This window comes from Orbicella faveolata, unplaced genomic scaffold, assembly GCF_042242905.1.
Source record: "Orbicella faveolata isolate gen_17 unplaced genomic scaffold, um_ofav_v1 contig_12, whole genome shotgun sequence".
Classification (NCBI taxonomy): Eukaryota; Metazoa; Cnidaria; class Anthozoa; order Scleractinia; family Merulinidae; genus Orbicella; species Orbicella faveolata.
The window spans coordinates 6,480,745-6,552,833 of record NW_028301539.1 but is presented as its reverse complement, the minus strand read 5'-3'; the positions used below and the strand labels follow the sequence as shown (position 1 = coordinate 6,552,833).

Here is a 72,089-nt window from a genome sequence, read left to right as displayed (position 1 = left end):
AACGTAGTTTCCGAACTCAGATTTCTTCAGCACATGATATTCTAGGAGAGCACCAATTTTGCTCAGGGCTGATTGAGTGACATTCTTATACTCAGGAAACAGTTGAAGATGGTTCCACAAAAACGGAAGCAGTTTTTTGAACTCCCTGTCACGAACAGAATTATCAACAGCACTTCTGCTTTGCCCAAGAAGGTACATGAAGTGTCCACTATCTCCTTCAATCTCTTTAAGCCTCTTATATAGCTGATTGTAATTGCTGCCATCATCATCTTGAAATTGCCGTTTTGCCGGAAACACCACGGATGTACTATCCACAGTATTGCTATCCTTGTCAACAGGCTCACTAGCAAGCAGTTGGCTTGCGTTGGGGAAGGCACCAGGTATTTCCCAGAGACCGGCCTTCGACCGAAGTGATTCACATCCCTGTTTTGTGCTTATGACCACAAGGTAACACAAACAACGCGAAATTGCAGTGTACAAAAGCTCCCTTGTTTTCCCCCCAGCACTATAAGGAGGATCGTACAGAATCACGACCTTTGATTCAAGTCCTCTGAACCGTCTTATGCTCTCAACAACAACTTTGTTGTTGTTAATTTTGTTGCCGTAAAGTTCCTCTGCATTCTGGCATTCAATCCCGACTTCTTCAAGATTTGGAATAAGCTTGTTGCTCGTTTCTTGGTTTTTAGCGAGAACACAGATGTCTCTGTTCTGCACATCATTTCTCTTCAAGTATTTAACGTGTTTCACAATGGAATGTCCTCGATTTGTGTCACTGGTTGTCTCTTCGCTTTGTAAGGACTCATCCCATTCGATTTCCAATCCAACCTCCCGGTGGTAGACTCCCACAGGGATCGACGTCTCCAAACGTGGCTCAAAATACTTGTTAACTTGTGAAAACACGTTCTTGGTGTTTCTTAGAATCTTATGTAATCTAAGACTGTTTCTCAGGTCAACTGAATAACTGGGCAAAGTCTTCTCTTTTGACAAGTGAAGGTGCTGATTTGAATCATAAAACACCCAGAAGTACCTTGGGTCGAAGTCGTCATCCTCAACAGCTGCGCGCCCAGAGGAACTTTTGTGCATCATTTTAAGAAGACTTGGCCACTGGGGATGGTACAAGTCTTGGCCCTCATCCACAAAAATATGATCATAGGTGTGTTTGAAAGTCGAGGATGTATCCCGCTGCAGGTTCTCCAATGCCATTGGAACACGATTCTCTTCATCTCCTATTCCAAATGACCCATTGATGTCCTTCAGAATTTTTTCAAACGTCTTGACATCGACAACGGAACGGGGCTTTTCGCCTTGGTCTTGCTCTTGAATATCGTAAACGACTTTCAGTTCGCGCTCAATCGTTCGCCCGATCTTTAGCGACAAAGGCTTGTTGTAGCACACAACTAGAATCTTCTGATCCAGGGCATCAGAAATAATATTCTTAGCCAAACGGACCACTTTATCCATCAGAAGGCAGGTCTTTCCGCTCCCTGCTGGTCCAACGATCCACCTATCTGGACTGGAGTCAAGGTGCACCTTCAACTGCTCTTTGGTGTTGATTGTGAGAGCGTTAAAAGAGTCATCAATGCTGTGGCGAGAGGCCAAGCAACGACTAACAAGGACCAAACCAACAAATCTGCAATTTAAAGACCAAAATTTAATTTCTTTCTTCTAAAGAACAAAACTGAACTTGATTTCATCCTTCGTTTGAAATTGGCACTCTTCAAAAGAAACTCAGTATACAGGTTTCTATAGATACATTTTGTGTTCCACAATTTAACTAGTCACCTGTAACAAGCAGTAAAACGGAAACAGAAGTTGCCCCTTGTGGTATGCTTTGAAAAACATTAGGCAGCCACAATTATCTGCGCGCTCAACAACATACATGTACGGCAGAAATTATTGATGCTGCACTCATCACGACTGGCAAACAATGTTGCCTTGGCGAACTCTTTTTTAGCCTCCGTCCCGGATGAGGCTTAGGTATTTCATACACGTTTACGGGGAGGGGATGCGGTAATATACAGGGAGGCTTGATAGAGAACTAGAGCGGCGAAACGCTAGCCCAGCTACTTGATCAACAAAGTGTGTGTTTGTAAATTTACGCCCAAATTGCTACGATAAGAATGCAGCCTAAATAGTCTAATTTTGTTGTTTTAGTTGTACACAAAAAGGGAAAAGGGGAGAGGGGGTGGGCTTGGTCAATTTCGTGCTTCAGAAAGGGGGGTATTATAGAAGGGGGGTAGCTTGAGTGAGGGCTCAATAGAGAATTCACGGGCGACGGTATCTGGAGAAAGATAAAACAAGCAAGTCCTTTGGCAGCATTTGTTCGGATTAAGGCTCAAGGACAATATCTTTAGATCAAGAAAGCTCACCGTGTGACCAGCAAGTTAAACAACTCTTCCTTGACGACAACTTCAGCTGCATCTTTTTCACCCTGCTCTGAGCATCCGATGCTTTTGTCCCACCAATCCGAAAATGCTTCTACGCTGACGCAATCTTCTTGGAATATGCCATCTGCATGTGTACTTGCAGAGGAAGCAGGCCGTGGACAGTTAGGCATTGCAACGAAACCTGGAAATCTAGAAAAGAGCTTATCGACATCTCTTCCGGTTATTTTGTTGTTTTTGATTCCCACCTCTTGGAGGTAAAACTTCATAGCGTCACGATCTTTGTCTATTTGTTTCTGTGCCTTTCCATACGTTTTGGCAGTCTTTGCCGAAGCCTTCACCTGAAAAAACACAAAACCAGCCTGGCGATGGACAAGAACAAAGTCGTGCTCTCCTATGTTCCATTTCTTAGATGACACTGACTTAGACTTCACCTCAGAAATCCTTTCCTTAAAATTGTAGGAATGCACCACAAACATTGGCTCATTCCTAAGTTCTCCAAAAGATTTTAATAGATTAAAGAGAATTTGCTCCGCCTTTTCACCATCATTTCCTTGTTTATGCAGTTCTTCTGGTATCATGTGCGTAGTCTTTGGATGTTTCCAGTCTGGATATTCCTCATTCAAGCTTTCTTCAATCTCACTGTCCCACTCTCTCTTGCCATCGTCAGCCAGATCTCTCTGTCCACGGCTGATAACATGGCCAATCATTTCCTTCGACTGTTGGTATTAACTAAAGAAAAAAAGACAACTACCATTCAGTTAGTCTGTTCAAGATTCCAGACTGATTCTTGGTGACAGTAGAATGGGCGGATGGATGCATGGCGTTTCAGTCGTTCTTAAATTTGGCCAGTATCTCAGACTTAAAGCCAGTCCTTATTCATTGGGTTGGAGGTATGGAAGCCTAAAGGTTAAGGCGCTGGCCTCCAGGTCCACGCCCTGGCCAGGGTCATTGAATTTCGTTCTTATGCAAGACACTTTACTCTCACAGTGCCTCTCTCCACCTGTGTGTATATATGGGTAACCTTGGAGGTGAGCCTGAAATGGACTAGCATCCCATACAAGGGAGAGTAAATACTCCTTGTCACTAATAAATAAAATGCTCTGGAGACTGAGATAAGCTCCGGAGCCTAAAATGCGATCATGTTCTAGTTGTTCTTCTCAATTTATATATTAATCATTATCAATTAAACTTTTTTTTTGGGCAAAGTTAGAATGAAGTTCCTGTTGGTAGTAAAAGGGTTTTAGGTAACAATACAGGAACATATATGGCCATGTGACATTGAAATAGAGCTTAATTGCACTGATACTAGCTCCTGTCTACATGAAGATTAATGTTAGTAGATCTACAAAGTAGAGAAGTTATCTTAGATTCAATAGCCCTTTTCGCGGTTAATTTTTCTCATTTGCATTACAATGTAATCCAATGTGGATGTGAGGCAATTTCGGGCTAAAACTACAAAATAACCCGAAATTGCCTCACATACATGCTAAATTTTATTGTAATGCAAATGAGCAAAGGTAACCGTGAAAAGGGTTATTCCTTAGCCTGAGTAGCAGCCGTTTCCTTCCCTTTTCTGGGCAGAGATCGTACAATTCTTTTATGTCCTAACTTCTCTGTGGCTTTTGCCAGTAGCACACTGATATAATTGCCTATAACAGACTAAGTCTACAGTAGGTATAACCATATAAGGTTTCACATATTTGTTTATCCAGCCCAGGTATCAACGGATTAAGCCTGTCCATCTTAATTTATTCTTGGTTTTCACCCACGTGACCTCCGCCTTGACGACGGTTGCTATCCGCCATGTTGGTGCCCAAACAAACGCGCTCAATAGAGAGATCACAGTGAGAAAGTGAAGCTTGAAATGGTTCTTTGCGTTGTTTTTGGATGTGGTAGTAAAAGTGACCGAGATAAACAGATTGGATTTTATCGAATACCTTCAGTGGTAACCAACAAAGGAGAATTTGAAGAAGAACTGACTACAGAGCGGAGAGAAAAATGGATAAAAGCGATCAGTCGCGGGGACACAGAATCGAAAGACGTGCTTAACAGCGAACGGGTATGTGGCAAGCATTTTGTGTCTGGAGAGCCGGCTCCATACTGGCATAAGCATGACGTGGATTGGGTGCCCACATTGCAACTTGGCAAGAAAGATTATCGCCCTAAAGTAGACCATGATGCGAACGCAGAGAGAGCTGAAAAGGCAAAGAAGCGACAGCAACTTGCGGTCGAACAACAAGAACGCGAAGCGGCAGAGAAACGTCGAAAGCTTGTGGAAAGCAGCCTTCCCGTTGCTCAGATCGACTTTAGTCAGCCAAGTACTTCGATAGAAGAAGAGGGAAATCGAAACGAAGAGAATGAGGAGGCCTTTTCTTCTGATTTGGCGGCCATAGCAGTTAGCGAAGGTGAAGAAATCGAACCGGACACTGTTAAGGACGCCGAGTGCCAAACCATCGAGTTTGACTACATGTTTCAGTCAAGCAGATATCAAGCCCCAAATAAGGATTTCTTTGACACTGACGATAAAGTTCGCTTTTACACTGGGCTACCATCTATGGAAGTACTAATGGTTGTTTTCGAGCACGTCTCCTCACATGTTACACGACAAACACAGTCGCTCAACAGATTTCAAGAGTTCATCATTGTACTTATGAAACTAAGACTAAATGCACCATTGCAGGATCTTGCATACCGGTTTGTTGTTTCAGTGTCAACAATTTCCAGAATATTTTCCCATTGGATTGTTGCGATGGACACAAGGTTATTTCGCTTTGTGTACTGGCCAGACAGGGACCAACCGTGGAGAACAATGCTCCAGTACTTCCAGTATGCATTCGGAAAGAAAACAAATGTTGTGATCGACTGCTTTGAAGTATTTATCGAGAGGCCTTCAAACTTGCTAGCCAGGGCACAGACCTTTTCAAGTTACAAACATCACAATACAATCAAAATTCTGGTAGGGATAACACCACAAGGAACTATTTCATATGTGTTTGAAGCCTGGGGAGGTCATGTCTCAGATAAATTCATAACTGAGAACTGTGACTTCCTGGACAAACTGATCCCAGGAGACATGGTGATGGCAGACCGGGGATTCACCATCACTGAGAGTGTTGGACTGAAAAATGCTAAACTGGTTATACCAGCTTTCACGAAGGGTAAATCTCAGCTCGACCCAGTGGACGTGGAGGAGACAAAAGGCATTGCAAATGTTAGAATTCATGTTGAACGTGTCATTGGACTGCTTAGACGGAAGTTTACAATACTGGAAGGTACCTTGCCAACTGACTTCCTGATATGTAATCATGAAAACTCTGACAGGCGTACTGCATTGGTGGATTATATGATAAGAGTTTGTGCAGCTCTAGTTAATTTTTGTCCTCCAATTGTGCCATTTGATTAGAACAACTTCACATTTAGATACCTTAAGTCTTTTATTAAACCACCTGGGTGCTTTTAATTTATTTCAGGGACACAATAGAGTATGGTATTAGGACTTAGGTCCTGATAAGAGTTAAAGCTGCAAAGTTTTGTTTCCAAATTTGCTCGATCAACAACATGAACATGACAATCAAGAAAGAATAAGTTTATTACCACTGAGTGTATTAAAAGCAGTTTGCAAGTCCAAAAGAAAGTAAATATTGGAGTTAACTTTGAAGATGTGAAACCAATTCATGCAACTGGCCTGTTGGAAATGTGTAACTTTTTAAAGTCCTTTTATAATTCAAGGACTTTTTGCATAGCATTGCCAAGAGAATAAATCTTCTCACTCAAAAATGTGAAATTAATGTGACTCAAAATGCAAAATTTTCGCAAATTTGCAAAATTTAAATGTCATGAAAAATTATTTGCAAACCTCAAAATCACAAAATAAAGGTGTTGCGAAAGTTTCATGTAACAAGGCATGTATTTTTGTTGTGCAAGGAGAGGGGTGGCTTAATAAATTTCTTCCTCTAAAGAGGGGTTGCTTAATAGAGGATTTACACTAGATACAGTATGTGGTATGATTTTGTAAAGGAAACATGAAAGCTTGTTTATATCATCCCTCTGGCCACTGGATATTCTCAGTTTACAACAGGGTTCACTTCCCCTGTAAAATTAGGTAATGACCTCTGCCCTTTGAAAAGTCCTTTCCCCTTTTAGGATTAGCTATAACATTTTCTTTGAATTTGGCTTTTTCAAACAAACAAAAAACAACAAAACAAGGGAAACTTATGCTAAAAGCTTTGATTGATATCCTAAGGTACTTTCTGTAGGGTGAGGCACTCTGTTACATGTACTTGTTTGGATACTGCGATGCATAAAAAGTAATAAAAAGTTAAGGTAGTTTGTTACAAACAGATTTCGATCTACACTGTCAAGTGCAAGAAAAAAATCGGAATATTTCACAAACAAGGTAAACAGGTGGCGTAACTTTACTGAATTAAATAACATAACTTCAATTTCTAATTTTCCTAGTTCTTTCAAAAACTGTGAAAAAAATTTTGTAAAAATAAATGTTCTATATATTTTACACACAATAATGATTTCTGTAGGAAAAAGATACAGAATGATATTATTTGAACATGCTGTTTAACACAATAGATTATTACATCTGTAATGGTATGGCTGTGTGTTCTTCCACAAAAGAAACACAGGTGTCCCATGCTTACTGTCATGCAGTGCATGTATTGTCAAAGCTGCAGCAACATAAGGGTCTGTATGCTACATCCTAGGGAGGTGGGAATGTGTGTTTCCAGAAAATATCTATACCCATCCCATGGAAGGTCATTGCAAATTTCGAGGAAGGCGTGGAGTGGGGTGGAGAGGGGGTTCAAACGAAAAACCTTCCATGCAGGAGATATGGATATTTTCTGGAACCACACAAATAGCTGCCTGACATCCTATGTGAAGGCTGTGTCTGAATTCCTCTAAATCAAAGCCACAGATTCAAAATTGAAATATCTGGAAATTATATTATACAAAATTACAGATAATTTTCCATGTTCTTTTTAATGTTGTAAAATAAACATGTTTTTAAAATGAAGGAAACAAGCTGATTCTACCATTTCTTAGATGTGGCCAAATGAGGTCTCATACCTTGTGCATCAAAATTTATAAATGTGGGGTCTACTCCAAAGACCAAGCAGGTAGCAAATGCAACTCCAAAAACCCCACAGTCAAACTCCAAACTTTTGAAGACCTTAAATTGCTTGTTTATGTAATAGCTTGTCTCCAAAACTAAATAGGGAAGCAAGTCCGAGACTTCTATAGGAGGCAAACATTCCGAGCTGAACTGCTCGCTTGGTATGGCCGCTGGATCTACGCCAACCACAGAAATTTTCTTCAAATAGCGCTCTCGGACGTGGCTTTCGAGGTTTTTTACGTAGGATGAAAGCACTGGTATCTCATCTTGTGATTTTGGGTCGCTTTCTTGGGAAATATCCATTGGAAAGACGAATTATTTGAAGACTTTGAACGGGAGCGCTTAGAAATGGCATAGATTTCCATATAATTTCACACCTTGCATGGGCACCAACATGGCGGAAAGCTAATTTGCATAAGCTTATGACGTCAGCTGAAAACCAAGAATTACTTGAAAACACTGGTCCCTTACCTCTACCCTCCCCCCTCCCCCCCCCCCGAGGAATCCCATTTGAAAAGGTCGGGGATGCTTGTTGGAAAATTTGAATTACACCCCTAAAGGAGACCAATCTGGGTGCGGCGCAAGATTTATTTAACCCCATCGGTAACCACCAAAAGATACCATTTAAAACAGAATAAGCTCAGTTACCAGCTGGTGTTCAGGAAGGGACCCCATACTAGTAGACAGGACTCTAGAAACCAAATGGAAATCAAGCCTTGAAATTACCCACTCCATTACTCCCCAAATTCTTCTACCCTCAATCCAATTAGTATTTAAACTAATGGTAAATTGCATTGAAGTGATCATGAGTACTCTATTGCTCAGGATAGGCAATAGAGTGCATTTGCTTGACAGAACACTGAAGTTCTAAGGATGGTATAGGTACTTCTGTTGACTCAAGCATCCTGACAACAAAGTCCACCGAATAGACATGCAATTTATTAATTCTTCTCAGCTGCTTAAATCAATTAAATTTCCTTAATTTTCTTGCAGGCATTTGCAAATTATTCAGATCATCTATTGAAGAACATTGACCTACTATCAAAATAAAACTTAGTTAGTTTGGACTATGCAAATATATTGTGACTTGAACGATTTCACGCATCCGTGGAATGAAAATCCTGCAATCATCAAAAGCCTGTGAAGTCAAAATTGAGCTGGCGTAGTTAACATGAAGTAGAAACTGATCTGCAAATCCAAATCCAAATTCACTGTTAAATAGGCCACATTCATATTCTCGGTATTGGACTGAAACTAGCTTGAAATGGAGGCTCATGCGGGGGAATATTATTAAAAAGAGATTAATGTCATTTGCATTTGAAAAGACTCCCCGCATTAGCCTCAGTTGCATGCTAGTTCCAGTCCAATAGCGAGAATACGAAATGAAAATGGTTCATTCATCATTGACCAGTCACAGGACATGGCAGAAAATAACGCCAATTTATACATGCACTGGCTCCCACAACCAAACTTCAATACATGACTGAATGTTTCTGTTTCTTCTGGGTTGTCCTTGTTTAACCCTTGGTTGCTGAAAAATGGTAATACGATTGCCCCTCAGGGGCGTACAAAAAATACTGCAGTGGAGACCGATTTCCTTTCTACCACAGTTTTTGTCTAAAATGCAACTTTTAATGAGTAATCCACCAAAAGATCCATGCAAGTTTTGTTTTTCACTAATTTGTTTCTCAGCTTCTGGACCCAAAGAGCTAAAAAAGTGTCTTCATTTTGCAATATTCATTTGCATTTCCAAAATAGGATTTAAAATATGTTGGGAGATTGTAAAGAAACTGCTTTTGGAGACAAAATGTTTCAATTGAAAATAAAAAGCTTGCAGACATGTTTTTGTTGTTTATATGTTAAAGTAAGCTGTTGTCCAAAATATTTGAGAACAGTCAAACAATTTCCCTTTGAGTTCTAGCTTTCAAAAGATGACAAACTTGACAATTCATTTTGTTTCAAAATTCTTGGTATAGTTTGATAGCCAGCTCTTAATAAGCATAGATTTGATATAGGGGTTTAGGTATCCACAGTTTAAACCAGACATGTTACATTGCTAAGACACAAGACACCTGTGAAAGCATACTGTGATCTTAAATATATATTAAAAAGCTGACAGAAGCTCTAATTATCTGAGATGGACATTGCTTGCTGCTAGTACTCGTTCATACTGAGTTTTTATTTACAGTCAATCCGGATGTTCTTTTGATGGGAACTTTGCAAACCTCCGCAGCAACATTGGTATTTGATTGACAGTTTGAGTTAAGCAAGTTGCAATCCATGCGAGCAAGTTGCTATCGCTTTCACGCTGTTTTCAAATATCATTTGAAGAGCAGTTTGCGAATCGCAATTCTTACTGTGGCTTATGATAGCTAACAAACATTATAATCGTAACACTACCCTTGAGAAAAGGGAGAAAATAATATTATTGTCCTGTGGACGTCTGGTTCAAAACAGCCAGAAATCACAGAAGACGTTGGATTATCGCCTCAAACGGTATCCAATATTGTAAACAAATTCCTTCAATGTGGGAGCGTATTTCCCTGGAAAGCCTGGTTGGAAGGAACAAACACAAGGCGAAGTGTTCCTAAAAGCTTTGGAGCTATGTAACCTGTCGTTCCTGTCAATATTGATCATTATAATCCATCAAATATTTTTGCTCGCGTGCGATTGGTCTAAACACATCGTGTGACCGAATATTCTCCTCCTGAAACTGGGAATATTCGAGAATATTCTCCAATTTTCAAAATTGCGCACGTTACGAAAAAGATTTGAAGAATAATAAACACAATAGCCTCCATTTGGGGTGAAAATATGCTCACATATTTGTCCTCGGACATTATCTGTTCCTCGAAGCTCACAGTTTTCCTAGAGCTACACTCTCGGAAAACTGTTCACTTCTCGGAACAGATAATGTCCGCGGACAAATATCCTAGCATATTTTCGTGCCAAATGGAGGCTTATTGTTTATATGCTTGCAAGGAAAGATCTCTGTATGATCTTATTATCTTTGTATGATTTGCTGGTCATCAACACCTTGAAGAAACAGTACAGCTTTTTTTCACGCCATTGAGAAGATCTTGGTATTTGCTCTGTGGTTCATCCACGTAAAAACTCGCAAACCTATCTTCAAAATATTGAGGTAACACTTGAAACATTTTGGAAAATCTCAATGAGCTCTTGCCATGAGGTACCAAATGAACTGAGCGACTTGCTTGCTCAGGTTGCAACTTGCTCGACTCAAACTGTCAATCAAAATACCAATGTTGTGGCGGAAGTTTGCAAAGTTCCCATCAAAAGAACATCCGGTTTGACTGTAACTGAACCAGCAGTCAAAAATAACATGACTGGATTTTGCTCAAAATTTGCAAAATGTATGTTACTATTATGTTACAACTTACTTACATTTATTTATTTATTTATTTATTTATTTATTTATTAATTAAGCTTCAGCCTTCTATTACATATAAAGAAAAAGAAAAAGAAGAGGAAGCAAAAAAAAAAAAACCAGACAGCAAAAATAAACAAAATGGCCAGGGGAGCTGCTACAGCTTAGTCAATTACAGCAGCCCCCTTAGATATAATTAAGAGACAAAATTATACAATATATATAAATCTAAATCTAGTATAGCGAGCTTAAAAGCAGCAATGCGGTGGGCGCGTTAAGGTCTTAGCAGTAATGCACTTTAGGCAAATTGTCCGCCACGTCCGTATATCTTCTTGATCAAAAATATCTACAGCGTTTGTATAATATGTGACAACTTACTTACAATTATTTATTTGTTTATTTATTAAGCTGTATTAAGCAATTTCAGTTCTACATAACTAAATTGTATATATCTAACTTATACTGTGGGTGGTAATCGGGTTCTGATTAACTATTATCTTCTAAACTCAGTCAAACTCAATCCACTGGTTTGTGTATTATTTCTGCAATACTCAGTGAATTCACTTTCCAATGAGCTGGCAGGTCATGCCAGCTGGTTGAACAATACTCAGCAATAAGCACTTTGGACCACTGTACATCTAGGCTCTTTTTCTCACAATGTTTTTTTTTTAAAGAAATAGAAACATTTTCTCTTTGTTTCTATTATTAATTGTGGCAGCATTGGTGATTTGGAATCAAAAAAGCTGTGTATTTACTGCACATTGTGTGGTTCATATTTGCTGTGGTTTGTATTCGCATTCTCCTAAACTTATTTTTTTTCCAAAACTTGATAGAGACAAGGAAAATGTTTTTCAATTCTTGAATAAAGTATGAAGTCATAGATAGTTTTATATTGCATCCAAAGCCTACCAATACACTGATTCCAGAAAAAACTGGAAGTTGCACCGAAACGAGGCTTAATAGCCCTTCGCAGTAATTAAAGCAACATGGCAAACGAAGAAGAAAGGCCAATCTCTCTTCTGATGATATTCCCGACGTCAGTGTGAGCGAAGAACATTGAAAATTGACAGTCAGCCAATTGAAATTCTGGCTTAAAAGTCGCCGTATAAATCAAAGGGGCAAAATAAAAGAACTTTTAGATGGGTATGTTTTCCATCCTTCGATTGTCTCAATCTCCAATATGCGCAAAAACAACCTGTTCTCACCATTTTTATTGCCTAAAAGAACTTTGTTCATGGTTGGTTTAGGAAAAAGATTCTGAATGAAATGAAAATTGTAAAAGTTTACGACCCTGACCTGAAGAATGCTTTACTAAAGCTACAGCAAGAGCTTGAAAGAACATACGGAAGTAAATTTAAAAATTGTGCCGGATATGGGGAATATTGCAACAAAACACTTTAAAAAATTTCCTACAGCTGATTCATTTTTCACTGACGACTTCAGTCTTCTCAAGTTAGAGAACATCCAATCTCTCTTCATAAATTAACAATCGGTGTTAGAGAATAAAGGGAAATCCTTTTAAAAGTTCAAAAGATGCTAATCAGAGTATCAAACAAGACCACGATCTACTCGCCAAGAATGGTATAAGCAAGGGTTCGGTACAGTGACAGCATCATTGTGTTACAGGGTAGGACGCAATCACAAAGCTGACTCATCAGTCAAATCACCAATAAAATTATCAGTGACGTGTACTACAGTGTAACAAAGACTATCAGTCACATGCCATGAAAGATGACCTAGAAAACTAGCAACTAGTATGAACAAGTACACTGAATTAATGCATCGACAGGGATCGACGAAGGTGCAAGTAACAAAATGCTTTTTTTTTTGTTCAAGAGAAAAGGGAAATTTTGGGGGCCTCCCCAGGGTCCCCCAGCTGGACTGAGGTTACAGACCCAAGTAAGGGCAATCTCCACGAAATGATTTAAGCTAGGAATGTCATTGTTATGGATGGTGAGACCCTGAAAGATTGCCTTATAAAATCAATATGCAAAATGTTTGACACTGGTTTAAAAGTAAACAGGAGTCATATGAACTTCAGTTTGTGATGTACCATGTACAACTACTCTTTGTTGTGAACAGACTTTGGAATGTCCTGGCTATAAATTGAAAGTAACTGCAAATTTTTAATGAGCAAAATGGCTTGGACATAGAATGGTGGAAGGAGATGCTAAAGAATATTGAACAATTTATGATAAATATATTATATATGAATTGGCTTACCTAATGCTTAGAGATGGTCTTACACGATGTGATTATTGCTAAAGCCAGAATAAATAATGTATATCAAAGGTCCAAAAAGTTTGTCCAGCATCTAATATGAGAGAATTCAGCTACTTCCAGTTTTTCTCTGGTGATGAATATTTGAATAAATATTTCAAAATAGTTCAAAACAATTGGGAATCTATAAGATCATACAATGTAGGAAATTCTCAATGAGGTCAAATTCAATTGCACTTTTATGTTATTAGCAAAATTATACACCAGCTCTACCATGTGTCCTTCTATGTTAGGTACACCCTGTACCAGAAAATAGAACATGAAGCCACATAATGCACAATTTCAGTACGGTGGAAATACCAAATATTTAATTACCACTGATGAACAATATCATGTACTCTATTTAAAGTCACTACCAAATGACAAATAAACATCAGATAACTTTTTTCTGCCAGTTTACAAGCAAATAGCTCACTATCCAGGGTTGATTAAAAACTCTACACAACCTTAGTGGAGTTACACCATCAAATACATGCCATCCATTTATTCTCCTAATAGCCATTTCAGCTTGTATTCTTACATTTGCAGTTCTGGTTCATGGTTGGAAAACAGTCTTCCTTAGAAAATTGGTATTAAAATTATAGTCAGTTCTGATTTACTTGGTTGCATAGAAGGGATGAAGATTATAACCTTCCTGCTTGCCAGTACAAGCTGTCTATCAAATCTACGACATTAAGGAAAATTCCTACTAGGTCTTAAAATGTGTTGTCAGACTTATTCAGAGTAAAGTTCACTTTTGGATGTCCAGGTCTAGGGTGTCTGACCTTTTATCTCTCTGCAGTCTATTCTGCACCTTATGTTTTCAAATTCAGCCTAAGAAAACTTCAGGTATATAATTAATGGGCTGGCTCCCCAACATCAAGTACAGGAAATTGGCCCATGCAATAATTTATCTGACACTACTAGTTCTGAAACATTAAACCTACAAGCCAGATCTTGCTGAAATAGTAAGCGAGTAAAAAATATTCAAAATTCATCAATGGCTGTATTTAAATCACTAATGTCCTTCCACATTCAACATTGCTTTTGGGAAACTTTTTTTGTTTACCTCAGAGGCATGAAAACTGATTAATTCCTAAGTTGATTGAAGTTGATGGGTATTCATATGCCAGACTCAGATGCATCACATATTTCGCTCTACACAGAGATTCCTCATCAACTTTTGCCCAAGGGAAAGCCGAGGGTACGGCTCCCAGTTTCAAAAAGTGTACTCAGTTTAAAATCACTCGGCAAGAAGTGCTTGAAAAAACAAAAATTATTTCCTACCAAGGTAAAATAGACATCTCCCCTTTGCATAAGTATTTCCCACTTTTTTCTTCTTTGTTTATCTGGCTAGCTTGTCCGAAGGCAACTCAGTTGTGGAAATGATAAATCAGGTCGGTTTTTGCTTCGATTATTAGAGTTTGCAGCCGCACTACACTTGTGTCCAACTCTTTTCCTTTTCCTTACCATATTTGCCCCAGACAAGTTGCTCTAACCTACATACATTCGAATTTTTTCGTTCTTCCCCAACATTTCGTCCGCCATTTTGAAAGCTCGAGGGCTATTAAGCCTCGCTTGCGTGCAACTTCCGGTTTTTTTCTGGAATTGGTGTATTACACGGCACGAAAAATTGGATTTACTCTAAATTTGATCCTGATCAAAGTCGAAGTCAAATATGATCATAGCTTTGATCCAAACTTTGACGCGCGTCAAATGTGTGTCAAAAATGTCATGGCTTTGCCGATACATTTGATCCATGACAAAGAGGAGGGCAAATGTGATTTTAACTTTGACTCCACCTTTGACCTACGTAAAAGGGGGAATCAAATATCTTATGGATTTGCCATACATTTGATCCCTGCCAAAGGCGAGGTCAAACATGTCAATAACTTTGACTACAGTTTTGACGTGCGTTAAAGGCGTTCAAAGACACCACGGCTTTGCATACCTTTGATCTCTTATGTCAAAGGCGTTCAAAGGTGGCATGGCTTTGTACAACTTTGATCCTACGTCATGTCATGTCAAAGGCGAGGTCAAATATGGCCATATCTTGCGACTCCGCTTTTAACGCCCTAATAACCTGCGTTTTCGTATTTTTTTTTCTGTTTTAACGATAAAATGAAAAGTTTTCACTTGACCTGGAGGTGGCACAACGAAACAACTCGAAAACAGCGGGAAAACGCGGCTGCCAGCGGCTTCCCGCATTTTCTGGCCAATCAGAATAAAGGGAATAAAGGTCAATGAAGTCGGCTGTGAGGAAAGCATTATGGCGGCTTTGGTGAAATTTTCGTTGTGTTTTGGACCAGGAAAAGGTAAGTCTTTGAATTTCGTTCATTTTTTTTCAATGTTCAGAGAATAACGGAGTTTAAAAAGTAAATTAAACGCAGCAATGGCTACATAAAGAGCTGTGAATTGCGTATATTTATGGCAAGACAGATCCTCGGCAGTGAAAACAATTTGGTCGAAGATTAATTGCACTTGACTGAATCACAGTTGATTGGCAAAGCTCTTCGTTAAGAAAGACCAAACTTTATTTTCAATTCACATATACTTATTTACAAAAGTTGACAAAGATAATTTTTTTTTCTCACTCAGTCAAGTCTTGTGCATTAAATTGAAGTGTCTGTCATAGCATAGATTTTAGCATGATCAGTGCTTGAAATAAACGTAACTTAATAATTAAGCTTAAACTTAACTCTATTTACGTATAAATTGTTGTGCATAATGCCTCTGGTAATTTCTGAGCTTAAACAATTCCCTTGAAAGAAAGCTCATGTCAATATAAAGGAAATTTGTATTGAAGGAAAAACTCAGTCAGCCATGCATGACAGTCCATCACGACCTGACTTAATTATCATATTCATTATACCATTAAAAGAGTTGTTGACTCTGAAAATTTAATCTATGGATAAGTTTCTGCTTTTGTCTCTAGTTACCATTCTATTGAAAAAAAGCTCTGTTTGTTGCCACAGTTGAAATTATGATGATATTTGTTCATTAATGTTGATAAATGACTTCACTGGGTTGAGTTTAACAAATTGCATGTGGTTTAGTGTGGTCTGTACTCTTATCGACAATGATATGCATCATCACAGTGGTCAAAATGTTGTGGAGTAAAAATATGTTTTGATATTTTTTGTATCAGGCTTATGGATCAATCATTTGGAACTCCACTATCTCCTGCCCAGCCACCCCCCCTCCCCCCACCCCGAACCTGCCAGGCATTTGACATTTTAAACTGTCTCCAGGGCTAAGAATGGTGTCATACCAGGTGATCAAATGCACCTACCCTGTGATATTGGCAAAACTGAGTAATAGATATGTAGATTGAGTGTCAACCGAGGTGTCGATGGAGTGTTGATTGAATATCGATCGGGTGTTGATAGAGTGTCAATTTAGAGGATCGATCAAGGGTATCGATCGACACTCGACCACTGATGCCTTTAGTACACGTAATCCAGCTTATCTTTAGTAGGTGAAATTGTTACAATGTTTGATAAAAAATCAAACTTGCCATTAGTTGCAAATTAAAAAGCTGACCCCATAATAATATTATTATGTGACCTCTCTGGACAATACCAGTAGTTTTAGAGTTTCATGTCTTGGTCTTTTGAGCAGTAGACAACTAAATGCCAATAAATATGTGACTAGTGGAAATTTGCTAATGAATGTTGTTTTTATCCTTCAGCTAGCCACTCTAGAAGAACTGAAGAAATTAACAATAAATTCTGGGAGAGGATACAATATACAACTCTGTAGTTCATAGTCAACTCAGATGCAGTTAAATCATGCAATGCTCCAAAGTGTGCAAACATCAGAACATTTTGGTAAGTAAAAGGCTGGAATATTCATTTGTTATTTCTATATTTTGTAGCATAGACCATCTTATAATTTCTTCAGCCACAACTTTTAATATCTTTTTCCAGTAAAGAAAGGATATAAATAGATTTTGAAAACCTGGCTATAGCTTATTAATATTATTTTAATTGATCATTTTTATTACAGTCTCACTCTGTGAAAAAAAAAGTTGTTTCTTTTTGGTTCATTTAAGGGCAAGTGAGGAAATGTTGTCTTTCTTAAGGGACAAATATATCAACTGGCTCACCTGGATGAAAAGTAAGTACAGTGTAATTAAAATGTTATTGAAAACATGCAAGGGGTGGGAATCTTTATGGTAAATGAATCAAAGTTGCAGAATGTTGCAAACCAGTCTCAGGAAATGTTGGTTTTTGACTGGTAAAAGCTGAGTTTTGAATCTAAATTTTGAGTGGTTGTCTGCAATATTGACTGTTTTGGTTTGGCCATCAGGTTTCCAAACCAAATTTTTCCAAGCAAAATTAATAATATGGTTAATTCATAACTATTGATGGGATCAGTAGAGAATTTAAGGCGTAGAGGATTTGATAATAACTTAGTAAAAGTAAATTGACAAAGACATTTATTTGCTTTTACTCAATTGAAAATTTTGTTGGCAAATTTGACTGGATAATAGCCATTTCTCTCTATGAGATGCGGCTGCACTGGGAATCATAGTGGTTGTATTCACCATCTTGGACTGGATTTTTGTTTCAATGAATGAGCCATGCGATTCCATGCAGGCATGTCTCATGTTAAATTATTTAATTTCAGGAATTTTTTTCAGTGGAAAAAAGTGTACAAGTAGTTGCTAACTGTTTACTAATCAAATGTGCAATTATTTTGATATGTTTATATGCTCCTTTTCACATATGATCTACAATGAAAATAAGGAAAAAGATTACACTACTGAACATGAAGAGATCTGTGGAAATTACACAGGAACAGCAATATTCCCAAAGGTGTGTGTATTCCTCATTTCTTGTCACAGTTTATGTCAGATTTGTTGATTTTTAGATTGCTATTCTGCAACCATAAAAGATCTTTGTTGTAAGAGGTCTGTAAGATGTCTTTAAGAGACAGGTAGACAGATGGACTGGTAAACTGGCTCTAGGCTTTTTGTTTATTTGTGCCAAGCTGTGCACTTTTAAAATGACCTCAAGTCTTTGTTCTCTTATGAAATTCTAGCTGGGGATAACCCTTGTTCAGCTGGTGAAATTAGCTTGTTAAACTGGCTCTTAATGACATACCTGTGTGACCAAATCTCTGAGTAGAGTGGAGAGAAATACAAAAAAAAAGGCTACTATTGACAGAAGCACAAACTATTCGGAGGAGGAGTAATGATCTGATTGGTCACGATTTATTAATGTGATATTAGCAAAAACTATAGGCAAACTTTAAGGAATAGAATGCCAAGATTCACCCTTGATATTCATTTCCAACGTTTTTGTCTGTTTGCTTCTGTTTAGACAAATGCGGACAAGCAGTGGTCGACAGGATGGACTTATCCAGTGAAGATGCATTGATTAATTTCATCAACGCCTTAGACTTTGTCAAAATGTGTCTTCCCTAGAAATCATGGGTATTTAGTTGGCATTGACCCCCAACAAGGCAGTTTAACCACTTTGATGAGAAAGAAGTGGAAAACACTGTGTTCCATTCCACTTATAATGCAAGAATGAGCAAGTGCAAGAAGCAGAAAAGGAGAACTGCCAAAACATAAGGAGTTCCATGCAACGGACTGTATGTGCCATCTGGAAAGGACGCTTATACACTAGTTGACTTTTGTGCGAAGTTTGCTATATCTTTCCCGAAATTTTGCGGTTGTCTTCCCTATTGTCTAGTCTGGTCTAGTAAATTTAAGGAACTGAGAATTTAGCCATAGTACTTCAATGTTAGATAAATGCACTTTGTACCATGGAAGATTTGTTGACTGTTGTTTTCACGATAGACAGAACAATGTTTTCCTTATGATCAGTCTCATTACGTGTAGTTTGAAACCAAGCCTGTAACGTGGCTTTTTGAAACCTGAAGCCCAAAACATTTATGTAAGGTACTTGAAGGTATTTACTCTTGATAAAAACGGGGAAAAAATTGAAACTGAGATGAAATTGAACATATTTATTTTCTTAAAATTAGGCGCAATGATCTTTCCGGGCCGCTTTTCCGTTAACATTTGTCAATAGTTTGGTACAAAATAACCTTATTAAAGCTGATATATTCTTCAAAACTTGTCAGACATAAATCAAGAGTACGGATCTAATTGCATCTTTCGTATGCGGAGCTACAAAGCTAGTGTAGCAAGCAGAAAAAAGCGTATACGATGTGGATCGTGCGAAACGTGATCAACGGTCGCGCAGCGCGAAAGAGGAGCGCGAGCGAGAAGTTCGGGCGAGACGCGCAAGCGCGGAACGCGCAGAGTACCTTTGACAAACCTTTGGCCTGCGTCACAGGCATCTTCGACCACGTCTTTAGCAAACCTTTGACTCGAATCGCAGACAAATTTGATTACACTTTTGACCCGCCTTTGACAGTGCGCAAAGGCGTATCAAAGGATCACCTTTAACCCTAAAAACACAGGCGTTCAAAGGTGAGTAAAAACGGCCTTTCCCGCCTTTGATTTGGTGGTAAAGGTTTATTCACAGATGATCTTTGATTCGCGTCACAGATCGTCAAAAGCGTGCAAAGGCGACCTTTACAAAACCTTTAACAACACATTTGACGCGCGGTAAAGGCGATTTTTCGTGCCGTGTTAGAAGATGCGGAAAATTCTTACCGAGTGAGAATGGAACGAGACAGCTTCAGACAAATGGAATGTTAATCATAATTTGTTCTTTACGTCGAATTAACAACAGGCCCTAGCAAAATAATACCTTTTGAAAACGATTCATGTTAATGTATTCCTTTTTCCCGGAAATGTTCTTGCAGAAAGATTTGTTCTAAACAGTAAGTTGCTCCATACACCGAACAAACGCCTGCTTTATAAAGTTGCCCTGGGCAGTTACACCATATTGACCTATCAAATAGCATTCTTTCAATACATGTTGTGGAATCATGCTATCCAGGCAACTTTACTTGACCATGTTATCGTAATAGTCATTAATTCAGCCAGCTTTGCCGTTTAAAATGTGATATCAAGCAAGTCTAGATACCTTATTAATATGTCAGTCCATAAACGAGTCCCGAACAAGATCGCATCCCAGGTCCGTCAACCATTCAAGTACTTCCGCTCAAGTAAGCTCAGGACAAAATGAATTTGCTCGGTTACCAAGTACCTTGCAGTTTGTTTGTGTCCAGACCACTTGGGCCTGTTCTGTTGTTTAGTCAGCATGAGAAATATATGGGTTATTGACCAAGCGTATCGTCAAGGTCATTAGATAACTGGAAATTGGCCAAGTTCTTTTTTGCGTGTTTATGGATTTCCGATCGCTTTCCTAAGATTTCTGAAGAATCTCCGAAAATTGTCCGAAGGTCAAACGAACGTTTCCAAAAATTTTCCGAACATTTCTGAAGATTACCGAAGATTTCCGAGGATAACCGAAGATTGCCAAAGACTTTCGAGGATTCGATCATTCACCAACAAGTACGTTTCACTTACGGGTTGTCCAATAGAACCCTCGTGTCGGCGAAATTTCGAGCGTTGCGTTGTGCTGTACGTATATCTAATTAGTATCACCCAACTAGTGGACTAATGCAAATCCTGCATTTTAATTGGCTACACTAGTAGAGGACTATTAGTAATAGTCCAAGAGTAGCGAAATTGGCGCAATCGAGCGTGACGCTTTCTTTCATTTTATTCCCAAATAAATATTTCTTCAACTTGCATTTGCCAACTTTATTAAAGCCTTTTCTGTCCGGCTGAGTTGGGTGCCGAGTACTAAAACAATTAGACCCTTCGCCCTTAAGGGCCACGGGTCAATTGCTGGTTTTCAGTGTCACGCCATTCAAAATAGATCAAAATAAAAATCAAAACCGTTCAATAGATGAAGTCCAGAATCTGAGAAAAGAAAGAAAGTAAATATGCAAAGACTCTCGCCAAGATTCAGGTCACAGTAATTTTTCTTATGCAAGATATGCGGAGAAACTTTTTACCCAAATTTATAGAGATTTGTATGGAGACGCCATGCTGGTGCCTATCCGGATGGGCACCAACATGGCGGCCGGAAACCAACAGAAACATCTGTCACCGAGTCTTGCTACAAAAGCGTTAATTTATCTCTCGAGGAACTCGAAAACATTAAAATAATACGTTTTCTAATACAAGAACTGTTCGGATAGCCAATTACCCGAATGAAGTCACATTTTTAACCAACATGACAGCTCAGGCGTAGTCTATCACAAAACCAAGAACCCATTCGGAGCAAAAATTTGTATGAATAATAGTTTTCAGCTGCTCTTATACGTCATGGAAGTAAAATGTCAGGAGGATCAATAGTTTTGTAGTTTGAATTTTAGTGACGTCATGTGAAAACTGGCAATAGCCCATTCGGCTTCGCCTCATGCGCTATTGACCCGTAGCCCTTGCAGGCGACGGGTCTAATTAACAATTAGTATATTCTCAGCTCCGACTATTGCATTTCTAGCTCTCTGATTGGCTCAAAAACTCCGACTATGAGCCATTAGTCGGAGTTTTACCTTATATGGAAAACAGTGCGCCAAGTTTTAAAATTTTCCGCTCTGTAAAATTGTTGAAATAAAAATCGGCGGCAAAAACCCGATTAAGAATATACTAAAACAATTATTCCATTCGACCTTGTTGGATATGAAGTGATCATAACCAACTCGCGCTACGCGCTCGTTGGTTATTTATCACTTCATATCCAACGCGGTTTCATGGAATAATTAACAATTATTCCATTCGACCTTGTTGGATATGAAGTGATAAATAACCAACGAGCGCGTAGCGCGAGTTGGTTATGATCACTTCATATCCAACAAGGTCGAATGGAATAATTGTTTTAGTATATTCTTAATCGGGTTTTTGCCGCCGATTTTTATTTCAACAATTTTACAGAGCGGAAAATTTTTAAACTTGGCGCACTGTTTTCCATATAAGGTAAAACTCCGACTAATGGCTCATAGTCGGAGTTTTTGAGCCAATCAGAGAGCTAGAAATGCAATAGTCGGAGCTGAGAATATACTAATTGTTAATAAACAGCTGATTCCAACATGATCGCAAGAGGTTCCCAGTCTGTGTGTTTTAGACCACCATTAAAGTTACCGTAACTTTTAAATGGATCACCCGACGGTCTGAAATTTTCAAAAATTTTTGACAGGTCTCATTGAAACCTCTTGAACGTATTCTGAGAAAATGCCAAGCGATTCCAAAAATCATTTTGCTTGAGCACATAAAAAAAATCACCATGTTCTTGACAACCTTTGTATGCCAGAGAAAACAAGTACTCTCAAGAGGTTTGAATAAGGCTTCCCGACGAAAATCTGCCGCTCAGGGGGGGGGAAGGGTGGGGGGGAGGGTGTAGTGCCTGTAGTCAAAAGGGGCAGTGGGGAACTGGAAACCGATAGGAGGGAACGGGAAACGGGGTATTTCTAAAACAGCGAGTCTCTAAAATAAAAATGAAAGAATAGGGAAATAAAATAGGGAACCTCTACGAGAGGGAATCTCGGAAAGGGGGAATATATATAGACTTTCTAAAAGTCCTTTTCTAGTAATTCCTCCCTGGACGTTGGTATGATAAATTGATCTATGGAAGTGATTTTCAATGGTTTTGGTTGTTGCGGTCGTTGTTGTTATCGGACACTTTGATTCATTGAGTGTACTGATTTGTTATTAAAAAATAAATGAAAAAAGAAAACATAAGATGGTTTCTTCATGTTTTCATAGCCAGTTCCAAACACTCAGCAAATTTTGAAAAGAAGTAAAAAGAACATAAGAGTTGCATTTTCTTTTGTACTATGAATAATTGAGTTAAGATGCACACAGGAAGTTAAAAGAACCAAAAAGCAGCACACAGAGGTTTGCTCTCCAAAATTCCGAGGTACATCATAACTCAATGATACACAGCTAAACGCAGGAAATGAGTGTGTTTGATAGGATTACGATGCACGGTTCTGTATACTGAGTATCAGTGCAGCTTTGTCAGTTGTTTGCTGCTGGGGTTTGTTATGTAGCTGGAGTTTAGTTGAATGTAACAAGCACTTTTATTTGTTGATCAAAGGTGACATGTAAATCACTATATCTAAATGTCACCCAACAGGTGACAATTTAACAATTATTGTTGCCTGCTCTACTGCTGGCCAGAGGTAACTTTACTTGAGGGCAATATTCTCCTCGCCTTGTTACTCTACACTGAACTCCAGCTATATAACAAAGTACTTAGCTGCTGGTCCCTTGAGAACCAGTTGGTTTTCCCTCATATCTTGATGTTCCCCTTGACTTTGTTTTGGAAAACACTGAGATTCTTGAGAAAACATAACCAAGTTCTAACTGTTTTCCTCCAGACCAGTCATTAAGTGTGTAATAACATTAACATTAAAAAATAAATACTAATTTTGTCCAGGATCATAATTATTTATTTTACATACAGAACTTAAGATTCAGCATTATCACACTGCTTACGTCATCTACAATTACCTGAAACAACGCAAAAACTTTGAACATTAAAAATTCAATATACAAGAAATGTAATTCCACAGGTTGGGCAATTTGAATCGTTCTTACTACTATCTTCTCTTGTATTCTGAAAACTGAGAACAAAATGTATGTTACTGTGTTTACTCTAAGTGCAAGTGCATGTATCCAGACTGTTCTTCCTGGTTTGAAACAAGTCAAAAATAAATCTACATACATGTACATCTGCCTTATTCACCTGCCTTCAAGAAATATAACACTGATATTGATCTGCAGTTTAATAATGTATGATGCTCCTCATAATCAAAATGATAAGTTGCTACGAAATGAAAAACATTAATGCAATTTTAAACAATAAATTTTCAATTTTACAATGTGTGTATATGTAACATTGTGACCCAAAAAAGTAATCTCTGAAACTTTCTGAAACTGAAAAATGGCCATTCCATGCTACTTTGTAACTAAGGAAATCTCTTTGCCCCTAAAAAAAAGCTTCAAAAGTTGCAACTGCACATTTTGTCCCAGATAACACAAAAAGTAGCTCCACAGCCTTGTTTCAGAAAACAAGAGAAGTGTAGAGAAGCTCAAGATTAATTTTGATCTATCTGTCACATGTTAAGCATAATCTTTAACTGCAGCTATTTAAAACTGGATACATTCAAGTGCCACCATTTTTGGCATACTATATATGCACTTGAAGCATTAAATGTTTACTCTATAACTGCTATCAGTACTGTAAACTCCATGTCAGCTAACGCCATTTAACAACTAAAACTTCCTTTTCTTCTTGGCTCTCTCTGCTAAATTTCTTTAAGTGAGCCTCTAAAGTTCAGGATGTCCTGTATTTTTCACAATTTCACTACCACAGCACCTCCACTTAATTTTAAATGCCAGAGTCTTCCACAACTTACAACAGAATGACCACTGGCAACAACTATACTGCTGAAATATTCTAACAGCAAAATTATAAAACCACAAAATATGTATAGTAATAACATTCAACTGTATCTATTTAATAATTGTCATAACCTTCACTAGCTGCTAATGGGAATTCATTCACAGCTACATGGACCCAAATTTAAGTTTACAGTGCAATGTATCTAAATTTATTTTTTACTGAGCTCCATAGACACTCTCGTCACTGTATGCTATGTAAAGAAAGAAGTCTTCTTCATGATGTTCTTGGTATAGCTGACCCATTGTCGCACTTGTGGGCGGGATTACATTGTTGACAAAGAAGAACAAGGCATCCTCGGGTCTCAAATGAATCCTCTTGCGAATTAAGAAGTAAAACTGTCCCACTGTGGAAGGGAAAGTGATAACAATAAATTATTTAACATTAACTAATGCAATTGACTAATATACTGATATTTAAAAATTGAGTGCTTGCTAAGTTTTGTTTGTTAAGGGTCCTTGGGGGCCCCAGTTCTAAAGAGTTGGGGGTTCTTTTTTGCCTAATGTTACTGCAATTTTCAGAACACTTTTCCAGCATCCCAAAGACACATTTTGCCACAAAACTGTGAGTCCTTTTCATTTTTTGCACATATAAGATGCACACCTGTGTGTTAATGGGAACTCTGTTGTATCATCATTTTATGAGTAACTGCACAGACAGAACAGGTACAGTACATGTAAAATTCAATTTAGCACTTTTAAAAACAAAACTTAAAACTCTTGACTTTCAGAGTTCTAATCAAGAAAAGCAGAATGTACAGTGTGGTACTGTATACTAATATTCCTGTAAGACCAAAGATTTTTTTCACACTCTTCATGTTTGGCTCAACTAAGTGATCAACTATTTTTGCATGGTCTGTAGCATCACTGACAAAAACAGGTCAAGCATTTCATTAAAAGGTACTCATAAGATGCAAAAAAAAAGAAGAGCTCATCATGTGCCATGTACATTTGTAAAACCAAGCATACTGCATCTTGCACGCTCAATCACTGTGATGAGGGTAAAAAATATCTTGACTGGTCAATTAAGATATATATATATATGTATGCATGTCCATGAGCAAACACACAATGATAATAATTTTGACAAAACAAAAAAGGTCGACAACATGCAGTCTGCCAGGAAGAACGTAGTCAAACAGATAATTCAGTGGTGATACTCAGCACTTGAAAAAGTGTGGTCTTGTCAACCAGGACAAGTCAATTTTCTTGCTAGGCAAGTGACATTTCATTCTCATGGGCCCAATTCAATGGGCAAGGGCCCAGGAAAATTGTCTGCCAACTTATTAAAAGGAAAAAAAGTAAACTATTACATGTAAGACTTGCCTAGGGAAAGCAAAATGTGAGAGCTGTTTGTCTGAAGGGCAAGCTGGAATACAATTTTGTTTTCAAGCCCTGCATATGTACATACAGTGGAAGCTGTCTTAACGGACACTCGTACATGTAAGTGGACAGCTCTACTGATGACTGCCTTCACAAAACCGTGTTAGAACTCCCATACAAACTCTGCATTTACTCATTCTCATAAGCGGGACGTTATGGTAAGTGGCTGCGGACACTTGGAGGGTGTACAGCAGTGTTTCTGCCAGAGCGTGCCATTGCGGGAATCCCATGCTGCAATCAGAGATGGCCCCCAGAAAAACGAGAAAAGGGCCAATTTGGTCCTTTCCTTTGACAAGACTTCGGGCTTAAGAGGCCCTGCGCCTAAGAAACGACCGATGATTTCCGGCTAAAAAATAAAATCGGCCGATTTTTATCTCCCAAGCAGAGGTTACCGAATACTATTTAAAAATGAATTTCTTTTGTTTCAGTTTCGCTTCAAACCAAAAATATCGAGCCACAAACTTTTTCCGTCTGATAGCAGCAAAATCAGGCCGAAAATAAGCCCCCACAAAAAACTGTTCAGAAATTACTATCGCAACGCAAAATAATGAGAAAACTACACAGTGTTGAAGAAAAAGGCCTTTTAATGCAATATCATTCGATAAACATCAAAAAACTGCCGAAGCGATTAACAAATAAAGTTTCAAATAATGCATACTAAATTAGATGGAGCGTTGGAGCTGATTTTAAAATAATTATTTCTCAAAAGTTCAACGCTTTTGAAAGCAATCACAGTGATGAATCAGACATTGGAGGGATACAGATCACGTTTCTGGAAAAACATTTTTCGGCCAAGGTATATTGACTTTGTACAAAGCGTTCAAAGTTACCGTGTTTACCGTTATCCTGCTACTTCGGCGAAGCACTTCTCTTTTGCCAATACGGCAGATTCAGCTTTCGTTAGCAGATGGTAATTTCGAGCTATTTTTGTTTTCTGCATATTTTTCATCTTCCTTTCTCTTTTAATTCTACGTTCTTCTACTCAGGATGGTCTTTGAATGCCTAGCAAGGTTTAAAGTGGCGTTTACCACGCTATCCACGGCCGTATTGGCAAAAGAGAAGTGTTTCGCCGAAGAAGCAGGATAACGGTAAACACGGTAACTTTGAACGCTTTGTACAAAGTCAATATACTTTGGCCGAAAAATGTTTTTCCAGAAACGTGATGTATATCCCTCCAATGTCTAATTCATCACTGTGATTGCTTTCAAAAGCGTTGAACTTTTGAGAAATAATTATTTTAAAATCAGCTCCAACGCTCCATCTAATTTAGTATGCAATATTTGAAACTTTATTTGTTAATCGCTTCGGCAGTTTTTTGATGTTTATCGAATGATATTGCATTAAAAGGCCTTTTTCTTCAACACTGTGTAGTTTTCTCATTATTTTGCGTTGCGATAGTAATTTCTGAACAGTTTTTTGTGGGGGCTTATTTTCGGCCTGATTTTGCTGCTATCAGACGGAAAAAGTTTGTGGCTCAATATTTTTGGTTTGAAGCGAAACTGAAACAAAAGAAATTCATTTTTAAATAGTATTCGGTAACCTCTGCTTGGGAGATAAAAATCGGCCGATTTTATTTTTTAGCCGGAAATCATCGGTCGTTTCTTAGGCGCAGGGCCTCTTAACACAGGCATAGTATTTTAAAAGCCATCCCAGGGCTCGAAATTGTGACCGATACAGTCACCAATGCAACTAACACTTCATCCTTGGCGACCAAAAATTCTGGTTTAGACACATTATGGCGACTACATTTCTCTGTGTTGACGATCAATAACGGCTATTTTGCCACACATTATCTCCTTCTAGAAAATCACATTGAACGATTTTTGCTTCTAAAACATTCAACATAAGAAAAGAAGTCAGTCCCTCCTTCTGCTTTGCTGCAGTATTGAGTCGTGTATGAAATCGCCCTATAATGCATTGCAAACCCTTGATCATTGACTATGTCATGTAGGCCTCAGGCTTGTTCTCTTGTAATGTGCGGATCCTTTATGCTAGTATTTGATTCAAAAGAAACTTTCTTGAGTAGAAACACTTCAAAAAGCACTTAAAAGCACTTAAATTTTATCATAGATCCTAATAAACTGCTTTATTTTCCTTGGTACCCTGATGCATTTTTTCCTTCTGTAGCTTTCAATTTATTGGCCCCTTTCCTAAAAAAATTGGCCCCTAAAAAAGGTCTTCAGGGGCCACTTTGGCCCTCAAGTAAAATTTTCTGGCTGAAACACTGGCGTATATTCTAGTCTTTTCTTTTGTTTTTTAACTTCCTTTAGCAGACACTTGAAAGAAATTGGGCCTGACTATGAAAAATACTTATAAACATTTGTAAACTGTATAACTGCTTTTTGCTGCAGTGAGACTGTTAATGTTAATGTTAATGCTGGCTGCAATTATGATTTGTTCTTTATCACCAAGGCCCATCCTAGTACTGCAGTATACTTCTACCACCATTATCGTGACATAGCAAAAGGAGATACATTGTAAAACAACAACAAAAAATAATAAACTTGGTGGGATTTTTGCTTTCCTAATATTTATTGCAAGCTAGGCAAGCTCCCATAGGTGGCCATCTTTCCCTTACAACTCTAATTGTCGCCTATGAGAACTATTCTCGTAGGCGGCAAGCTCCAGTTACGGACAGCTATTTTGCATCCTGAGGGTGTCTGCTCATGAGGGCTTCCACTGTATGTACTAAATAGTACTGTGCATCAAGTAAAGAGTACTTTGCAGTGCTCCAGGGAGTTTGAAAGTCAGTACTTTAACAGTAATGATTACCCAACCTGTCAGATCTGAAGGAACCAGATATTTCTTTTTATCTAGGTCACCAATCCTTGCTTTGGGTGCTTTTTCCACAATGACCTATAAAATGACACAAACAACATATTTACCCATACACAATGTACATGTAACAATAAAATGCTGCCAGAGATGGCATTAGTTGCATCTTCAATAATAAAATAATAATAATGACAACCAATTCATACTTCATACCCTGCTTGAACAAGGTTTTTTTTTTTCTCTGAGAACCTTTTTAGCAGCCACATGTAGTAAAATAGGGTTTGGAAATGAGGGTTAAAAAAACAGACATTCCAGAGGGGAGGGTGAGTCACCATGAACACTCTGGAATGGAAATTCCAAGTGCATGGGGGGGGGGGGGGGGGGGGGAGAGAGAGTAGAAATTATGATGAGATTCATGTGATTCTGAAATTCACAGCAGGGTATGGCTTCTGATTTCCAGTGAGTTGTGTTACAAGATCGAAAAATCTGTCATTGTCATGTACTTTGTGGTGGTCAACTTGTCATGCATCTCACTGCAAGAGTAAGAGAAGAAGACCAGACAGAAGAAGGTAATGCAGTGCAAATGGTTAATTATGACGGCGATAATAACATTAGAGGTTGAGCACCGGAGAGAATGGTCACATGTGAACCATTATCCGTATTCATGAGTATGCGGATACTATGCAAACTAGATGTAACTTCAAGTTAAAATTTTGTCTTACAGACCACATCATAATACTGTAACAAGCCCAGTTTATCCATGATTTTGCTGAAGTATCTACATGTATACACCGACCTGACCAAATCAATCACATTTGGTGTCAGGGTTGATAGTTTGGCTCAGAAAGGAAAAGGTAAGCGTATATGGTCGTGTTTTCCACTAGTTTTGGCATTCTTGCTGACCCAGTGCAAGGGAAAAATCTACAAGGTGATGAATGATCAGATCAGTGGAGTTCAAACCGATCCAACTTTAATTAATTCCCTTCCAACTGATGAAATGGCAGGAAGAAGTGAACATTTTTATCATGACTGCTAAAATGAAATACAGTGGTCATTATTAGATGTGATTTATCTGAACTGAACAGTAGAAAAGTCCAGGGAAGATTAGTGTACCATTAGCCCCTTTTATGTTTTATGCCATCTGTAGATGTACTTTTCCAACATAGACTCCCACAGTTAGTATCCAAATAAGCAAATAACCTTTAATGACATCCCCCATTTAAATCATCTAACCGATTACCCAAGACGCAGACTACACCTTTTCGTCATTATTCTAAAATAACACATTTACGCCTGTAAATGTTTGGACGAGAAACCAAATATGCAGGAATTCCAAAAAAAGCTACAGTACAATGGCAAATAGAGAAATGCACTCTTCCCTAAGTCACAGATTTTCTTGCGAAGCTTTTTTCCTGATTTAACTAGCCAATTGAAACAGACGCACTAAATCAAAAACCCAAAATCTTATCTTTTTTCTACCAGCACTGTCTCTAAATCTTCTTTTTAGTGTTAGCAGAAAGTAACTAAGCTGTTGTTTTGTAGAGTGCTTCAAGTAAGTTTAAGTAGGCAAGTAGGCTCAATTAGTGAATTGTGAGCTTTGTATTGTAATGTAAGTCATGTTATGTTTAGCAATGTAATGTAAGTAATGCCGTAAGTGACTGTTAGTAAGTGACCGTTAGTATAAATAAAAATAAGTACTAGAGATTGCAAGTGATTAATCCAATAACTACAGTAATATAATAAGTAGAGAGATGTTGAGTAATGTACGTAAAGTAATGTAATGTAAGTTTAGTCCTGTACGAATGTTTCTTTAAATAATAATAATAAAAAAATAAGGGAAATTCTGTAAATTAAAACACTTAGAATGTATGTTTAGATTTGTCAAAAAAAATGTAACTAGTGCTAGTGTTATTGTAATTACTTATGTTATCATTAGTATCGTTGTATTAATATAAGTTACTTGCATGTAAAGTATTAGCAGTCATTGTAATTACTCACGCTAATGTTAGTAGGATAGTTTTAATGGAAGTTATGTGTTTGTTAAGTTTTTTCTTTTGTGTGTGCAAAAGCAAAAAAATGTGAAAAAAAAAAAAAAAATTCCATTAGTGGAAGCATCCACCACCGGACACCATAATTCATTAGTTCACACTCCCAAGTTTCTCTACCTTGCCCTTCACCAATTATTACTTAAGACAGAAGAAGACAGGCTTTCCTTTTTCTTTACAGCTTCCAGGGCAGCACAACCTGACAGTTAGGACTACCCTTTTCTCATTTGAGTGCAAGCCACTTTAAAGGCAATACAAGGCTTGACAGTTTCTCTTTTTTCTTATACCATCTTCTTGTTCCAAGTTGTGCTTTTTGCTCACCTTGCCCCTGACCATGTTGACTGTCTCTTTACTAGGGTAATTTAAAAGTTCTACAGTTCCCTACCCTGATAATTAAGAACGTGGTGTCAACTTAAAATGTTCCGCAAATTTTAAGTACTTACTGGGAACATTGAGGTTGTTCCTAAAGTCGGTGCACTCTGCTATTTCTGTCAGCGATTCCAAATACTGATCACGCTCTAGTAGAAGGCAAGGGTGAACTTTTGGAGCAGTTCTATTTGCTAGCGAAAACTCAATTCTGCTTGGTGTATTATTTCCAGGTTGCTATGGGTCAAAAGGTTTCTCTACTGACTTCCTTATTTTAGATTCCTTTTAACAAAGGGGACATGTCACGTACATGTAGATGTCGGCCAAAGCTAAGAAAACATAGAGCCAAACTTATGATTTCTTCATTACTCCAAATGAAAATGTATTGGCTGTTGAAACTAAGATTCTCTGTACTTCGCACCTGAGAACTTAACTGGTAAAAGGGGACAGAGCCGTAGGAGCAGTATTTACCACTTTGGAAATGTTTGTAATGTCCATTAAGTGATCAGTTGATCCCGAGTTGCGGCCAGATTTAAAGGCTATCATTTAAATTTGTGAATAGAATAGTATGCCATTATATTTAGTAAAAATAGCTGTTGAAATTCTTGTTCTTATTTTCTTACTAGTGGTTTGTGTGCCATATTTTTCAAGTTGTTTTGAATGTAAAGAAGTGATTGCAAAACAGCTCACATCCTGACCAATCAAACTTTAATAATTGAACACTGAAGTTAGTTCCTGCTATGTCCAAGGACACTGTTTTCAGCGAGAGAAGTTGTTTTGTTAACAAATACATGTACCATCTGAAGCAGCAGGTCTTTTAATTTATCTGCTGAGTAATCTCTGTGTTTTGTCTTTGTAGATAAATATGCCGGGTAAGTTTGAAAATATCTGTGTGTGCCCTTGTTTCTGAGCCTATATTCTTTCAATTAAATTGCCAGGCTCGTGTTTCAGTTGTCAGATCACGGTATGACTAAACTGATTTCGTAACGTGTCTCTTGTCAAGAGGCATCAAGAAATTTCGTTCCCACTGTTAAGCAACAGATTGAATAAACTAGGACCCCTGCCGATGTTCTACTGTTCAGGGGTCCTTGATTTCAGATCCTCATGAATCTTGTCATGACAAACCATCTGTGTGCATATGGTGATTTTCTGGACCACATATTCAGAGGACTTTGAAGTTGTCTATAGCATCATGTGTTCATTTTTCACTGAATGATGCAATAGTGTTAAATTACATCTAAAGATACATGTATGTATGGAAAACTACAAACTGTAATATCATGCAAACTACAAATACAGATGTCAACAACATTCCTTGAACTTATACAGTGTGAGAGTTAACATACTACATAAATAAAGTTTGTGTACAACATTTCATCAATCCAGTGTTACAAATTTAATACCACTGATTCTTATGCATAAAAACAGCACTTCTCGAGACATTTGCCACACTTTCAAAATTGTGGAATTTATTGTAATGTAGTCTAAGAGAAGTCAATGACTGGGGTACCATTTCTTATAACATTGAGTCATGATACAGATATATTTTACATGTTTAGTTACCATGACAAAACTTGAAAGGTTGTTTTTCTTGGGGTACCCTGGAGAAATAATTTATTTTAAGAATGCCCTGAGTGATGGTGGTATAGTGTTTACAAGCACCTACCGATGTCCAAATAGAAAGTGTTTCGCAGCATGTGCGGATAAAAGTTTTGGACTGATGAGGTTTGTAGATCACTGGGAGACTGAATCATAGAAAATGTATTTTCCAATTCTATTTGATTCTTTAAGCATTTCAAACGGGACTGCAGGATGAAGGAATAAATTTGGGACTAGACTTACAGGTAACATCATTTTCAGTGCAACCCAGAACGATATAATTTCTAAAGAAAACTTACTAGGTTAAACTAATAAATATTGAAGTCCGGCTTCCATGAAAATTTTCAGTCAGTTTCGAAAGGTTTGAAAAATTCTTCCACTGCAGAGTCAATGCTAAGAACTCTACCTTATAAAAATTTACTACATCGATTAAAATATCACCTTTTACAGGCACACCAGATGTATTTTATATTCAACTCTATCAAATATTAAGAATTGATGATAAAAACGGGATCAAACGTGAAATTCTTCATGTAAAATACGAGCTCGAACCACAAAGAGAAAGAAAGCTTTAAATACATGTTCTCGCATCTTTGACGACACTCCTTCTCGATCTTCAAATAAGCTTACAAGAATCTCGACAATGCCTTCGGCTTCCAAGAAAATGCAATGAAATCGACTAGCTACAAATTCAAAGGCTTCTTTACCCTCGCAAATAACACAACGTAACATTGGGAGAGGCAGACAGTAATTCGTGACGTTGCAACTACAAAGCTGACGCCATTTTAAAATTTTTGCAAGCGTTTTCGCTTTACACACTCCGCTTCGTTTACATATTGTTAGCCTCTAATACAGATGGGAAGAGTAACAATGTTATTTTGCTTTAATATAAGCAGCCCTTTCCTGACTAACTGTTCTCAGAAATGAAAAAACATGTATTCACAGGAAGTTGCCACAGAACCTGCCAACAAGACTCACCGGAACTCTATCGGGGTATTTCTTCCGAATTTTCTCTCCCTCTGCCCGTCTCTTTTCAAACGGATGCTCTTCCTTGTATTCCCACTTCATTGATGCACTTTTACAAGTTCAGTCTACTTAAACGGCTGTTGTAAAACCCGAAAAAACCTTCCCTGTCTTTCCTAAGCACAAGCAAAATGGCGCTAAATGTATGTTTCCCAGGCAATCACGTGATGTTATGTTCTCCCAGTTTTCCCCGATGACGTAGGCATATTTGGTTTATTTGTAGAGACACTCAACCGAAACGAACCGGAAGTTGCTTTCCATCACGCAGCATTTCAACAATATTAGATTGCACCAGGTTCGAACTTGCTAGATTTACAACAGAGAAAGATCGTAATGAAAATTAAGTCTCCTGCATTTACTACTACTAAAAGTAGGAATCACATTTTTTTGGATGTTAAGCATTGTAAGACAAGCAGGAAAACCTTTTTAACAGAATCGTGGTAGACCGGAAATGAGGTACGCGAACAAGGATTGTCAGGGATGTGGGGCACGGTCCGAAACTAGCACAGCCTGAGTTTCTGACGAATTCACTAGATCACAACAGATACCATCCCTGAGACAGATGCTTTTCAAATCTAGTCAATGTCATTTTTTCTTTAAATCAAATTTAAGTACTTCACATTTCGTTCGATGTGTTACTGCTGGAGAAAAGAGTGTTAAGTTATCTCGAGCCTGAAGTAAACGGACCAGTTCTTTAGCTTAATACGACAACTTTTTGGAATGCCCGAGGTAAGGCGCAAAATTTCCCCTTCAGCTGAAGAAAGTGTTTCTACTGGAAAATGCCACTTTCGAACCCATCACTGTTTCAACACCACCAGGACTGAACCCGACTCGGATAAACGGCAGTGGCGGATCCAGGGGACCCCCGGTTTTGTTTTACTTGCCCTGCCGGCTTTTCTTCCTTCAGTCATTCCTTCTTTTTTTTACCCAAAATAAGGGGGGTGGGGCGGGCACCCCGAGCCCCTTCCCTAGATCCGCCACTGAACAATTAACGGGTGCAGTGATTGCAATAGTCTCAGCCTCCAATTTATAAGGGCCTGTTTCCATAGAGGGGGATTACCCGGTTAGGTTAGGTAACCCGCCTAGACGCGGTCGAAAAGTACCCTGCGCTTACATGCAACAAACCCCGTCATCCCGGGGTGAACTTGCACGTAGACAGACAAAATGGTGGGTAGACGGCATGTTCTAGCCGCGGTTCAAGAATACTCGTCTTTGTTTACTAGGTGCTCTTGCTGCAACGTTTCAGTACCGACAAAGCCTCCGCCAAGGGTAGTCAATTGTTCAGGTTTGAATAAGGCCAACTTTCAGGTGCAACGTGAACCCGACTGCTGCTAGCGGGCTACTCAACCAAAATACGGCCCCGGTTGAACTGAGATGGTTACAGTCTCCGGCAGACCGTGTAGCCTGCCTGGTATGTAAAGTGAACTGGAAGAAAGCAACGAAACGTCTGACAGCTAAACAGTGCAGCGCATACTTGGTTATCAGACTAGTATTAAAATTTTCCAAGAAAAAAAAAGACGACTTTTGTTTCGCAACTTTAATGAGGTTTCTTAGAAATATTGTTGCACGAGAACATCCAATCAGATTGCACCAGGTGGCGTTTTAACCACGCAGGGAATTTCCTTTTACGTAGTCCTACCTAAGTAGGGAAGATTCATCGTTTTTGTCGATCCACTGAAGATACAAGTTATGTCTTCCACCGAAATATTCGCCGAGCCCATGCTCGACACAGAAGACTATCTGCAAAAGTACAAGAAACAACTGATTGAGCTTGATAAGAAAGGACTGCTGCCGCAACTCAATTTAAAACTTGGGTATAAAGTCTACTCTATTCGCGGAAGTGAGTTCGGAGCGCACAAGTCCATCGTTCTCACCACAGATGATGAGCATTTTGTCACTGTTGAGCTTGGTTTCATCAAAGTCAACGGCAAAAAGCATATCTATCCAGTCACACGATCCGTTGATAAATCTGCGAAGGCCAAGATGGAATACCTTGGTAAGGTCGAAGCTACGGGCCAGGAGCTAATTGGGAAGGCAGTAGCGGTGATGAAGAGATTTGGAAGCTACTTCAAGCTTTGCAACAACTGCCAAGATTACTGCAACATGTACACGGAGGACATTGGATTGAAGCACGCTCAAAAGCTCACTGACGGAGACAAAGTGGCACTGGCCGGGCTTCTCGCTGCCATTGTGGCCTTCCTGTTCGCCGTTATGCGTTAAAACTGCACTGGACTTCGATGTATTTTTTTGATTTTCCTGACATATGACATTTAGAAAAGTTTGCGTCTTGCAAACTTCTTCCACACTGTACCTTAGCTGAACGGCAACACTAGATACTTTTTCAATTTTACAATACTTCTTCATTATTTCTTCCTGCGTTACAAAGTGAAACCGAAATACGGGATCACGCCGGAAGCTGGTTTTCACATGACGTCACTAAAATTCGAACTACAAAACTATTGATCTTCCTGAGATTTTACTTTAATGATGTATAAGAGCAGCTGAAAACTAATATTCATACAAATTTTCGCTCCGAATGAGTTCTTGGTTTTGTGATACACTACACTTGAATTTCTAAGCTTTTGCGTGACGCGGTATTTACATGACGGCCTAGAGAGCTGTCATGATGGTTAAAAAAGTGACTTATTTCGGGGAACTTGGCTATCTGAACAGTTCATGTCTTAGAGAAAGTATTATTTTAACGTTTTAGAGTTCCTCAAGGGATAAATGCACGCTTTTGTAGCAAAACTCAGTGACAGATGTTTCTGTTGGTTTCCGGCCGCCATGTTGGTGCCCATACGGATGGGCACCCGCATGGCGTCTCCATACAAATCTCTATAAATTTCGGGAAAAAATTTCTTCGCATATCTCGCATAAGAAAAATTGCTGTGACCAGAATTTTGACGAGAGTCTTTGCATATTTACATTCTTTCATTTCCCAGATTCTGGACTTTATCTATTGACCGGTTTTGATTTTTATTTTGATCTATTTCAGTCTATTTTGAATTGCGTGACACTGAAAACCAGCAATTCATAGCATTGCATTGTCATACGCGGCGGAGCGAGGGGGAGGGGTAGCCCCTCAAACGAATTTTTTTTTTTTGGACGGGGGGCGGGCGGGGGAAGGCGTAGCTCTCCCGACGTTTCGGTGCCGAAAATATCGCTAGCGCAGAATAGGATTAGATTGACAAAATATTTCTTTTCGTGATCTGCCCGAAGTAGGTCAAGTGGTATAAATGTAAGAATCATTTGCAAAGCTCTCAACAAAACTCCTGTCACCAAAGGTACACAAATCGGCGACTTCCGAGGGCACATTTTCTGGCCTACGAGGACTGAAAAGACTACCCTAAGTAGAAGTTAAAGCCACCAGGAAGCAGGCTTGTCTAAGCAACGGCCTCCTCCTGAATTGTCATAAGTCTACTACGGACACATTGAACACTAGACATCGCAACATAAAAGTTTGTTTGTGCAAACGAAGAACGCAAAAGTCATTTTGGAAAATACGAGTAGGGATATGCGCTTGGCTTAACGATGAGCCCCCACCCTCCACCCCCCCCCCCCCCCCCCCCGCCGCTCCATGATTCAAAACGGTCCGCCGCCTCGGAACTTGCCTTCGCGCGTAGCCGTACAAAAACTGTAATCTGATCCGCCAGCTACATTCTGTTGTAAATTAGCTTCAGCAACGTCATTGTCAGTAGCTGAACGAGCTATCAATGATGCTTGAGGCATTGGTGGGATGAATATTTTGGTCTATTATGTAAAGATCATTGTTTACTAAAAACACCTGTAAAACTTGTGTTCTCGGCAATGTTCTCTACAGTAAGGCAGTTGCAGCTATTTCCACACCTAGCGCGTGTTTTTTTGCTTCGTGTTCTGGTTGATTTCTTGAGTTTTGTGCTTTGTTTTGATTGGAGAGATACGGCCAATATTTAAATGGATTAATTAATTAATTAATTAATTTAATGACGTATTAGTGTATAGGTGTAATTTCAAATTACTGAGTACCAGGAGCCATAATCGGGGACGGAGACCGTAAGTCTTGGGATCCGCGCGTACCTACGATATGGGACAATTTTTCTATTTTTAGAACAAATTGCGCCATCCTGACGTCATACATCCGCGCGGATCCACGCACGTGTCGGGGGTTCTCGCGTGGATGTTGTCACGTTGCGTGATCAAATGGTGAGAGTTGCGAGATTCTCTCGCAGATTTTTCACAGCGATGGCAGGGAATAAGGCAAGGAATTAGATACAGGGCTCTTATATGTAGTTTTATGCTCTGAGCTGATGGAAAAGGTCAGTTTTTCAGGGTCGAAATCAAGACTTCAATTTCGCGTTGTGAATGACTAATAATATGTGCTCGCGCTAGTTGAACGTGTAAGCTTTTGCGTTTGTTCTGTAAAGAAAAGTTATGAAAGAAAACTCTTTACTCTGGTATCGAGTTAATTTGAGAGTTTCCCAAACAATGTTTAATCATAACCAAACCCTGTTTTTGATAGTTTCTTATTGCCTCTGTTTGTTTGGCGAGTTTGCAAAAGTTTTTTAAAGGAAAGTCTGACGCGTACATAAGTAGCTCATTTGCATGGTGTAGCGCGTGCACCTTCAAATCCGAGTCGGTGTTTTCAATTGTCAACAAATCTTGACAAAGATTTCTTTCGTTGTCTTTTGCGCTGAGATGCTACAACAATTTTCACCAACGCCAAAAGGCTGCTAACATCATGTGTATTTCTTTAACATAGTGAAATTTTACACTGCGAAAATAAAATAGACAAGGAGTTTTGATAACTCAACCAACGAAATCGAAATCGTTTTTCGAGTTGATTAAAGACGGAAAGCGTCATCGTAACTTTGCTGATTATTTATGCTGTATTCACATATTTTCAGCTAAGCTTTTAATATGTTCTCAAACATTTATCAACCTTAAACGTATTTAAAGACTAGAGATATTATATGAGTTCGATGTACGTTTTCACACGAAAGTGGGGAAGTCCAATTTGCCATGTTTTACTGATTATACAAAACACGCATCGGCGGGCGCTCTTATTCATCGACAACAGACAATTTATTGGATTTTTACACAAACAAAACTGAGCAGCATCCACAGACATAAACTTTATTGTCACTTATTGGGTCTTGATAAAGCATCAAGCGTTGCTTACAATTCAGGCGAAACTCAAACTTGCAATTACTTTGTTTTACTTTTCGGTCGAGACTCTGGCGAAATCCTCGCAAGCGTATGGCAAGAGGAGGGAAACTTTGAAGTCCTGAAACCGTGCTATATCCAAATATATCCAACTGGTTTTTTGCTGTGTTATGGAAAAGCTGTTAATCTTTAACATATGTGAAACTTAGAGTGGAGTAATGTGGAGCTCTTGTAACAGAAGCAGCGAAACACAACCTGGTCAGCGATATAAAGCGGGACATAACTAACGTGGGCCAAAAGCATCAAACCTTTCGGGAATTTCGGACGCCATTTCCCCGCGCTATAACCGCAAAAATCCACGCAGCATGCACGCGCGTGTGCCGCACATGATGGCGCAATTTGTTCTAAAAATAGAAAAATTGTCCCATATCATAGGGACAGCCCCAATACTAGAAATAGCGCGCGCTTACGGTCTCCGTCCCCGATTATGGCTCCTGTGAGTACATTATTGTCTTTGAAAAGCCCCTTTGGGGAAAGTCATTAAAGGCTGTATGTACATGATTTTGGGATATTCGTTTTCGACTGAGAACCGCATAATTTTGGCAGCATCTTCAATTTAGTGGTAATTGCCAGTTTGTGTGTTGCGTCTTTAAGCCGGATTTATAAAGGCTTAAACGCAAGAACTATTAAAGCCAGTAAGTAACCTAGAATGAATAAATTAAAAATAACGGCAAGGCACATTTATAGTACTTAGGATGTGAGAAAATAAATTAGCAAACGTTATTTCATGTAACGTTTGCTAATTTATTTTCTCACATCCTAAGTACCATAAATATGCCTTGCTGTTAGTTTCAATTTATTCATTCGACAATGATGACATGAAGTCGTCGAAACGTCATGTAACTTTACTTACGTTAATTTCTTGCTTAAATGTTTTTCAAAATCGTTTTTTTAATAATTAACCTAGACCAGAGTAAAGTGTCTAAGGAACCCGAAGCACGATAAAAAACGAAAACGCTACATGGTGCGCTCACTTATGTGCACTTATATCAATAGAAATATATGACGAGCTTTTGGGAGTATTCAAATGCAAATGAACAATAATGTGAAAGAGGGAATCGATACCGGAGTTGGAGCTTTGAACTGCCGGTGGCCAGTGAGCTCCCAGCTATATACCACTTCAGATAAATACGTCATTTTGAATCCAAATCTCTAAATTCCAGACCACTGATCATGAGTATGGTGTTTCTAACAGACAGAGAGCCATAAGAATCGGACGTGTGTATAATCTCTTTGCTACAGCAATAAATCAAGTCGCGGATGTAGTTTCCAGTTCACCACACTGAGTTTTTCAGTGGAGTCAGCCTTTTTATTTTTAATAATTAGATTACATAAGCTCGAGATTTCTGTCAGGTGATAGTTGACGAGGGCCCAGTCATAGAAATCAAGAATGAATTACCTAATTGTCGTTCAAAACTTTAGCTAAATTCTCTTCACAGACACTTCGAAAACGTAAAGAAGCGGCCGCCATTTTGTTAACAACTGCACACTGTAATAGAATAGAAGTAGAATAATAGAATAGATAGTAAGTAGCGTAGCCAATCAGAGTACGGCATTTGTACGTAATAGAACGCTAATAGATTTATACTAATCTAGATTAGTAAATGGAGCCAAATGATCCCCTCGTTCCCTTTTTAAGCGATGACGTATTGTGTGACGTCATCGCTTTATGCTGGCATGCATGCATTCCTTTGGATAGTGATTTCGCATAGTTTGTCGCGCTTATGTCCGTGCGCTTATGTCGCGCACGATTTATCCCCCTAAGGAAGCGAAATGCACTCTGGGAGTTCCTTTGCTACTTTCCTTTGCTGTTTGTAAGTTCAGCGGAGTACTTTTAATTGTAGCTTTTAAAAGACGATTTAGGGCTGGATTTTGGTTTAAACAGTATCAGATAAATGTGTGTTCACGGACAAACTCGTAATAAGAACATATCCTCCATACATGCAAGTTTAGGTGGACAAGTAAGTCGCACAGGCGATAGGTGAAGGCTTTGCGGCTTTCCTTTGCTGTTTGCAGGATCAGCAGACTGCTTTTAATCGATATGACAAGTATACACTTAAATTAACAAATTAATTTCCGGTGAGGTAATTAGTGTTGCCAAATATTTTTAAAGATAATAAGCTGTTGATTTCAGAGAGAGTAACACTCCTTTGCGGGTTTCCTTTGCGGGTTTCCTTTGCGGCTTTCCTTTGCGGCTTTCCTTTGCTGTTTGTAGGATCAGCGGAGTGCTTTTAATATCAGCTTTTAAACGAAGATTTGGGGTAGGATTTTGGTTTATACAGTGTCGGATAAATTTGCACTCACGGGCAAACTCATAATAACATATCTTCGATACATACAATTTTAGATAGACAAGTGGGTCGCACACGCGATATGGCAAGTCAAGAGAAAATGATTTTCTCTTGGACAACTATATGGTTAAAACAACAAATTAATTTCCGGTGAGGTAATTAGCTTTGCCAAATATCTTTAAAGATAATAAGGTTTTAATTTCAGAGAGAGGAACTTTTCAGCGGAGTGCTTTCTATTTGGGTTGGTACATTTCGCTGACCTCTAGTACATGGACTGACAAGATGGACCTGGTACATGAACTACTTGAATGAACCACCAATGGACTACCCTAAATGTAAACTCCTAAAATGTCTAACCCAAAAGTTTAAGAATCAGTTTGTCTGCTCATGTTTCAATCTTCTAGGAACAATTTTTAAACGTCATCGCTTCTGCATGCATTGCGTGCTGTTTATTTTTCTTCGGGCCGATGAAAGTACATTGTAATACATTTATGTGTATTTCACTAAAACACCATACACAAGTTTAGACCAAAATTACGAACCTGTGTGGAACCCATTTTCCAGCTCAAAAACCATACTCCTTGGCATAGACGTACGGGCCGGGGAGGCGGAGGGGTAAGGCGGGGGCTGGGGAAAAATTTTTGGGGCGAAGCGCTGATGTTTCGACCAAAGGTAGTCGAGGCCAGGCTTGTAGGCTACTTTCTTTGACGTTTGCCCCGTAAAAACGGAGTTAAGATCAAATGATGAAAGGATTCAGGTATTCTGGTATTTAATTTTAAGAAATCACACAATGAATGATATTTACCTACATGCACTGCTTGACTACGTGTTCACTCTGTTCTTTTAAAGTATTATTACCATGGCAGTATGCTCCGTTTTCTTATATCGATATATACTTCATATATGGAAGTGGCAAATTATGACGTCACAAATTTAGGATAATTTAGTCGCCGCGCTGTTTTGTCGCGTCAATATGGCGGACAAATTAGGCTCGTGTGGCCATTTCCAAATACATAAGACCCTATAATCCATAATTTACTGTCAAAAATTGGGAAAGCGCATCACACTTTCTTTTTTCAATATGTCTCATCAAGGAGGATCGTGCCAGTCAGAGAGATAATGAAATTGTGTCTATACTGGAGATTCTGTCTATTTGATTAGCACACATTACTGAGTTGGTGAAATTCTATTATTAATTATAGTTCACCAATAAATTTTCTCTGATTCTTATTGGTTTAAGTTGATCACGTAGCACAATAATGTTCACTGGCGGAGAGACACTATCAGCCCATAGTGCCCGTCCGAGGAAAATACCCGGATGAATAGTACTCGTCCGTGAAGATCTTTCTGTAAACAGGCTAAATGCATGAATAAACATTTGATTGATCTGCATTGTACTAAATGGGTTTTTGTCTGTTTTCTCTTTCAAATTTTATATTTGGCTTTCACGCCTTGCATCTAGAAAAAGTTGAAAATAATTCAATATGATTTTTGAAGTCAACAACAACAACAGTTTATTTCTACTACTGTAAACAACTAAAAGCGGCAAGAACAAGTGGCGCGCGGAAGAACATTTAGTGGTAAACAAAAAAGACTAAGAGTATTTATGTCTCGGAATTACTATCGATCTGATAGTTGCCCCTTAGAAACTTGATGTTCCTAAAACTAGCGTAGCTGCTCTTGAAGCTTCGCTTTTTGGACAGATATTTAATTTGTGTTAAGAACATCCAATTTCCGCGGGTCAACTATCAGCCGATAGTTCCTTGACAGAAACAATCTATGTAAATGGCAAGGGACTTAGTGATCATGGTATAATCCGTTTCATGGCAGCCTTTGTTCTACTTATGACTTGCCGCTATGCCTGCAATTGTTCCTAAATAAAACTTTGATCTGCAAAGCGCTCTAGGAACGCTGCGGTGCATCTCGTTTTCAGCCTCAGTGTGAAGTGTACCAATCGATCTTTGCAGTTGTCAGCGAATCACGCGTTTCGCAGGGAAGTACGAGTGCGCATTTCAAGGAGTTCAATGGCGTCCACGGTTGTGTCACGGCAAAATATTTTCTTGATTAGAAACACGAAGCTGCGCCTGTAACTGGAACTTTGGAACGCGTAGATGAACGGGTTCACCGAACAGCTCAGTAGCGTGAGGTACTGTGCAGAATATTTCAGGAGAAGAGTGTTTGTATTTCTTATCTTGTTAAAATTCAGTATTATCAGAATACCGTACGGGATAAAAGCTATGAAAAAGACCACGGTCAACAAGATGAGGAGGATCACCAATCTTCTCTTTTCTTTCGCTTCCTCTCGAGTGTCGCCTCTCTCACTTTTGTTATTACAGATGGTGTTGTTAAAGTAAAGACCATAGATGATCTGGGAGTAGCAAAAAGCGATCACAGTAAATGGAATTATAGTGAGAATGACAAACAGACAGTCAATATAGATCACCATTTTGTTGCTGACAAATTTAGGGCACTGCCCCGTTCCCAAATCGTAATCAAAAGTTACAAAGATCGGAGTTACCATCGCTATGGCAACCAACCAGAGGGCGCTAATGACGTAAGCGATATTGCCGGTGGTGAGCCTACCCGACATAGTCAGCGGTTTCAACAGAGCGTGGTATCTCTCGAAGGCCAGAATTGTCATCGTCAGCGACGTCACTAACAGTGTCACAATGACGATGCTGTTATTGAAGATAAACTTACAAAGGAAACTAAGAAGCGCCGGCGACGAAGGGTGTCTACCGGCACTTCCAATCACACTTCCAATGATAACATGGACGGCCGTAAATAATAGCGTGGTTATGTCTGCAGCAGCTACGTTGACCAGGAGGTAGTTGGTTGTTGTTCTCATGCTGCGAATCATCTTTACTACTGTAAGGACCAATGAGTTGCCTAAAACACCAACGATAATGATTAGCCAAAGAAAGATCATGTCGACGGTGTTGTCAGTCTGGTTTGGCTGGTTTTGTTGGCAATTCTCTCCACTGCAGTTTGTGTTGGAGTTGTTACTAAGCGCAGCAGACATTATGACGTTTTATTTTTCCTGCCACCACTCAGTCACAGAAGACCACGATTTACCACTTTAGTTTCACCTGGACAAAGAGAAAAAAAATTACATACAATCAATTCACTGTAGATTATGAGTAGTGCCTTTTTCGCTTGGTCTGTCATGCGCGTGACACGAACAACCTGCCCCCAAAAATTTCCGCGCGAAATCTGGAGGCGGGAAGCGCGCGTATTTCAAAGCGAGATTTCTTTAGATTTCGCGCTGCCGCCACGTTTTTCCGGCGCTTTATTTCTCGTGTCACTCTCAATGAAGTAAGCAAAAGAGGGACTACTCGTATTCTAATGCACTGAGAAAATCAGTACGCAGTGATGTACACCATACTACTACCATTTGTCAAAGTTTTTGATATCTCGTTTTGACAAAGTTTTCTTGTCTCCTATTTGATTTAACCAGTCAGAGTATATGAAGTAAGGATTTTAGCTCGCGAAATAATATAATGATAAAAAAAGGAAATATACGCTCTGTTGAAACCAATAGATTATTAAGAAATTTTGTGGCTACCTATTTCAAGTCTGGCAGGTTTTTCCTATCTTGAAAATGTCAATAATGGGTCAAAATCCTTGGGAAAAAAAAAACAACAACAGTCAAATATATTTCGAAATTTTACCGGTTTGAGCCCTCATTAGCGCTTTGTAATTGCCGCTTCCTTGTTTTATACCCAATCCAGGTATGTTTGAGTATAAAACACTCTTTCATCTCCAACTACATTGAAAACTCACTCGTGATCAACGTTATGAAGAACGTTTACCCTTGTAGAAATCACGTAGAGAATCAAAATGACACAAAGTGGCACTTTGGAAAATGTCAGTGACGCTCATTTGTAATCTTTTAAAATTCACGAGCAAATTACTGTCAATTATATTTCAACATTTTAAAATACTCAGGCTTTATACTAATATAACCAAACTGTTAGCCGTCCTAATTTTCACGTTCTGTTAAAATAATTATGAAATATAGGAATATAATACACCAATGAGATAGGGAGTTTAATCAGTCGGAGAAGCTTAAAAGGCTTTTTAAGTTAATTTTAGCTGAACAGAAAATATAATTAGCAATTTAAGTAACCACTACGGCGACGCCGAAGACAGGTCCATTAAAAAACGAATTCATATTTAAGTATGAATCTCGCGATACTCTGAAGTATTCGAGGCTGAATATGGAACATAGTGTTAGATTCTTTCTCCAGAGATCGCATAATTTGGTCATTTCACGTTATCAGGAAGTTTTAGCAAAGAATTTCATATTTAGCAAAGGCTAAATATGAAATGACGGCGTTCAATTCCAAAGAAAGATGTGAAAAATTAGCCATTGTGGTTCACGTTCTCCAAAATAATGCTTAGAACTTGGTCATTTCACGTTGTTTTTTTGCAGATGACGGGTTCGAAATGTACCAAGATTCAAAACGTAGACACAGACCATTGTTTTGCTCATTAAACCGTTTGTTTAATGACGTTCTTGTCGGTGTCGCCGTCGTGTTTGCTGAAGTTCCCTAAATTTGCTGAGGACGGCAAAAAAGTCTTCAAAGAAATTATAACGCACGCGCGCAGCCATTGTTCTGCTCGTTGACCTTTTGTTAAGTGACGTTCAGTTGTGGTTTTCGTAAAATCCCTATTAGATGGCGTGTCCTATTTTGGTTGTAGTTATTAAAGATCCAATAAGTTAAGAGTTCATATTCTAGAGATGTGTATATGCACTTGTTTCTGTTAGGAAGCTAAGAGACGATGTGAAAGTCACTTTCGCCTCCCCTTTCACTAACACGCGAACTCTGAAGTTCAAAACCCATGCAACTAATCATTGCGCTATTGGCTTAAGTCATTCTATCATAATATTGACTCGAAAAAAGGAAACAAAATAGATCGAAATTTTACCAAGCACAACTCCCAGACGTGACCATTTGAACCCGTGGAAGTAAATTTCTGTTTCCTAAGAAATCTGTGGAGATGATTGCAGCAGTAAAACACGCAGGCTTTGATTGAGAAAAATTCGCGTGTTATAAGTCATAAACCAAGACCAAAGTAATCCATCTAGGCAATCACAAAGGAGACAGAAAATCCATTGAACCAATCAACAACAAAAACACCGTTCATTTAAACACGGTGGGTTTTAAAGCTAATATAGCTTATGGGGCCGTGTTAAAATGTTAACGGGGTGATAAAAAATTGAAGAAATGCAAAAAAGATATGGATAAAATCAATAAAAGACGAAATCACTGTCAAATTGGGGACAAATTTGCGGTGACTCTTCACTAAAGTTCAAGTTTCTGAGGGCGGGAGACTTTTTTGCCTTTTTAGCATAATCTCTGGCGCTGACAGCGGATGGTTCTAACAGATTCCAAACATTGGATCCTCTGTATGAGGATATCCTCTGTATCAAAGCTCGAAGTAAATGGTTGTAGCTGACGCGAAGCGCGGGAAAATATGTGCGAGAGAGTTAAGATTGGGTTTGGTTTTACTTCTGATTAAATGAAAAAGTGACGCACGTTTTTCAAGCAGATCGTGAAGCGTAGTAATATAAAATCAATCACTTTTCGACACTCAAGTGAAAACCGCTCTATTGTCTGCCGCCACCCAATCTTAATTACGCTTTGAAAAAAAAAATAAAACAAGAAAGACAAAATGGATTAAAATCTGCCAATCATAACCCACAGACATGACCTTTCAAACATGTTGACGTAAATTTCTGTTTCCTGAGAGACTCGGTAAGATCATTTACAGCAGCGAGAAAAGAAACCGTTGATTAAGCAGAGTTCGGGTGTTATCGGAAAGGTGCAGTAACTTATTATGTAATCTGTACTAGATCATTACGAGCAGTGCCGCCTATAATGTTTGTACGCGATGCATGCCTATTGTAGCCTCAACTACACTGAAATACAATGTACGTGATGGACAAAGTAACTAAAATGACAGAATGTTCATTTATATAAGAACTACATGAAAACTAACCAAAACGTGAAACCTGGGAATGGCCTCGGAGAGATACGACATAATAAAAATAAATCTTATCGCCCTTGAAGCGCGAGTCTTTGAATCAAAATCAATAAAAGATTTCAATTGCATTAATTTGACGCGTACTCTTACGTCCAAAGGTTCGAGAATAAACTGTAAATCATTATTTTTCCAGCCATTCTCATCAATCCCCGACGATATTACCAGAACTTACCTCGTAAAATCGTTGGAAGGGATCAGTTTGCAAGAACGTGTCTCAAATGAACCCTCATCAATTATGAATGAAAACGTTCTTTGACTTGTCTGCGGAAAGCGTACGGATCTTTAATTAACGGAGGAAGTCAAGGAAAGTCTGTCAAGGGGTACATGACATTTTCGTATCTCATACACGCTTACAGTACATTGTATTCTGGCGGTATTGATTGAACTATAGTCGACGCATCGGATGTTGTGGTTTTACCGAATGTCAGCTCTTAGCTAAAACTTCGTTTGTCAGTTTAAGCCTCTTGAACGTACAGCACTCCCACGGTTAGGTGCTCTCAGCAACATAAAGGATATTTTATTATAAATCAAGTTCTTTGGTGGAATGATTGACATCACTCAGCCTTTAAATCGACTCCTACTCGAGATTAGAATTCGAAATGACATTTCAACTGCAATTTCAATAATGCGGATGCTCAGAACAATAAAACATGGAAAAGCAGCTGCTCTTCTCGCTTGTACTTTGTATGGTTGCGCAAAACGATTTGCGATCTTGTTTAAATAAGCGAGGTTTAGAGTAGTTTACTTGAACCATTTCTGTTCTAAATTTGTGGTATTATTTTTCTAACGAAGTGGGATTGCTAAATGGAATGTCTGCGGATATTTTCGACTTTCCATCGTTCATCGTCATAACATCCATTGATTCATTTAAATGTCACTCACTTTATTATTACTCTAACATAATGATCACGTTTTGCAAGAATTTCCCTGTGTTGCCAGTTTCCTTCCTTATCATCCCATAATCTGCCTCGACATGTATTAACAGCAAACCCGATTCGTAGTCTTCAGCTTTGTCTTACATGCAATTTATACAATAGTTTTGCAAAATGATGTTCGCACGACATAATCGGAAATAATTAACTTGCAGGGATATAGACAAAGCAATCGCGACAAACTTTGCTAAGGAGCTGTGATAAAATTTTATACCGTCTTCTCTTGACTTCTATGTGACCAAAATGATTAAAAAAGCTTTTAAAGTTGTGCAACGAAATAAGAATACCTTATTTGAGAAATGGTAATTGCCATATCCATTCCAAAATGCGTCTTTCAAAGAATTTGAAAGCATTGTACCAACGTGCAAAAAATTATAGTGCCTTCATTTTTTCGGCAATGTTTTTCACCAGGAGCTCCTTGGAAAATGGAACCCAACCTCCTTGCTTTCAAATATAAACGTTGGTATCACCAACTGGTGCGGGGAAACCGACCAAACCTTTTTCTTCGACATTTGAATAACGAATCACTTGTTTTAAAAGACGCCCTGACAATCGTAAGTAAAAATGTTTTTTGGATCACCTCAATTTCATCGCAGGTTAACAGCTAAATTGACATCTTTTGTTCTTTACCAATTAGCAGAAAGTGCAGTGTCGGTTTAAAAATCATTTTTTTCATAGTATACTGCAATATTGTTTTATCGTTCATTTCCTTATGTGTTTTAGCTGCCTACAATTTGTGAAAAGTGCAATGGGTTTGTGTTCTTTCTCAATACGACCCGGAATTCGATGTTTCTAAAACCGGCCTTGTTCTGCAAACAAGTCCATGACTTTGAAAATCAAGCTTTAAATTCTTAGTAATTGCAGACATAATTTGTACAGGAGTTATCTAAAAATAATAAATTCAAGACAATTTAATTTTGGTAGCATGATTTTGAGAAGCCAAATTCATTCGTGCACATCATAGTAAATGTAACGATAATGATTTTGATTCTGAGGAAGAGTGGCCGACCACTGACCCTCTAAAAAGTGTGAATCAGTTAAGTTGGCGAGAGTGAAAATGGCATAAAATATAAATAATCGAAACGAGACGATGGTTTTCTGAAGTTTGACTCAGTGTCATATGAAATGCCCAATAAATTTCGAACTTTTAGTATTCAAAACTTTTAGCATTCAAATTTTAGAATTCAAAACTCAAGAGAACAATATTCTTCATCGTTGATAACTATTACAAACTTGTCAGATCCAACTGGCTATCAGCAGGCCTTTATGTTAGAGCATTTATTGTACAGTTCACGCATCATGTCTGGTGTTAGTGGATACCACACAAGTAAATATTGCTTTCAATGTATTCTGATTGGCCAGCTCGGAGGTGAATAGCAAGTACTATTTACTCTGAGTAAACGTAAACAAACAAAATGGCTTCTCGTTTCGCTTCAGTTACCGAGGAGAAATTTTTCGGATAAACGAGGCTGAGTATTTAACTTGCGTTTTATGTACTAAAACAACTTTTCACTTCGGTGTCGGTGAAAGTTGTGGATATTTACCTCCCTTTCGGTGAATAATTGTTAATTATTGGACAATTGCGCGAGCTGCCGTGTCTGACAATTGCACCTGCATGGGGTCCTTCCCCCCTGTTAAGTTTATGACGTGTTTTTTTTTTCAACAAAAAGTTTAAACTTTTCGTTTCTTTGTTAAAAATTTTGATATAGCTTTGATGATTCGGTAACACGACTTTGCGATTATGAGAGAATTAACCATATCAGACTCCCGCTTCGCCGTCGTGCGGTTTTCTTAATTAATCACTCGTATGATTGCGGACCGAACAGGCCTCCACTCTTTCCTTTTACCATTACTTATTACAGATTACAGCAAATATGTTATTCATGATAATCAGCAGAAAATATTTTAAAATTTTTACTCATTAACTTCAATAAATAAATTAGATAGCTCGGCCTTACTAAAACAGAAGATAATGGCAATTTTCAAAATGGTTACCTATGTTTAGGGATGTAAATTCCTGATATTTTAAGGTTATCTTTTACAGCAAAATAAAAAAAAAAAATCAGAGAGTTGATAATTAAAAGCCATAAATAGACATAAATACTCTCATTTCACACAAAAGTAATTAAAAATCGGATATTTTTAGATTTGCATGAAATTATTTTTTTCTATCGGCCCAGAAATTGAAGGTTATACGGAAGCAAAAAGTGTTTTTCGACCCCGGATAGCCAATGGCATCATGTTACCTGATTATTTTAACACCTCAAATAACTCCGACTTATGAAATGGAAAATGTTTCAGTGCTCTTTCTTTGTAATTAGTTCAGGTCATTTGACCAAAAGTTAAATTTTTAACTAGTAAAGGTGTCTTTACAGTAGCAAGTCAGTTTCTGACATTTGCATTGAGAAAAATAAACACCATGAAGCATCTAACAGTAGGCTTAATTGATCGAGATTCTTCATGCAGCAATTGGTCTCCTAGAGTGACTTTTTCCCCAAAGACGAACGGAAACTTAGCTTACTAATTTCTCCTTAAAATATCAGTATTATTCAAACGAACAAGTGCTTCGAGAATTAGGAAGCAAATTAACTAGGAACACCATCTTAAAGCATCACCAAAAGCTCAGCGTTAACATTGGAGAAAGAAAAATTATGAGTGGCTCTCAATATCAAAAAACTCTAATTTGTTTAATACTAGTAAATTACCAGTAGTTCATTTCGTCTTAATTCGAGCAGCAGTGCGGATGAAAGAAAACTTTCAAGAAAAATGTAATATTTTGCTGTTATTTTTTTTATCAAATGGACTTATCAACTGGAAGATTCGTTTATTTTTCCAGTTGACGTAAATCGTCAGGGAAAAAATTACTCTTTCCAGCCTTTTTCTCCCCATGCAGTTCGAAGAGGTCCCACATCTGACATTAATAAGCTTTAGAATGATGTCAAAGATAATTTATAAGGCCATTTCCCAGATAAAGAGGGAAAAAAAAAAAACAATCACTGCTAGATTACTATCAGTTCAAGTGTTCAGGAAGACAGTTACATCAGTAAGCAGCCACAATATTAAGACAACTTACCAGGTATGAGAGTGTCCCCGTTTGACGCAAAACTAACGCCAGTTTGAAATAAAAACAATTAAATGAAAACGAAGTATCGCTTTGATGCCGCACTTCAAGAAGAGAATTGAGGACGTGGATGTCTTGATTAATACGATTCGGAAGGTGTTGGCCCTTCGATTCGTCAATGTATCAAGCTTGAAAGTACGTTTTCGCCAAGGACGAGCTTTCTGCGATCAACAGCGTTGCGAATTCTCTGACGGTTTAGCTGTATTCCACTGATTAAATCTCGAATCGGAAGCTTCGTCGTCAAATTAATGAAAGCGCAAACTACTTCAAACGCCAATCACGTACAGATGATTTTAAAATTCACATGTCACCGTCCTGCAGAGCACATGTTGTCATTCCATTAAAAGAAAGCTCGCAATTGGTCGAATAAAAAATCTTGACACTGTGAAAGGAAAAGAGTTGCCATTAAGATTTTTAAAATGATACACTGTTAATCTTGTTTAACTAAGCTAAAACGTATATTTTATACAATCGTGATAAACAATTGTCTCACGTTTTGCCATCAAACTGACTCTCCTTCAATTGTTTCGAATGAGACGATGCGATGGAAATAAGATTAAAAATCTATCTAGAAGCAAAAATGACCAAGAATTAAAATTTCAGCGTAGAACGCTAATGCAAAGGTGGCAAGAATAATGAAAATGATCAGCCAAGATATTTTTCTTGATCTACTAACAAATTCTTAGAACTAATCCTGACATAGATGTGCGTCATTCAGTTAATCACGACAAGTAAGCTAACATCATCAGTTAGTTGATATAGTAAGCACAGGCTTCTCAAGGGCTGTTCAGTTAGAGAACTTTGACTTTTCAAACCAAAATACCAGAGTCAAATTCACCCATGAATCTAAATACACTAATATCCGGCTCTCCTGGCACACGTGTTTAATACGACACCCAATTATCACACACAATTTTGCTCTCTCGGCGAAAAGCTCAACTATTTTGTTCTCAAGGACACCTTTTATGTAAACCAAGGGACACTCTCTCGTACAATGTTAACCTCGCTGGACACTGGCTATCTTTGCGCTGTAGATTTTCGTTTTTTCACGATTGTGTGCCTTTGCACAGAGTTCGTGTTCGACGTGCTGACTAAAAAATAAGCTAGCTCTAGTAATTTCTGAGACAGGAAAACCTCATTGAGACCCCATGGGGGAGGGGGGCGGGTGTTAAATGCTGAATGTTTTAATCTTATTTTTCTACCGATTTTAGGCTGAAAATATTCTTGTGATAAAAGTTGTGAATATTGTTAGATTTCAGTGTGTAACATTTCTGTTTTCGAATGTAGCTGGTGTATGGATGCATGGTGTAATTTTGGAGCCAGACTGCAGGCATTAAAACCGGATATGAGGCAAAAAACTTCTTGCAGAAATGTTACTAGCATCGAACACGCTCTGCATGTTGCTGCATGCTGTTTTTGTTGCTTTTTGGCTAGTTTTGCCGTTTATAGAAAGGAAGAATTTTATACGGTTTAGTTAAAAACATACAATTGTATTGTATTTACAAATTTTCTACACAGAAAATTATATTATATCTTCAATTATATTCTTAAAATATTCTTAATATTTCGCAAATTTCAGCCTCCATATCGTTACCAAATATATTCTTATAAAAGAGTGTATTTTCCCATCCCCCGTTAACATTTTACCTATATATCCCGTATCCCGTTAACGTTTTACCTATATATCCCGTACCCCGTTAACATTTTACCTATATATCCCGTATCCCGTTAACATTTTACCTAAATATCCCGTATCCCATTAGCATTTTACCTAAATTTTCCATATCCCGAAAACCCCGAATAGAAACTCCTAATTGTTGTAGGTTAACAATTTGTTTCCATAGAAACTGGTAACTTTTTAGGAAACGATGTTGACGAGAGAACTTCACTGACTCACCTCACCTGGTGTAAAACACATCAATACAACCGTAAAATTATTAAATATCACCAACAAACAATAAAATAAAGCAGTTAAAACCAGGTATTAAGTCGTTAACAAAATATGAAGTTTAGTAGGCCACTACATCTAAACGTCATTCCGACGCTGCAAAGGCCAAACATATTCCATTAACGATCAAATTTCCTATAATGGATGTGAGTTGTCAAAACGTGACGGAGACCGTCAAATTGAACACCAGATGTCTCAATAGCGGCTCTCTAACATATTCTTATCACCAAAACCCAGGTTTTTAATCAAAGACCAATTGTGAGAAGAAAATGCATACCTCTTCTGTGCGACACCATCACGACAGCAAAATAATAATAAAAAAAATTCACCTCGTATATCGTACACATTTTTTTTTTCGTAACATCGAAGGGAGAATTTTTGGCCGAAGCAAGGCAATATTTTCTGGCACCCGAAGAAAGCAGGTGAAAATTCGAAATAACTTTTTTCTAGCTGCCAGAGCTTTTCTTTTCTTTTCTTTTCTTTTATCTATTCAGGAACTAAACTGAAATGCTGAATGAACAACCATCTGTCATTGCTACTTCTAAGAATTTTGGTACACGCGGATTATCATCCGAAAATTGAAAACTTTGGGATGCTGTCTGCTTTTGTCAATGTGTATTTACATTGCAAACAAAAAAAAAAAACAAGAAAAGCTAACTTTCCACCGTCGCGATATTTTGCGTTCAATAACATAACGAAAAATAATGGAAGGCTCTCGTCTGGAGAAAAAGCTGAATGTGGTTTCAACTATTTTCTCATACGCCAACTGTGTCCATACATTTCTTCTCTTTCAGGAAGGTAAAGTTATTAAAATCCTCACAATGGACGTTTACAATTGAAAACAATTTAAAAATCTTCTAGTTTATAGGGCTTCAACTCTGAAATTACTAACAGATTCAAAATTGGCTTCGTCGATGAGAATTTTATCAATGTAAAATTGAAGCAAATAGCTTTTCAGTACAAAAGTAATTTCTCTCACCTGCAGCACAAAATAGACAAGAGGAAGTCTATGTTTACGTTGAATGTAGAGTTCAATCATTGAAATTCCGTATGTGGGACCGTGTAACTTAGCTGTAACATTTCCCACGCCAATGAAATGCTTTGACGCTAAATTGTGTTGGGATCAGTTCAAAAGATTCTGGAAAGCTTGATAAGGACTGATTGAAAATTGGAAAGCCTCAGTTTTGGGTGTCGATCTGTTTTTGAGAATGATTATAATTAATACTATATACAAAGAAAACTCTTCAGAATAGACGTTTGAGGACAATAACTTGAGTGCTGCAACTAATTTCAGAACGGCAATAAAACGTATTTTGGAAGGTTCACGTCAACAAATTGCCTTCACTTTTGAGGAAAAGCTATTTAAGAAAACTGGACGTCGACACAGCCCGTTACTAAAATTCAAGTTTAGTTTAAATGACCGAGCATTTGCTACGAGGTCCTTAATCGCCAGAAAACATTAATGCTTAAGGTTGTAAAATGATTCTCAATGCATACTATACAGTAAATAAACAGGCAAGCACGGTATATACACAAACCAGCTATATCATATTGGACTTTCACTTAACAGCGCTGGTTTTTGATAAAGATGGTGAGCAATTCCTTACCTGCAGAGCAAACGACATCCGTTTTACCTGCATCTGAAGAAATACGTGCTGGCAATGACTGACACGTGACCTATATTAACACTGTGTGCTCATACGCTGTGCGCTCATTAAGTAAATGCCACCGGATTGGCTGTGGGCTTTGTTTGTACAGTGTCTCTTTAGTCTAGGGGAAGATTTTAATTCAAAATGGCTTAGACTACAAGCTACTACTACTAGACTACTGGCTTTGAGATCCTAAGATGCTAGCAGAATGTGGACTTCGTACCACTTTGAGATCTGTTATCTTGATACGAGGTTACTCGGTTACGTTCAAAATTTCATCATGACTTCACATTAATGTTCATTATTACAGGAACTCAGACAGAACGTGAAGCACTGTGTTGTCACTCACAACTGACATGCAAATGTTTCAGTACACTCTTTTTTTTTTTCTTTTTTTTTTAAAGAATACATTTTATAAGAACAGAATATCTAGGCTGAAATTTATGAAATTTTAAGATACTTTAGGAATAAACCCAAGGGTGCGATTTGAAAATAGAATTTCGTGTGTTGAAAATTTGAAAATACAATAAAATTAAATGTCTTTTACTAAGCCGTATAAGTGCTGCCCTTCTCTAAACGTCAAGAAAAGCCAAAATACAACAAAAACTGTACTAGTCGTATGTTCGATGCTTAGAAAATTCTGCAAGAAGTTATTGATATGTGTCATGTCAGGCTCCAAATTACTTGACAGCCATTAAAGTCGATAAAACCGAAATGTCATAAGCTATAATCTGCGAATATTCACAAGGATATTTTTAGCCTAAAATCGGCAGAAAAAAAGGGATATTCAGCCTGTGCCGGAAAAGCAATATTCATGTTTTAAAAAAGAGTGTGGGAAGCCCTAATCACACAGATCAATGTAAATTGTTCAGTACAAACTTAACCAAATTTCGTTGGGATAAATTCTACCGGTAAAAATGGTAAATGTGTTCGATATATTAGACGAAGGGAATTCGTCCTTTACGTTAAAAAATCCATTCAAACTTCTCGAAAAATAACGGGAAGCACGATGCTCGCAAATTGTATCTAAATGTCCTTTCCGCACAAGGCTAGAGAAATTTTCCGTCCACTCTATATGCGGGAGAAATTTTAACACGCAACAATCACCAAATTTTGGATTCAGTGTGTCAAAGGAAAACTCGGTCGGGGAAATCACATGATTATCGCGACTTCATCGTTTTCGTTTTCCGTCCTCACTAAAACACAAAGCCTGCGTTTCCAAATTCCTCCAGTTTAAAGAGCATTTTCGAAAAGCTCCGTTTTCGTGACAGATTAGTGTGGATGGCGGGCCTAACCGTAGAAATAAAGTTGCGTTTTCAAATTTCTCCGGCGTAGCGTGGAGGGGCCTACTTGCTCTGAAACTTTTTTCGTAGATCTGATTCCTACCAAAAAGGTACGATTAGATAAAATTGCTGCTCAACTATTTATTTACTTTTCAGATAGACCTAGCTTACTTTTTGAAGAGGAATATCACAAGCATTTATGTCGGGAGATTGGAATATAGAAACTGGTTTGGGGAGAGGGTTATTTGCCATAATATTCTCCATCTCTGTTTTATAGGTATATTACCTAACCAAAAATGTATGAATTCCTTCATCAAGCAAAATTTTGCTCGTTAGAGGCTAAGAATGGTCAATTGGACAGAATTATGGAGAAAAAGAAAGTTCTGGAGAAAATATTAATTTGTGCTTTTCTTTAAACCCTTGGGCAAGGGAGAAATGATTGTTACCCAAATTATTTCTTGCGTGTTATAAAAACGGGGAAACATTTGATTCGGAAGCCAAATGTCAATATTTTTGTGAGTCCTGTAAACAAATTGCGAGTGCACCCAAGACAAGACAAAATTTCCGCATTTACGTTTGTTCCCTCCCTTGCGGGAAGTCATGAGGCATGAAATATACAAAGAAGAGTTGTAATTTTTAACGGTAACTATGGGACACAGTAAGCTGCCAGTGGATTTGCTATAAGTGCGTTTGTAGTATATTCAATTGCCTGATCGAAAGCAGTTAAGGTTAAATTGTCATCCGTTGGAGCACTTTGCTTATGCTTCTATGATAACGTGCCTATTCGTTATTTAGCTTTCAAAATGCCATTGGAAAATATGATCAGTTTTTCCTCGTATACTTCTAAAGGATGCTGTCTGCTTGTGTCACTGTGTTGTCACATTGCATGTAAAACAAAAAAGCTAACTTTGCCTTGGAATAACACTTCCTTTATAACTTCATATGTCCATTATAATTTGAAAAAACCGCAATTCGTGATCCATTTGTCCAATTTTTGCAATATTCTAAAAGTAGTCAAATTGGATTTGCTTAAGGGCTCAAGCAATTTTGAAAACTTGACTTCTTACATTTTATGAATTTCGTATCAATTAATTACGAGTTGTTCTCGAGGTCGTGCAATTTCCTTTACACTATTCTTGCAGAGGTGGAATTAATAATATTATCACGGCTGATTGAAAATCAATACCACACTATAACTCAGGAGTAACACGCTACTGTTGGTTGAAAACAACGCGATGGAGCTTGGATTTCTCCCAGGCGACGCATCCATTAATATGTTCCTCATGATGGAGTACTTAAAGTGTGTCACTTCTTTTTGGTTTATGATATGTTTAATCGACTTTTTTAAAAATCTGCGTCAAAAAAAACCATCAAATTTGCTGACATTTTCTAGGTTGGTAAATGGATTTTTAAGAAATACTGAAGGATAACCATTGTTTTTTATGTCTATCAAGGCGTGAGTACAATTTTTAATTTATCTTCGCCATCGTCAAGCATCCTCACTTCTTGATGTCGTTAATAATTCATTAAGATCAAACAACGACAAAAAAAAAAAAAAAAAAAAAAGATCAAACAACGAAATGCTGAGATATAAACATGTTTTACTCTATCAGTGCACGGCTACAATCTTTAATATATATCTTCGCCGTCGTGAGGCATCCTCCCTTCTTATAGTCGTATAGTCGTTAATAATTCATTAAGATCAAACAACGTAAATCACAATCATGACGATGCTTGGATATCCGACCTTAAGTTGTCCGTTTTCTCCTTAGTTTTAGTTTCGATTGAGAAGATATATCAAAATACGAGATGGACAGTGTCTCACTACATTTAGAAACTCCTTGAAGTTCGTCGAAAATACACGCCTGCGAGATATATTCTCAACTCTATTCTCGTTGTTTGAAAATGTGGTTAAACAGTCCATGTATCCGATACACTACTTCCCAATGGGTTTCTGTTGTTTTTGGAGTACTATTCTGCACAATCAAACGCTTAGTGTAGCTTTTCTCATTATGAACATGTGTTTGTGAGTTCTCGAATCATGTGACTCGTTTTACATGTAAATTGTCCAACCGTCAATCATAAGATGGACTTTTTAGTCGTCAACTTGCAAGCAAGAGTAATTTTTTTTGTCAGCCCTCTAAGGAAGTAGCTGTTATTGGTCGCTTAGGACGCTATCAGATCTATTCTTTTAACATCTCTTATTTTGAACGCAATATGTCATTCATTGCCCAGATGCACAAAAGGCACTCATTTCATCTATGGTTGTTAAGTGTTCAACTATCAAACGTTTTTTTTTTCTATTTTGTGGTTAACGTCTTAATGGCTCTTAAATTAAATTCCGTCTTGAATTGTTTCTTCAGAATGTCCAAAACCATTTACCACTTAATTAATCGCCAGAAATTAGACTATTTTATGATTGTATATTGCTAAAATATTTTCATACTTTTCAGTTAAGCTACTGTACCCTTAAAATACACTGAGGTTTTTTCAAGCACCGTCAACCGTGTCTAAAATTGAATGGCGTAAAATGAGAATTTTAGTCGCGTTAAACTGTCTTGCTTAACTCTCCAGCTGTTTCTTGGGCAGACCGGCAACTTAATTTTGGATATATATATCATGTTTCTCTTTTTATTTTTGACAGATAAGAAGCACGCAAACCACTTAAAACATTAATTTGAGCGCCATAAACCCTTTTAATTTTAGGAAAAAGTTTTATTAGCTCGCCGCCGGCGATTAGAATTAAAAAGGAAATTTTACACATTCCGCTTAACGATTTCATACAGCTATTGTTTCAACTGGGCATAGAGTGTATGTACTACGCATCGTTGTTCACCTAGTCTTAAATGTTTTGAATCTTCAAAAGAGAAGAGCTTTCAAGGTTGTTTATTGTTAAGAACAATGTGAAAGACACATTAAGTTTTTGAAGAATCCCCAACGCTAAACCGCACAAAGTGCAATTGCTGTCATCTGTTTTATTGCGACTTCGGAACAAGGTGTTTTATCATAATAAATCACGATTCTTTTCCTCAACTGATGTTGATCAAAATTTTAGTTATCGTATTATTTTCCGGTTCTTTCCAAGAAAATACAGCTTGATATTTCAAGGATAAAAAACCAAGTTCGAGAATAAAACGCGATGATCTTCCCTGCAATATTAACGAAAATCATTTTGAAAAGGCAGGTGGTGATGAAAATCGTGCAAGAAACGGTATTAAGTTCAAATTCTGACAACTAAGCACTAGCAAAAAATATGTAAATCAGCAAATATTAATTCGAAATTAAAAAAAAGACCCAATAATTTAGTTGACGGCTCAGGCAATCGAAACCTTCCAAGCAATTCTGTGAAAAATCGAAAAATATGTTTTTCTCAATACTATTAACATAACCACTGTGCTCTCGAATGTTTTTTGTGAACTGCGTTTGATGAAAAAAAGTGGCATACATATATAGGATTGGATTAAGGTTGATACCGAACTAATTTACGATGAATAAATTTTAGGATCAAACCAGAAGCCAGCTTATATTTGCTTCAAAAAGAGCCTCATTGCGGTTGCAAGTGCCATTTTTGCGGACATAACAAACAGGTTAACTTTAATAAGGGGAGGAATAAAAATGAGACCGTGTCCACAGATAAGAAAGGACAAATTCGAAGTATAAACGTGGGAAACCATTTAATAATAAAGCATAAATCATAAATATATACATACAATGTAGCAAGGAAAAGCAAGCAGGCAAATCAGTAAACATAGATAAAAATTTCTGAATAAAGGGAAATAACATATCTAAGGTCCTTTTTCCATTCGAGAAAGTAACACAGAGGAGTAAGTTTCATGTCATGGAAAAATATTTTCCATTAAGATTACGAAATATAGCCAAAAGCGTACGAAGCTGGTCAACTGCGAAATTTATTAGCTTTGTCATGATTGCATGGCATTTGGCAGGAAACGAATTATTCTCTGACAGTTGCTGGGGTAAGGTTTTTTTAACCAGTATTTACCCCAGTTTGAACATATTTCACGAGTTAATGAACAATAACAACCAGCATCAGTGTTTTTAGTTTGGCTTTAACTCATGATTTTAACTTGACGGTTATGAATTTTTCAGCAAAAAAATGAGTTTTTTTTTTTTTTTTGTCGCTGACTGACAATATTGTAATTGTGTGGTTTTTTTTTTTGGCAGTTTGAGGTGTTTATAGCCCTTCGAGAATTCTATTGCTCATGGGAGTATTTTGATATTTTATTTCCTAATTGCTTTTATTTTACATATTTTGCAGTAGTTTAAATATGTTTTGCAATCACATATTAACCTTCACTTAGCAAAAAATATTTTGAGGTTGACTGTCTTGTTGGTTTCACTTCTGGAAATTGAAAGGGAGGATTGTCAAAGGTGCATTGAATGAAATCGATTCGAAAGGTCTGTGATTACGTGCAAAACGAAATGGACAAATTGAAAATCACGAGTTGTTAGCAAAGCCATGTTTTTTTTCATTGATTCTCAGGTGCACAAAACAAAATTTTCACTGACCTTTCTGTTCTAGCACTGAGGAGGTCATTCCGACGATTTGAAACTGGAGATAGTGACATAATTTTAAAGATGTTTTCGTCCGAAAGATACTCAGTAAAAATAATTGAAATTAACTCATGATTCTCCGGTTATGATGATATGTTGAAACAAGCAGGGACTAACTTACCTTCGGTTTCAAGGTGTGTAAAGTTGTTTCGGGATATTGGATCGACGCGCAAGTGGATAAATTGATTTCTGGTCAGCCAGAAATATATTGCTTAAATCATGGTATATATTATTGCACATCAACCAGTATCCAATGAGAAAGCAAGTGATTGAAATTGACTCATCATCTGGAAACGTTTGTTTGCTCACTGCCGGGATGCGGTGTATAATCAATCTATTCATTCAAGATTCGCTCGAAACTGTATTTGGAAATTTGGCACCCGCGACTGCAAACTGACAAAACTACTAATGGCCAGAAAGACATTTTTTTTGGTGACTGTGTTTACAGTTATGAGTTTATCTGTAAGATGTCATTGAACAAACGAATCTGAAAAATATGTGATGTTTTTTTCGAGGTTTTCAAGAGATTAAGAATCGATATAATTCTAATTGCAATCATACCGCGAGGCTCTTTTCATGTGCCGAAACCAAAGGCTAATAGCGTTAGATTGATAGCATTCGTAGTTGCGATTTTCGACCAGAGTTTGTTACTGCGAATTTACTTGGCATTAGTTATGGGAAACATTCTGATTTATCACAAACGGCGAGTCATATTCCAGTCATGGATGAAATGTAGAACGTCTTGAAACTGACAGGCGCGGTTTCATCTCGTGGCTTGGTGACGTCATCCATGAGATATCGGAGTAAGAATGAAATGGATACTCAATACTTTTAAACCTAAAGCGCTTCGTTCTTTCGATCGTGAACATTCTGGCATCGCCAGCTTGTGCCCTACGTTATTTAAAAACGTGAGCCTCATTCAGCTAGTAAGCAACATGGCAACTACAAATAAAAAAGAAGAAAACATAAATCTTGTCGCTATAATGTGTTCGGTAAAGAAATTTAAATTTGAACTAAATTAAAATTGTGGAAGTGAACATTTGATCGTTTTTCCTCAGCCTGGAAATTTTGCGAGGACGCCGTTATGTTAAAAAATAGTCGTCAGTTTTCTATCCGGCTGTACGTACGTGCTCTTGTAATAATGGATTACGTCATAATTTGTCAAAGTAGTATAGAGCCGAGTGGATCCACAAAGCTAAGGACACGAAGTTCAATTTCAGTAAGAGGATAGACACTTTTCAAAGTCATTAATAATTAATTATTTTCTCAGATGGAATCTATGAGATAAGAGAAATAAACTAGGAATTAGACAATCAAGCGTAATTCCAATTTTGGTTAAAAATTATAGACATTTACGAATGATATGTAGACGTGCGTTCTTGTTTTGACTTCACAGCTTGACTAGTCCCTGGTTCTAGTCTCCCGCGGTTTCTGACTTAACCGAATGGAAATTTTACGTTTTCATAAGTCTAAATCGCGAACAAAAAGGTCCCATATCCATCGTTTGTTTTTCGATTTCCATATCATGACCTCATGTAGATTCGATCAAGCAGATAACAAAAATATCTGTCATATATACGTTGAAGAAACGAAACCAAAACCATGCGGTGTTTGGATATCTACGATTTCAATCAACGTATATCTTTGCGATTTTATTTCTCCGTGTCCTTTTTAGTTTTAGTTTCGATGTGAGGAGATACAGTATGTAAACTCTTAAGACAGCGTTTAATTTGGTCCTATTTTCAAACACCTCGAAGCTCATCGACTGTCTTCTCGATGTTTAGAAATGTGGTCATACACGGTCCTTGGTGTTTGATATATTACTGTAATTAGAGAACTGAATGACTGACAAAAAATGATCCTTTTCAACGGTGCGTCTATATAGTAGTGGATAGTGTGCTATTTAAAAGCTAAAGATGCTCAACGTTGTTAATAGCGGTTTTTTTTGGCGTGCGCGCTGCATGCACCATGCAAATCGCAATTCATGTGATAGATTTGAAGTAAGCTTATGACATGCGTGAAAGTTGTAGGGAAATCTTTGCTTACAATATTTGCTTCATTAGCAGTTTCTGATTGAGCGCGGCAAAAATGTCTACAATTACTAAACTTCACAAGCTCCTTTTAATTTGATGTTTTGAGTCATTTTGTGCCAAGCATGATGCCCTCTTTCCCCTGGAAAACAACAAAAAAGGAAGTGGTCTGCCTTATTTTGTCCTCAGTCAATTATGATCATAATCTCTTGTAACTGCCTTGTTACTTACGGAATTACGTGTAAGATGAATAAACTCACATAATTGTACACAAAGTTCCTAGCGAGAGATAAATTAATGCATACATGTTTCGACCCATGTCTTCGATGCAAAGAATTGATTAATTAAAAAAATAAATAAATACATTAGAAAAACAAGACATTGACATATGTACGAGAGGTTTGAATTGGTGCCGGAGAGTAGGCCAAATCCAAAGTTTGGGCATTGTACTGGAACTAGCTTGCAACTGAGGTTAATTCAGGGAGTCTTTTCAAATATAAGTAACATGGATTAATTGCCCTGATTTGCAAGATTTCGTTAGGAAACATGAACCGCGACTTGGCAAAAAAAAAAAAAAAAACAAAAAAAAATGTCTGTGAAATGAGAAGTAAACGTTCAATTTGCGGTAAACCGATATAATGATTATCTCTTCTATTTTGTCGACACCATGATCACGTGATATACGCAACATAAAAAAAAAAGTCTAGTTAGTTACTTTTTGTTTGTGTGGAAAATGTCTCTTTTTAAGCGAAACGTGAAATGTCTATCATATTTTCCGTGAAATGTGAACAAGACACAATTTCCTCTTTAACTAGGATCGCAATTAATCATGCACGGGTATGTTTCTTTTTCCTTTTACCGACAATCACGTACTGTTAGCTCTCATTCTGCCTCACATTAAAAAAATAAAATCACAACAATCAAAACACTTTGGTTGCAATGGGCAAGAGTCTTGAGCAATGGCTTTGAAATTGCTGATGGTTATGAAAACGTCTGTTCCCCACATGTTGTCCTGTAATGTGTTCCGTAATGGTTTCATTACAGAAAATATAATCTTCTAGATTTCATAAAATAAAGTATCTTTTGTCTTTGTATTTTCCATTATTCAACTTTGCTCGTCCCGGGTGGTAGAATTTACCACATTTTGCCGACAATAAGGTTAATGAAAAGAAATGGAATAAGTGATTTCCTGAGTACGCACCAACCGGCAGGTCGGGCCCTTTCAAAAAATGAAATTTCTCTAACACACATTACTGAATGACGACCAACGAATCACGTGGAAATACATTCATATTTTTGTTTGGTTATAGGCGATATTGCATTTGTAAATATTCGGAACAATGGATGTTAATTGCTTGAATTTTCAAAAATGTATTCATGGTCGCGTAAGCAAGAATTCATTATTTTGATTTATTACTGAGTACAATTTACTATATGGGTAATCAAAGGCCCCACTTTAACTAACAAAAAGCAAAACATAAAAAAAGGGGGAAAAAAAACCGAAGTAAAAGTTTACGTATCTGATTTTAGTCTACTCGTTAACTACCAATTTGCGTTGAAGTTCCGCCATGAATCCTTAATAGAAGGTTAGACAATCAGTAAGCAAATTTAGTGTTTTTGAGCTTCGGAACTTACAAAATTTAATTGTATTTTTCATACCGATGAAGTGGATTACATCTGACAAAACAAACATTTTCCCATAAACTTATATATTGCGAGGAAACTTAGATGTTGCTTGTCCTCGAAGATCAAAGGTTTTAATTTGTTTCTTTGAATTTCACATCACTTATCTAATCATCCTTTAATGGCGAAAAAAATTTACCATTATTTTACGACCGAGGATTGGGCGACGAAGACGAGGTGATGGATTGGTAATTGATAAGGAGGTGCCAGAAAGGTGTTCGTCCACCTTTATCTTATATTCATAATTATAAGCCACAATTGGAATAACTGTTTTTAATATAATACACGAACCCCAAAGGAAATGAATGAAAATTGCTTATCGCAAATTATTTTAAACATGATTTCAAGTAACTTGTAGAAGCAGATAGCCTCCCTGGCGGGAGTGAAAGCGAACGAACCTTGGACGAACAAGATAACGTCGGTAAGTCGAAGTTATTTAACGCTAGCCACTGCTTTTAATATTTGGGGGGCTACTCTGTCCAAATTTGTACAGTTTTCGGGCTCTGGTAACAATTCCTCAAGCACATCGAGTAAACAAATTATAAAAGATTTCAAACGGGCCAATGTGGATAGTGAATTCGAAAAGTGAGATTTCTTCGGTACTAATGAATTGATCAAAATATGTTTCTCACTATTTAGAGCTCGTTGTCCGTTGACTTTGGGAAGACCACTGTCCTTGTGAAACAGTTGGAGTAATGACACCATTTTAGAACTGGCATTCCGAAAGCTACATGCCCGTAGTGTGTGTTTGAATTTTGTTGCAGACCGTACATGCAGGTAATTGTGGGAATGGTTATGAAGCTCGGGAAACCTCAAAGGAGCAAAAAAGGAGGACAAGATCTATGTTGAAAGGTCCAGGGCTTTGCATCGTACAATCTTTGCTTTGTTCTCATACACTATGTATGAATTGCGTAATCGAAGCATTTCTGTTGGTTAACTCTTCAGTCAAAAGTAAACAAACTATTGTTTTTTGGGCACGATCAAGGACATAAAAAACGAACAAAAACAAAGAATTTTGTTGGGCTTCATAACCATTCAACTCTACTATGTACAAACATTTAGCTTGAAGGTAGGTGAACAAATTTCTGTTACAAACACCCGCTTTTTGAGGTCTTTTATAATTGAAAATATCTCGTAGCAGTTACTAAGAAACCGTGCATGTGTTTTACGTGTAAATGTCTCAAGTGTAACACATTACGTGTTGCGCCAATCAGAGAGCTAGAATACAATAGGTAAGCATTTTGCAGATATCTCTCAAGTAAATAAAACGGTTGACATGACTGGACAATTTGGCATGCCGTTTCAAAGTTTCAGTGCACCGAAATTTGTCTCCTCGCTTTAATTCGCGAAGTTACTGTCTAAGGATAAATGAATTGAGGTGAAACGTCAAAGGAAAGTACCGACATACGGAAAGCTTAATTAAACCTAAGACTTGTTTGTTGAGAGAATTCTCTTATTATCTACACTTCAAGCTTTAATTATTTTGGCCACTGTTTTCACATTTCAGAAAGCTAACAGGTTTGAGAACTATATATGATCGTTTACCACAAACAATTTCCAACTTAGCTTCTTAAACTGAAGTTTTGCTGCTATTCCATCTATGTTTCGGATGCCGGTATTAATCATCATCTGGTTGAAACAATTAAATATCTGATTCATTAACGACCAAATTAAAGCGGTAAATAGTGCCCTTTGCAGAGAAGATGGCTAAATCGCCTTGACAAAAATAATCAGTGTAAATGTCTTTTATCAGTTTGTTTGGTGGAAATCGATGACCCTGCCTAAGTTGCTCCGAGGGAGGTCGGCTGCCTTTGATGGACTAGTATCCCTTCTACGTGACATGAGACTGAGAAGCATGCTACAGAAACAGGGGAAACTTGCTCCTCTATAACGTATTAAATTGGAACAGACTTTGATAATGAAGGGGGCAAACACGCATTTGCCAGAATTTCGTTAAGACCATTCTGTGAGTTCGACATTTAATGATATTGCGCTTGGCAGCCCTGTACGTGTAAGTTATCAGATGAAATCTAGGTCCATAACAAACAACAGTAGACCTCCTGCTTATGTTAAATTGTCCAATAACAGTATCGGCAGGAGGCCGACATTACAATCTTCATGAAGCTCGACAACGGTAATTGAAGCAAACTCATTAAATGACAATTAGAACACTTAAAATCATCAATATTAGCCACTTTACACGTATGAATGTGTCAGAGCTGAAAGATGCATCAACATCAAATGGAAAACTGGAATACTTTTCTCCCACAGAAAAAAAAGCTAAAGAAACGCAGAATAGGTTTCTTTTACGGTTGTCGAATTATTAATAGTTATTAAAAAATTCCTGACAAAAGCAACCGTAAACATTTGATTATCAAGAATTTGCACCATAACATTTCGACCATCTTGCTACCGGCAAAACGTTTGGCGGCGAACATGGATGGAATCGTACATCTTGATAACCTTGGTGTGGTAATTAGTGGTTGCTAGCTTGTTTGACGATTCAGTCAGTTGTTTGAGAGCATAACAAACGAAGAAGTTAATTTAGATTCTTTTACACAAATTACAAGTTTGAATGAAACATCTTCTAGTCTGAATAGTGCTGCTTAAAACTAGATTGCAGAATCAGAACAACTGAATAAGAGCTTTTCTAATATCAGGGTTTCTTCGAAAACAAAAAAGGTTGAAAAACGGCTAGATTTAAATTTTCAGTATAATCAAGTGAGAAACCCTTTATTGGCATACACGTACACAAACTCAAGAAATGCAATTCCACGTTCTTCGATTTGAAGGAATGCCTCTTAATCAAGCGGCTCCTAAGTACCTCTTCTTAGAAACACCTCAAGTGTCTTAATATTTTACAATAAGGTGCTAACTAATTATTGGCTCATTCCCCCTTCTTTAAAGTATTTTACGGTAAGATACTTGATTAACAAATGGAAGTTAGGACAAAAGCAATAACATTATTCTAAATTTTTTGCCCGTGGCTACCATGTCGCGGTCTTTGGGTTGATTAGATAATAGATAAGATTTGATTCCAGAAGGGTTTCAGCTGCTACAAAGACAAAAGCAATCTCTTATCAAACGTGATCTTAAAGAGACTGACCGAAAATTGAAACAATTTGAATAAATTCAGCGTCACAGAGTCAACTGAGTGATACGTACGAGGTTAGTGCTCAAGTTAAATTTGGTCTTGGTTAGTTTCGATCCATCGCCCGCAAAAGAGTTCAAAGGACCTTCCAGGACCTTTCTCAGGTAATACGAACCGATGATGAACGATTTGTACTGAGTAATTTAGCTTTGTGTGTGGGCTTGTAATGAGGTCGATCACAATTTAAGGATTTCAGTTCATGACAAGCTTGCTAGCTAGTAGATCACCTCTGACAGAATAAAACTATTCAGTTTAGCGCTAGAAACACATCCACTCATACTTGATAACGCTAATAATGTTGCTAGTTCAGAGAAGAAATATTTTGCTGCTCTATGCAGAGACAGTCGTTAAAGTTCTAACTAATGTCATGGAACGGAAAACTTATAGCTTACAATGATGGCTCTGAACAGCAGTTTCTATAAAACAACAGGGGCACTCACTTAACCACGGTTTTCTCTCGGATGCTTTATAAATACGCTGTTTTGGGCTATGTGAATTTTTTTTAAATGGGGGATTAAAGACCTTCCGAAAAGATAATTTACCCAGACGATCCGTTGAGTTCCCGTGATATAAGACCTAGCAAAATGGACACTCTCCCTGGTTCGGTTTTACTCCACTGCATGCATGATGCGAGCAGCATTTTTGGCAAGCGTCCTTTCACAGCTTGCAGGAGTGGACAGGGACCGCGGAAGTATTCATAGTGAGTTTGAGCTCTCGACCCGAAGGCCAAACCATACTAACCATCATCAATACAAAGAACACCACTATCATTTCGTTTATGTTTCTTCTCGCGTTATCAAACCGAGAATCCTTGGCTTACGTTTCTTGAAGGGAATTCCAGGGATATTTTTGATTCGTTTGACAGATAAAACACTAATGAACATGATTTGTTTTGCACACCTCCAGCGAATGCGTTGTTCTAGATATTGATAAATTTTTGCACATAAATTAGATCCCCTTGCCAGATGTTGGTTCGCAGATTATATATGAGCTAAATACCGGTAGGGGACTGCGATTACAGGACTTAATCTGTAGGGAAGTCTGTCTTACGGTTTCTTAGAAGACCGTAGGGTCAAAACACTAAGAACTTTTCCCAAAAATGGTATATCTTCCAAATTCTATGGAGTGTTCGACGGAACTCAAAACATTAAGAATGCATTCGACCAGCCGTTTCACTTCAGTCTGTGAGATTGTGATGACACTAGTTATCAATTAGCTTGTTCAAAAGCTTGGCCCCCTTCCACAATACACAAAGGCCACTAATAGGCCAACATACATGTAATCACGAAAGAATGCCGGAGAAGAGGGACAAAGGGAAGAGCTGATCAAGAAGGGAAAAAAAGGGGGAGGAAACTACAACAGTTTTGGGTATAGCTACCGCTTTTTGTTTTCGCCCTTAGAAAATTTACGTTTCTGCTCTGGGCCTGCTTCAACCGAGATTTTAAAACACTTTTTCAAAATCTGCACGTTCAAACAGTGAGTGCGTGAGCCTTTTAAGGATGCTCTATACTTAACAAAAAAAAAAAAAAAAAACAACAAAAAAAACAACGTAATAAATAAATTAAAAACAAACAACAAGCAAACAAATAAATAAACAAATAGATAAACAAACACAACAACACCAACAAAAACACCAAAAAACAAACAAGAACAACAACAAAAAGAAACGATAAAACTTAAAAGCAGCAACAACAGAAAAAAAGCTTTCTGAACAACTGCTGACGCTGAACTGTAGACTTGGTTGACATTGGTTTTCCAATCGAAGGGGCAGACAAAAGAAGAAGCAACTTTCCACAAGCAGTAAATATGGTCAAGTTATTTGCCGCCCTGGAGGCCGAAATAGGGAAACCCTAATTGATTGATTGATTGATTGATTGATTGATTGATTGACAGTGCCTTGAGTCTCGAGTATAGACCTCTGAGTCAGTATTCACTGCGTTCGCCCATGACTGGTGCTATTGAAGTGGAAATTAAGATCAATTTCCCACCTTATTGCCGGTGCTTACTGTGGAAGTTAGAATAACAAAAAGCATTCCTAATTTCTTTTTGACACCATGTCCAGTTAAATGATATGTTTACCTCGTCTGCGAGAAGAAATTTTTAAAATTTGTAATCAGCTTCAATTTTTGCTTTTTTCACCGTAATGGGCTTTAAAAACCGACACGATCGGTGGTAATGCAGTTTCTGTTTCTATTTTAGACCAAGTCATTTTATCATAAAGGCTTAAACAAGAGGGCTTAAGGCATGAAATGGCGCTAAACTTACTAAAGCAATCACTGAATACTCATTCAGTTATCATTACTGAAATGTGTTCTCTTATTACGTGGGATGCGATGCCTTTTCGTTTGACGCAAGATTCACATTGTAAGTTACGTTTTCAATTACACCCCTGTTTTCGATAGGTCAGCCTTATGAAACGTTTCGGATTTTTATAAATTAATTATTAAGACTCGAAACTACAATCTTTGCCCACTATGTATTTCATTCTCTTTAGTTTGTCCGTCAACGAAGCGAACCATGAAAAAGTTAAAAATAAAATATGACCAAGACAAATTTGTCATTTTTCTTCGTCACTATAGGAGCCGTAAACCTTTCAACAAAAGCCTTAGGGGTGTTTCGATGCTCCTTTCAAGTCCACCGGGCTGTATAAAATTTCCATACGGCCTTTTTGATTAAACCATACCCGAGAGGTCGTTAAAGTTTGCTAAGCTGTTGAAATACAAACCCTTTGCTGCTATACTGCCACTTAGTTTAGTCAGTTTATCCTGACAGCCTTAGCACCAGTTTTAGTGCATATATTAACCTTTGTGTTCGCTACACGATTCTTGACCGCTGTATAGGCAATCATGAATGGTCTTAAACACGCTTGCAGAAACTCAAAATGCATATTAAATCTCTTTTTCTCAACAACAAAAACATCTTTACTTCGATTTTCTCCCTGATACTTCATACACAAAATTTGTTTCTTTTACTTGGAAAGCTTGTTTCTCAATTTTCCTGGCAGCTGCCTGCCGAAATAAAATGCCGAGCCATTATACATGATGGATGTTTAGCACTCGTCATTGAAGTGTAAATTATGGAATCGATGTAATTTCAACTGGCGATAATAACTGAAAAGCGGTTCAGTTTTAATCTTACGCCTCATTGCTTGGGAGTAGTTCACAGTTTATCTTAACACCTTTATTCTGAGACCGTCGCCCAAGACTCAACATTAAAAATCCCCGAACGTTCATTTTTCATAATAAAGAAAAACAAACAGTACCGCAAAAGGAAATGCTTAAAAGCCAATATTTGTCGTTGGTTATAATGGTTAAATTGTCGGTATTTCTTAAGCAAGAAGGCAAGTTTAACGTAGTCAAATTGCACTAACTTTGCACTAACTTTGAATTTATGAGTAGCTACGCTAGCCGAGGCTGGAAACCGAAAAAGAAAAGCCTTCAGTACTAAGGTGAGTAGGCAAACAAAAGAATAAGGAAATGGCAATGGCAGAGGATATATATTGCACTGAAGACGTATTACTAAAATTGTCTTCATATGGAAATTATTGGGAAAGTGTATTAAAAGAGCTATACATATCAGACGTGCTAGGCATCCGTTGTACAGAGTTACCTTCAATTAAGAAGAAATAAAAATTGAAAAAAAAAAAAACGAAAAATCATGAACAACATAAGTTTTCAGTAAAGTAGAAAATCATTGAAGAGGTTAGTGACAAAACAAAAACTGACAAATGAGGAAGGTTAAGATTACAACGAGTAAAATAGAATGCATATGCTGAGCTTGAAAACTTCAGGGTATCTTTTTCTTTTTAAATTTACGATCTTGTGAGCTAGCTGTGCTCAGCGTCCCAGCTAGAGATGCATAAGAGCAAAAAGTTAAACCCCTTAATATCATTTAAATCTGTATTGTCGGCTTGAGTCAGAAGTGGTTGATCGACGGTTATAGAAATGATGATAGAAATACTAATTAGCTGTAACAAAACAGGATCTTATTAGACTTTTGTAGAACTGTTCTGCCAGTTTCACTTCCAAAATCTCTTCCCGAGCTTTTTCTTCATCACGATACCAAAGATGTGGAGGATAAGATAAACATACGTTTGTAAACAATTCGTTCCGGACCCAGCGTACCTTTTTGGAAGTAACAGTGCTAGTCTTACTGCTTTTCGCAGCCGCCGCAGCGAGAAATTTTTGACCACTAATTATTCCAAGGAAAAAGGGTAGTTTTCCAGAACGGGGACGTTTTCGGCCTGAGTATCAGGCCTTACTTTCGAAAAGCCTCACACGCAAGCTGTGACGTTTTGGATATATGACGCGTGTTAGAAACATTAGGCTTAACAAATGGTAAACGCCATAGCGTGTACTATTGAGGTATGGATGCACGCGGGAGGTTGCTAAGCACGAAAGAAACTTAAGAGTCTAGCTTCTTGAG

The 72,089-nt window shown here is 37.8% G+C and overlaps 5 protein-coding genes and 1 long non-coding RNA gene across 7 annotated transcripts in view; 3 read left to right on the top strand and 3 right to left on the bottom strand.

The window, feature by feature from the left end:
• LOC110046875 (uncharacterized) overlaps positions 1 to 20,280 on the bottom strand; it is a 21,252-nt gene extending 972 nt beyond the window's left edge. The window contains exons 1-3 of the mRNA XM_089282234.1: positions 20,170 to 20,280; positions 2,370 to 3,116; positions 1 to 1,630 (exon numbers count right to left, since the gene is read on the bottom strand). The exon at positions 1 to 1,630 is cut by the window's left edge and continues 972 nt beyond it. Coding sequence (XP_089138360.1) covers positions 1 to 1,630; positions 2,370 to 3,094 — 2,355 coding nt within the window. The 5' untranslated portion in view covers positions 3,095 to 3,116; positions 20,170 to 20,280. The remainder of the gene's footprint in view (positions 1,631 to 2,369; positions 3,117 to 20,169) is intronic.
• On the top strand, positions 4,144 to 7,417 carry LOC149116313 (uncharacterized). The gene has a single exon (XM_089282233.1). It carries the CDS (start codon positions 4,252 to 4,254, stop codon positions 5,788 to 5,790), a length of 1,539 nt encoding a protein of 512 aa, XP_089138359.1. The 5' UTR covers positions 4,144 to 4,251; the 3' UTR covers positions 5,791 to 7,417.
• On the top strand, positions 15,431 to 19,247 carry LOC149116312 (uncharacterized). Its single transcript, XR_016205369.1, has 4 exons — positions 15,431 to 15,474; positions 16,851 to 16,989; positions 17,911 to 17,979; positions 18,487 to 19,247. It is a non-coding gene; the product is annotated as an uncharacterized LOC149116312 (long non-coding RNA).
• A 3,245-nt stretch (positions 20,281 to 23,525) lies between the features above and the next one.
• LOC110046933 (gamma-aminobutyric acid receptor-associated protein) lies at positions 23,526 to 33,931 on the bottom strand. Its single transcript, XM_089282232.1, has 3 exons — positions 33,707 to 33,931; positions 28,721 to 28,799; positions 23,526 to 24,907 (listed from the first exon to the last, which is right to left on the bottom strand). Exons 1-3 carry the CDS (start codon positions 33,794 to 33,796, stop codon positions 24,720 to 24,722), a joined length of 357 nt encoding a protein of 118 aa, XP_089138358.1. The 5' UTR covers positions 33,797 to 33,931; the 3' UTR covers positions 23,526 to 24,719.
• Positions 33,932 to 35,344: 1,413 nt separating this feature from the next.
• LOC110046888 (uncharacterized) lies at positions 35,345 to 36,503 on the top strand. Its single transcript, XM_020752601.2, has one exon. It carries the CDS (start codon positions 35,441 to 35,443, stop codon positions 35,969 to 35,971), a length of 531 nt encoding a protein of 176 aa, XP_020608260.1. The 5' UTR covers positions 35,345 to 35,440; the 3' UTR covers positions 35,972 to 36,503.
• Positions 36,504 to 41,996: 5,493 nt separating this feature from the next.
• Positions 41,997 to 54,941, bottom strand: LOC110046922 (pyroglutamylated RF-amide peptide receptor-like). Of its 2 annotated transcripts, none has more exons than XM_020752637.2 (2): positions 54,904 to 54,941; positions 41,997 to 44,333 (listed from the first exon to the last, which is right to left on the bottom strand). In XM_020752637.2, exon 2 carries the CDS (start codon positions 44,264 to 44,266, stop codon positions 43,223 to 43,225), a length of 1,044 nt encoding a protein of 347 aa, XP_020608296.2. In that variant the 5' UTR covers positions 44,267 to 44,333; positions 54,904 to 54,941; the 3' UTR covers positions 41,997 to 43,222. The 2 variants fall into 2 exon arrangements, with proteins under 2 accessions (XP_020608296.2, XP_020608295.2); XM_020752636.2 differs by lacking the exon at positions 54,904 to 54,941 and adding an exon at positions 47,468 to 49,543.
• Between the last annotated feature and the right edge of the window lie 17,148 nt (positions 54,942 to 72,089).

Bases quoted from the DNA above. Each gene is read 5' to 3' on its own strand.
- LOC110046888 (XM_020752601.2), top strand. From the start codon at position 35,441: ATGTCTTCCACCGAAATATTCGCCGAGCCCATGCTCGACACAGAAGAC.
- LOC149116313 (XM_089282233.1), top strand. From the start codon at position 4,252: ATGGTTCTTTGCGTTGTTTTTGGATGTGGTAGTAAAAGTGACCGAGAT.
- LOC110046933 (XM_089282232.1), bottom strand. From the start codon at position 33,796: ATGAAGTGGGAATACAAGGAAGAGCATCCGTTTGAAAAGAGACGGGCA. The intron at 28,800-33,706 runs GTGAGTCTTGTT...GTCATTTTATAG, and splicing joins AATACCCCGATAGAGTTCCG to GTCATTGTGGAAAAAGCACC. The intron at 24,908-28,720 runs GTTGGGTAATCA...TCCCTTCCACAG, and splicing joins GGTTCCTTCAGATCTGACAG to TGGGACAGTTTTACTTCTTA.
- LOC110046922 (XM_020752637.2), bottom strand. From the start codon at position 44,266: ATGTCTGCTGCGCTTAGTAACAACTCCAACACAAACTGCAGTGGAGAG.